Source organism: Excalfactoria chinensis, chromosome 2 (genome assembly GCF_039878825.1).
Source record: "Excalfactoria chinensis isolate bCotChi1 chromosome 2, bCotChi1.hap2, whole genome shotgun sequence".
Lineage (NCBI taxonomy): Eukaryota > Metazoa > Chordata > Aves > Galliformes > Phasianidae > Excalfactoria > Excalfactoria chinensis.
This window is the reverse complement of record NC_092826.1, coordinates 74,024,958-74,097,046: the sequence shown is the minus strand read 5'-3', so window position 1 is coordinate 74,097,046 and position 72,089 is coordinate 74,024,958.

Genomic DNA, 72,089 nt, shown 5'->3' with positions numbered 1-72,089 from the left:
CTTTGCCTGTTACTTATCACAAAAGTCAATAGATTAAAATTACTAGTTTTTGACACTGAATTATTTTGTAAGATTTCATGAATAGTAAAATGTTGTGTCATAGCTGATTCTTCATAAATGTCACACTTCACTGTAAGATTTCCCTGTTATATTGTGCAAATGATATTTTCTGGGGCTGAATTATTTTACTACTAAACTCAGATCTTCAGTAAATTACAGTATTTATTTATGCTTCCATTGCTTTGACAAAAGGCTACTGTAACTGTATTTCCTTAGCACTGCTTGATTTCCTGTGTGCTGTACATTAGGTAACATTTAAGCCAGTCAGCCTCACCTCTGTCCCAGGGAGGGTGATGGAACAGCTTGTGCTGGATGCCATCTCCAGACAACTGGGAGAAAAGGAGGCTATCAGGAGCACTCAGCATGGGTTCACCAAGGGCAGGTCGTGCTCGACCAATCTGGTGGCCTTTTATGAAGATGTCACTAGCTGGGTGGATGGGGGTGAGCGGTAGATGTAGTCTGCCTTGATTTCAGCAGGGCTTTTGATACTGTCCCCCATGATATCCTTATAACAAAGCTGAGGAAGTATGGGATAGATGAGTGGGAAGTGAAGTGGGTCAAGAATTTGCTGACTGGCAGAGTGCAGAGGGTTGGTGGTGGTGGTGCAGTATCTGGCTGGAGGCATGTAACTAGCGGCGACCCCAGGGGTCTGTGCTGGGTCTGGTCTTGTTCAACATCTTCATCAGTGACCTTGATGAGGGGATAGTGACCACCCTCAGCAAGTTTGCTGATGACACAAAGTTGGGAGGATTGGCTGACACACCTGAAGGCTGTGCTGCCATTCAGCGAGACCTGGACAGGCTGGAGAGCTGGGCAGTAAGAAACTGGATGAGGTTTAACAAAAGCAAGTGTAGAGTCTTGAACCTAGGAAGAAATAATTGCATACACCAGTACAGACTGGGGGACGACCTGCTGGAGAGGAGCTCTGCTGAGAGGGACCTGGGCATCCTGGTGGACGACAGGTTGGCCATGAGCCAGCAGTGTGCCCTTGTAGCCAAAAAGACCAATGGCATACTGGGGTGCATTAAAAAGAGCGTAGCCAGCAGGTCAAGGGAGGTGATCCTCCCCCTCTACTCTGCCCTGGTGAGGCCTCATCTAGAATATTGTGTCCAGTTCTGGGCTCCCCAGTACAAAAAAGACAGTGATCTCTTGGAAAGAGTCCAGTGGAAGGCCACAAAGATGGTGAAGGGCCTGGAGCATCTCCCCTATGAGGAGAGACTTAGGGAACTGGATCTGTTTAGCCTTGAGAAAAGAAGGCTGAGAGGGGATTTGATCCAGGTTTATAAATACCTGAGGTGTGGGAGCCATAGTGGCGAGGCTGATCACTTTTCAGTAGTGCGTGGGGACAGGACTAGGGGAAATGGGCTGAAACTTCAGCATAGGAAGTTTTGCACGAATGTGCACAAGGACTTCTTTACAGTGAGGGTGACAGAGCACTGGAACAGGCTGCCCAGGGAGGTGGTGGAGTCTCCTCTGGAGATATTCAAGACCCGCCTGGACGCCTACCTGTGTGACGTGGTGTAGGGAGCCTGCTTTGGCAGGGGGTTTGGACTCGATGATCTCTAGAGGTCCCATCCAACCCCTACAATTCTGTGATTCTGTGTAATATCTCTGGGGGGAAAAAAATAAATAAATAAAATTGTATATATATATACATGTTTAAAAAAAAAAAAAAAAAAAAAAAAAAAAAGAGCCTGTACATTTTCAGAGCACTGTAGAAATAAATTTGCATTCCCACGTCACCTCAACAACCAGATTTTGTAAAACAGACCTAGCAATCAGGAGCACCCTCTAAACACAGTCACATTTCACTGCCAGGGGTCTGACAGCCACAGCACTGAGAGGGAAGTATTAATTATCTGCTTAAAGGGACTGTCCCCATGGAACACATGGGAAAACAGCATTCCTCTAAGGATATCTTTAGTGGTGACTACTGAGGTAAACCATTTCCTCTTGAAGACTGAGTTTCCTTGAACTTCTCTGAAATATTGTTTGTCTCTCAGAAGCTTAGACTTGAGTAATTTTACATTGATTCATATTTCAGTACTTGTCTTGCAGACTGATCTAAATTTAAACAGTTAATAATAATAATGTGGCCTTCTCTAAGTACATCAACAAGTAGCATAGAACGCACTAAAGTCAAAATGTGTAACAGGAAAATAGAGCTGAGCCTGTGGTCCCAGTCCCCCAGTCACATTAACTCATGTAACAGTAATGGTTGGTATTGGGCTTCCTACTTCTGCTCATTGTCTGGGGGAAAGAAAAAGAAAAAGGAAAAGAAAAAGGAAAAGAAAAAGAAAAAGAAAAAGAAAGAGAAAAAGAAAAAGAAAAAGAAAAAGAAAAAGAAAAAGAAAAAGAAAAAGAAAAAGAAAAAGAAAAAGAAAAAGAAAAAGAAAAAGAAAAAAGAAAAAGAAAAAGAAAAAGAAAAAGAAAAAGAAAAAGAAAAAGAAAAAGAAAAAGAAAAAGAAAAAGAAAAAGAAAAAGAAAAAGAAAAAGAAAAAGAAAAAGAAAAAGAAAAAGAAAAAGAAAAAGAAAAAGAAACAACAACAACAACAACAAAAACCTCCAGAGGAACATGTGAAAAGAGGACAAAGAAAATCCTTCATCAGTGACAAAAGATATACATGATAATTGCCTCATGTTGCGCATCTAAAATTCTAGACAAAACACAGGCTTTTTCTGAATAAAAAAGGACAAGTGTTCTAACATCCAGTATACATTTTTTACACTTTTCCATAAATTAATGTGAGTTTCCACATTAGTATATTAAGTAATTGCAACTGTGAGAGTTGAGTAACATATGTATGGCCAAACGAGCAGTTCACTGCTGTCTCAAAACTGTATTTCAAAATGGAGTTCTACACAGACTTGTGCCTTTGAGGTCAAAATGGTTCTTCCAACTCTAAAGTAAAACAGCCAGTTTCCTGAAGCACTCATCCATCTCTGAACAAGTGAAAGGCCACTGCTAATCTGGCTTAATGAATATGAGATGCAGCCAGGAAAAAATATTTAAGACAAGTGCTCTGAAACAGTGACTGTAACTATTTCAGAATATGAAAATGTCACCTATTTAATATCATTAGTCACCTATCTGGCTATTCTACTTTTAAATCTGTTTAAAATGAGCATAGATGGGCTGTCAACAGCTATGATAAAGATGATTCTCTGTTTCTCTGTGCCTCATCACTATTATGTTTACTATCTGTGACCTTAGGATACTATGCTGAGAATTAATTTTCCTTCGCTATAGAAAGTCATTTGGGACCACTGATCATCACAAGTGCATTAATTGACAGCAAAGGTATGCTAGATTCATCATGCAGAAAATAGAATCAGATATTTGTGTTGTATTTTTTGTTTTATTTTCTTTTTAGCAATTATTTATTTGTACATATTTTTCTGCACACTTAATACATAAAGTTTTAGATGTCAAGAATAAAATCAGTTGTCTTTTTTAGAATGTCATTAGCTGAACTAACATTTCCATGTGTGGTAACATCGAATCCAAATTCCTGTACTTATTTATTTATTTATTTATTTACTTACTTACTTACTTACTTACTTATTTCTATATACATAGTCCATTATGAAATATGTTATATTCCAGTTCTAAATCATGTAAATGTTTTATAGAAAGCAAAATGGTTACACAAGGCGTGACTAAGCAATGTAAAAGCCATGTTTTTTTATCTTCCCCAGAAGTCCAGACATTTCTCCTCCTGTACTGTACCTTTGTTTCTGCACAGGTAATAGAAGCTGAACACTTGCGAACTTCCTTGTACATCACTGCTTGTGGCTCTTAGTTGGAATACAGGGATGAAAGCACAGTCAGATATCCAAGCCATGTTCATCACAAAGAGCTCCACACTGAGTGAACAGTGTAATTCTGAGTAACACCATCACTCAGAGTATTAGTTTTCCAGTGTAGAGGAGCTGCTCAACATGTTTGAAGATATATCATCATACATGTGCAGGATTTTGCTTCTATAAGTGGGGGAGAAGGAAGAGGAATGAGGAAGACTGGAGGAGGAGATAGAGGTAGGCAAAAAAAAATAAAATAAAAAATAAAAAAATGCTGTCACACCTTTTCTGCATGAGAAGAAAGGAAAGGAAAACAGAGAGAGAAAGGGAGGGGGAAGGGGAAAGGGAAAAGTAATTGCAACACAGTAATTCATATAAAGTTATGTCCGTAATTCTAATCTACGTCAAAACCTAACTTTGAGGGATGAGTTTTCAAAATGGAATGATAATAGGATTCACATCATTTAAAATTTAAGCATATACTTGTAGGTGTAATTCATACTTTTACAAGAGTTTAATTTCAGGCTGACAGTGTTCACTTGGAAGACTGCCTGATGAAAAACACCAGCAGCATGGTTTCAGGTCACCATTAGTATCATATTCAAACTATTCTCCTGGGGATAGGTAGATCTTCTTTCTTTTTACAGTCATTAGCAGCAGAGAGAAATCCACCAAACTGGATTCCCGGCTTTCCTTTTTTAATTGTTAAAATTTGTGTGGCATCTGAGAAATCTAGAACTTTATAGATGACCAGACCACATTTCCAGTAAACACAGTTCTCTCAGTTCGAAAAATGATATCCCTCTGTGGAAAAGTCATTCAATTCAAAGTGATTATACATCATTTTATATGCACACCCAGAGGCAAATGCACACATCTTTGGTGAGCATCAAAACCACAGAATGGCTTGGGTGGGAAAGGACCTCAAAAATCATGTAGCTCCAACTCCCTTGCTGCATGCAGGGTTGTCAACAGTTACATAACTATGGACAATGCTCTGAATTTTTATCCTGAAATTAAAGCACAAATGGGAGAAAGCTACAAGACTCTTCCAGCCTTGGTTTTATCTCAAGTGATACATACACAGTTAAGTATATTTCATGCTTATTTTCTATTTCTTGCTAAAAACTATACTATATCTCTGGGTTCTTGTTTGTTTGGTACTTTTTTTAAAGCAGTTCTTATTGTTTATTTTAATGAATGAATGAAGCTTTTCAGCTTTAAATTTAAAGATAGTTATACATTTCCTAAAGTCCTCTCTCAGCTTTATTTAATTTTCTTCACAGTGGCTGGCATGGTGCTGTGTTTTGAATTTAGGATGAGAATAATGTTGATTACACACTGAAGTTTTAGTTGTTGCAAAGCAGTGCTTTCACAGAGCCAAGGAAAATTCAGGTTCTTCCCTACCAGAGAGGAAACTGGAAATGGACAAGGAGCTGGAAGGGGACACAACCAGGACTGTTGACCTAAGCTGGCCAAAGAGATATCCCACACCATGTGGTATCATGCTGAATAATGAAAACAGGGGAGTTGGCCAGAGCGGCCAACTGCTGGAGCCAGCTGTCATGAGACTTGCTGGGCACTGGTAAGCAGATGATGAGCAATTTATTTGTGCATCTCACATATTTTTATGTATATCATTATATTATTGTTATTAACTGTCTTTATCTCAACTCATGAGTTCTACCTTTTTTTAATTCATTCTCTTATTCCACTGAGGGAACATATGAATGTCTGTGGTGCTTGCTTGCATGCTGGGTTAAACTGCAACAATAAAATACATATATTATAATTTATACATATATAAATGTTGCATCTCTGATATTATAGAATTATCTGTATGTCAGCCCAACAAGATAATTCCCCTAATTTAAAAATTATATAACTTTTTGTTGTTGGAGAGGAAGGAATAAGCATTAAAAAGTATATCCATCTGACAATCCTTTTAATGGATTTTATTCCTTCCATAAGGAATGAATAATTTACCTTAACTGAATTCAAAAAGGAGAGAGATAGAGAAAGAAATGCTCACTAAAAGTGTTGACAGTAAATTTATAATAATGTAATATAGAATAGTATAGCTTCTGTATTAGTGTTTTTAACATGCACCACTCAAAGACTGCAATAAAATCCCATTTGTCTTTTACCACTGAAGTGGTCGTAAGTATTCTGAGAGATTTTTATATGAACATGTAACTGATGGACAGAATTGGAAGACTTTTTTTTTTCCTTTTTTTTTTTTATTTTTTTTTTAATAAGATGGAATTGTTAACTATTGCATAGAAAAAGCACTGGTTCAGTTATCTCCAATAGTTACCTGTTTGTTCAGTAGAAAATAGAAAGAATAACCCAAAATGTATGAAATTATTATATAACAGCATTAATTATTCATTTGTGGAGACCCTCCATAATCAGTCTAGAGTCACCAAAACAAAATAACATTAAAAAACAAAAACAAAAAACTAAGGAAAAGAGGGGGAAAAAAGAGGGGGAAAAAAAAAAAAGAAAAAAAAAAAAAAGAAAAAAGAAAGAAAAAAAATAATTTCCAAGTCTTTAGAAATATGTTCAATTGGTTATAGTGAAAACTAACTTTATGTAACTGGCAGAAGTGTAATGCTGGGGCATAGAAGTAATAACTGTATATGTAAACCTTTAACCTTCTCAGCTGAAATGACTTCAATGTAAGTACTCACTTGACCGGTGTATAAACTGAAAGCTAAATGGCTTCACAGAATCACAGGCTTAAGATCATTCTGTTTTTGATGACCCCAAATGGACATGTTGGTCATGCTTCAGCACTCATTTGTTTGTAAAGCTTCTTAGCACACATGAAATTGTGGGTACTGAAATCCTCACCTCAAAAAGAATGTTTTAAATTCTCCCAACTGGATGAGTTTCTATGGCTCATTTAATCTGCTCTCTAACTCTGTGTAGCGAGAGACAAATAGGCAGAATTCTTGCAGAACTGTGCTATGTTATCAATGAAAAAGGGACATGCTGGGAGAGACAGAATACTTTCCTTTATGGTTTTAAAAGCAAAATGCATTTTTACACTCAATAGAGATCCCCTGCCACAGCACAGCCCCCATTAACCCCTCTACTTGGCAGAGCACTTATGTGTGGGGGGGAGGAGAGCCTGGTGGGGAGATCAGAGCATGACCTAAAGCAAATGAGATCATCTGGTCTCTTATCTGAGACTGTCCTGGTGTTGGCTTCATATGTTACTGATGCCTCCAGTTGCATTAAATTATATTGTTTGCTCCCTAACCTCTTAAGTGAAGTCAGTGGAATTATGAGGCTGAGAAATAGATGAATGGCAGCACAGAGAAACCACAGTTTGTGGGTGCAAGCCCACAGGAAATCTGATGTAACAATGTCATATTCTGTATAACAGAAGTGTATGAGACCACATATTAAAGGCCCTCTACAAATGTAACAAGGCTTCTTCTAGGGAAAAGCTAGAAAAAACTAAAAAAGTTAAAAACTAAAAATAAAAATGTCTCCAGGAGCCACTGCTGCAACTCTCATTCTAGAGATTAGAGATAGGCTAAGGCATGGTTTAGGTAGCTTTCTGAGGAGCTGATAAATGTTGTTGTTGGTATTGTTTTGTTTTTGTTTGTTTGTTTTCTGAGGCTTTCAAACTTTATGAGGAACTGATAAACTATGACAAAGAGCCATGAAGAAGATCAGAGATATTCAAAGAGGATAAGTAAGAGTGCAGAAAGAGATAAGACTTGAGACAGTGATAATTAAACATGTAAGGATTCAAGAGAAAGAACAGTGAAATTAAGAGGTAATGAAACATTATGAAAACAAAACAACAACAACAAAAAACACAAACAACAACAACAACAAAAACAAAACAGAAGCAAACAAAACATCTAGACACAAGATAGCAACTCAGCAGCACTGAGGATGAGCTGCCCTCTCCAAGCAGTGGAAAATTACCCATACATCATAGAATCTTAGAATCATAGAATCTGGAAAAGACCTCTAAGATCATCCAGTCCAACCACTTATCACCAATAGTTCTCATTAAACCATGACACCCAACACAATGTCCAAACGTTCCTCAAACACCTCCAGGGTCAGTGACTCCACCACCTCCCTGGACAGCTTATTCCAACACCTGACCACTCTTTCAGAGAAGTAGTATCTCCTAACATCCAGCCTGAACCTTTCCTGGTGCAGTTTGAAGCCATTCCCTCTAGTCCGGTCACCAGTTACACAAGAGAAGAGGCCAACTCCCAGCTCCCTACAACTTCCCTTCTGGTAGTTAAAGAGCACAGTGAGGTTTCCCTGAGCCTCCTCTTCTGCAGACTATACAATCCCAGCTCCCTTAGCAGCTCCTCATAAGGCCTATGCTCCAGACCTCTCACCAGATTAGTTGCCTTTCTCTGGACATGCTCAGAGCCTTGATGTCTTTTTTGCAGCGAGGGGCCCAAAACTGTACATAGTACTCAAGGTGTGGCCTTACCAGTGCTGAGTACAGAAGAATAATTACTTCCTGCTAGCAACACTATTTCTGATGCAAGCCAGGATGCCATTGGCCTTCTTGGCCACCTGGGCACACTGCTGGCTCATGTTCAGTCAAGCATCAACCAATACTCCCAGGTCCATTTCCTCTACACAGTCTTCTAGCTACTCTGCTCCAAGCCTGTAGCGTTCCCTGGGGTTGTTGTGGCCAAAGTGAAGGACCCAGCACTTGGCCTTGTTGAGCCTCATCCCATTGGCTTCAGCCCAGTGATCCGACCTGTCCAGATCCCTTGCTACCCCCAGGCAGAACAACAATTAATTGGTGATTGTTTGGACAGTGAAGACACATCTTTAACAAGAATAGTTACTTTTTAGTAATGGTAGCTCTGTAGCTATAACTACCTGCAATTTGAGCCACATATATCCTATTTGCAGATCTCTTTGCTCATGTTAAACATCTTCTGAACAAAATAACTCAGACAGAAGTGTTATAGTGGTCATGCGTAAGTCTAAGTTGGAACAGTGAAAGACAACCTGTATTCTGGCTTCTGACATTTAGTTTGGACATTAGGGGGAAAGCTTTACCTTCTATACTGGGACTGTATTGAATTCCCGGAACATGCTGAGCACAGAAGCCTTCAAGGATATATTTTGAAGTTGACTACTGATGACCAACTTGCAGATCGAATGAAAGCTTGGTAATGATAGTGTTGGAATGAATCATTCCTGATCTCTCTTCTTCTGACAGGCAAGATTTCACAGCATGTACATTAGATTTAGCCTTTCCACCCCACCCTTATTTTGATAATAGCATCCTTCATGTGTTAATCCTTTTTGACTTTATACTGTCCTTCCAAATCAAATAATCATACTAGAAAGTAAGCTTCAAAGCATACTGACTTCTAAACCTCTAAGCTTCACCTGAATGTTAAAAAAAAACAAAAAACAAAAAACAAAAAACAACAAAAAAACAAACAAACAAAAAAAAAACAACCTCTGCAGTTAAGAACATCTATATTTGTTAATTTATTTAAAACTTTTTTGACAATGACTACTATATGAAATATCCAGAAGACTGGGGCATTCTGAGTTCATATGGCAGCAGAAAACAAAGAAATAAAAACAAAACCAAGAACCAACAACAACAAATAAAAATCAAAACAAGCAAACAAACAAAACTAGAAAACCCAGCATATTTATCATCCAGCAATCTGTTCAAGTATTGAACAAATGAGCTGGATTCTACAGTGCCTGACCTACAAAAATCTGCAGGCAAGTCACTCTACAAAATATTAACAGTATTGTAACGCCTGTTCCCTACATTAGCACTGACTACAAAAAGAAACTCTTCTCAATAGTCTGAACACTGAATTGCTAGTACACTTTCCAGGAGTGTTTACTGTGTTGTGTTTTTCTTCCCTAATTTTGACACCAGTGGTAATGTGATGTCTAAACCACCATTTCTAGACTGTTCATATGAGCTATGAAGAGACAGTGTCTTTTTTTTTTTTTTTTTTTTTTTTTTTTCCCCAGACAATTTTTCTAAGTAATAAACACCTCGAATAGTAAACTGCATACTTATTGGCACAATTCTTTGTTTAAAGTAGTTCAAACACTAAAGTGCTCAGCAAGTGATCAGAAACACTGGTGAGGAGGAACATACAGCATACAAGGTAAATTTAAAATTTGTTGTGATAAAAGGAGCGGAATGTGAGAGCTTGTTATGAGGGATATGAAATTCCAATATCACGCATCCTCTTGTTTCAAAATAAATCCAACCAAAAAGAATAAAAAATATATAACAACACAGTTTGCAATGAAATAATAAGCTATAGAATTGTAAATCACATCTACGTGTTTGATTGCATTTGAGTTTCAGCCATTCTGTGTTAAAGAGAGATCTAATTAAAGCTGATGGGACTGTCATTCACAGGAGCACTTGGATATTACACTTCCTGAATTCTGACTTCAGGAAAAATCTTGAGCCAAACTAGAGTCTCATTCATACTGAATTTCACTGACTTTATTGAGTGGAGATTTTATACCAAAAATTGTTGTAGAACAAATATGAATAGAAAGCCAGTTTAAATAAAAAAACAAAACAAAACAAAAACAAAAACATCATGCATTAGTTTGTGTATTCCATATACATGCACTAAACCTGGAAAACTATAATATAAATTTCCATTAAATTTATTCTTCTCCAACTTACATTCATGACAGCAGTCTGATCTCAGAAACAGAATCAGAAAAGTTCATTAGAATTTAACTACTTACTTATGGATCTTGAAAACTTAGCAATGGAAAATCCTGAGTTGGAGAATGAGTGAAAGCCTCCCCTTGATTCAAACACAAAGCAGGGACTTGGTATAGGACAACTGCAGTCAATTATCACGCCAGCACACGGAGAGAATCTCTAAGCTGATACTTTTATCTTAGATCACTCTCTTTGGCACAGTCAGCACTTTGGTGACATTTAGTTTGAGTGAAGAATGAGAAGAGGGCAGAAGAATGAGACAGCTCGGTCTCTTCTCTCTCCAGTCTTTTCTCTCTCTGCAGGGAGAAAATTAGGAAAGCCAAGGCGCAGCTAGAACTGAGCTTGGCTGCTAAGGTTAAGGAGAACAGTAAATATTTTTATAAACACATCAACATCAAGAAGAAGGCTAGGGAAAATCTCCATCCCTTGTTGGATACTGAGGGCAACTTGGTCACCAAAGATCAAAATAAGGCTGAGGTACTTAATACCTTCTTTGCCTCAGTCTTCAATAGTAAAACTTGTAACTCCCTGGGAACACAGCCTCCTGTGCTGGTAGATGGGGAGGGGGAATAGAACAAGTCCTGCATGGTTCATGATGAGATAGTTCTGGACCTGCTTCAAAAGCTGGATGTTTACAAGTCCATGGGGATGAATGGATTGCACCCTAGAGTGCTGATGGAGTTGGTGGATGTGGTTGCCAAACAACTCTCCATCATTTTTCAGCAATCTTGGCTGACTGGGGATGTCCCGGTGGACTGGAAGCTGGCAAATGTGATGCCCATCTTCAAAAAGGGTCAGAAAGATGATCCTGGCAGCTACAGGCCCATCAATCTCACCTCGGTGCCTGGGAAGGTTATGGAAAGGATAATCTTGGGAATCGTCACAGATCAGCTAAAGGTCAGCAGGGGATCAGGCCTAGTCAGCATGGGTTTATGAATGGTAGATTCTGTCTGACTAACCTGATTTTATTCTATGACAAGGTGACCTACTTGGTAGATGAAAGTAAGGCAGTCAATGTGGTCTACCTGGACTTCAGTAAGGCCTTTGACACTGTCCCCCGTAACATTCTGGTGGAGAATCTGGCTGCCCATGGTTTGGATGGGAGCACACTCCGCTGGGTGAAGCACTGGCTAGATGGCTGGGCCCAGAGAGTTGTGGTCAGTGGAGTGGAATCCAGTTGGTGGCCGGTCATGAGCTGCGTCCCTCAGGGCTCAGTGCTGGGGCTGCTTCTGTTTAACATCTTCATTTATGATCTGGATGAGGGGATTGAGTAAATCCTCAGTAAGTTTGCAGATGACACTAAGTTGGGAGGGAGTTTTGATCTGCCTGAGGGAAGAAGGGCACTACAGAGGAACCTGGATAGACTCGATCGATGGGCCAAGGTTAATGGCATGAGTTTCAATAGGACCAAGTGTCGGGCCCTGCATTTTGGTCACAACAACCCCAGACAACCCTACAGGCTTGGGGAGGTGTGGCTGGAAAGCTGCCTGATGGAAAGGGACCTTGGTGTGCTGATGGACAGTCAGCTGAATATGAGCCAGCAGTGTGCCCAGGCAGCCAAGAGGGCCAATGGCATCCTGGCTTGTATCAGGAATGGTGTGGTGAGCAGGACTAGGGAAGTCATCCTGCCCCTGTACTCGGCATTGGTGAGGCTTCACCTTGAGTACTGTGTTCAGTTTTGGACACCTCAACACAGGAATCACATGGATGCACTGGAGCAGGTCCAGAGAAGGGCAACGAGGCTCGTGAAGGGCTTGGAGAATCAACCCTATGAGGAGAGGCTGAGGGAGCTGGGACTGTTTAGTCTGGGGAAAAGGAGGCTGAGGGGAGACCTTATTGCCGTCTTCCAGTACCTGAAAGGTGCTTACAGTGAGAGTGAGGCAAGTCTCTTCTCACTGGTGACAAGTGACAGGATGAGGGGAAATGGCCTCAAGTTGCACTAAGATAAGTTGAGGTTGGATGTTAGGAAACACTTCTTTACAGAAAGGGTAGTTAAGTACTGGAATTGGCTCTCCAGGGAGGTGGTTGAATCACCATTTCTGGATGTGTTTAAGAGCTGTTTGGTTGTGGTGCTCAGGGATATGATTTAGCAGAGGGTTTTTAGAGTAAGGGTACTATGGTTAGGCTGCAGTTGAACTTGATGATCTTCAAGGTCTTTTCCAACCTGAGTAATTCTATGATTCTATGATTCTTGTATGCTATTCCTTCCTTTGCCCTCTGGGGGCACACTGTCACTCCTACAGTAGGACACCATCTGCTTTAGATGATGTATTCCAGGTGTGCACTTTCTCCCCTGGATAACGTAGGATTGATCCCTGCATTCAAGAAGTTGATTTTCAGTTCCTACAGCTGATGTGTCCCTTAAAGTAGGGAGAGCCTATTGGTATTAGTAACAGAGCAAGTGATTTGTGTGCTACTTGCTACACAGCCACATGTGCTGGAGATTACCTTTTGATTGCTTGAAAGAGTAAAAATAACTATGTTCATAACAAAAAGTCAAGGGAATTATTTGCTGACGCAAGTTAGTTTCCAGAGGATGGGCAGAGCAAAACTGTGTATCTTAACTTCAGCTGGTGAGCAAGATGTGTCACATAGTCATTCCTTTAATTGCCCTACATACACAGAAGTGCTGCTGCAAAACTTGAATATATATGAACTTTTTGGAAAATCATCCTAAGAATTCTAGAAAATGTAGCCTCTGCATTATGAGCAGGAAGCTTTGTTACTTCCATAGCTTGGAAGACTACATTTTCTTTGTAGTTAACAAACCCTGAAGGTAAAACCAACTCTTGAGAGCTGAATGACTTAGGATGCTTTTCTGTTTTAACCCAGCAGGCAGCTCAGCATCACACAGCTGTTTGCTCACTCCCTCACAGTGGGATGAGGAAGAAAATTGGAAGAAGGTAAAACTCATGGATTGAGATAAAAACAGTTTAAAGAAAACATAAAAATAAGCAATAATAATATTAATAATTACAAAACAACTGAAGTACAGGGAAACTGGTCACCACCTGCTGACTGATGCCCAGAGACTCTTCGAGCAATAGTTGCCCATCCAGCCAACTTTCACAATTTTATTGCTCATCATGGTACCACATGGTATGAGACATACCTTGTTGCCAGTTTGAGTCAGCTGGCCTGGATGTGTCCCTTCCCAGCTCCTTATGCATCCCAGTAAAAGAAGTTGAAAAGTCCTTGAATAAGTGTAAACACTGCTTGGCAACATCTAAAACATTGCTGTGTTATCAACATTATTTTTCTCTGAAATCCTAGACACACCATCATACCAACTACTATGAAGAAAATTAACTCCAAGTCAGCCAAGACCTCAGAGGACAGGTGGATGAACAGAAATGCAGTCCTGCCAGTAATTTTGGCAATACTAGCTGCAATTATTCCTAGTTTATCTATTTTGTTTTGTTTTAACAAAAAAACATGTTTACATATGGATAATAATACTCTTCAGCACTGGAGGAATCCATGTCTGTTTCTCTGCCAAATGAAAATTTGGGGAGAAACAATTCTTTCAGCTCCCTGGGGAAAGGAGAAGAATAGCAGTAGGGGCTTCAAGCACAGCCAGAACACAGATCTCTGGCAGCCCTGAGCAGGGATCAGACCTGCTGACCATGCTGGATCAGAGCTTTCCCTTACTCCTGCAAATATTAAAAGACAAGACTGAATTCATTAAAACAACAAACAAACAAAACAACAACAACAAACATGAAAGATAAACTGTTATGATTCATCAAATTCCTGGGAACAGATGTTGAACAGATGCAATTCCTATACCCTACTGATGACTTTTACTCATCTGAAGTACTGCCTACATCAGTTCTGAGGAAAGATGCAGAAAGCAACATTATCTTGTGTGGTTGCTAGCCAGTCAGATTACAGTAGAGTTCTCAGCAGGCAGAATGTGGAGCAAGTGAGAATATATAGGGAAAAAAAAAAAAAGGATGAGTGAAAGGTAAGCACATAGTCTAAGAAAGCAAGAACAAGGAGTGAATATGATATGAAGGAAATAAGAGGGAGAAGAGTGGGCAGTGATTGGAGAACTTCTCCCTGAATATTACAGAAACAGAGTTCCTGTTGATGCTCAGGAATGCTGCATCGTGCATATTAGTACTTCAACTCAGTAGGGAATAAAAAGGGAAAGGAAATAGTTCAGGATATTACAATTCATGATATTTTCATAACTTGAGGGCATGCAAGGTTGAAATACAACAGGAGATAAACACTTCTACTTTCATTACTGAAGTACTTCCTCCCCTCCACTTCCCCCACACACACCCAAAAACAAACAAACAAACAAACAAACAAACAAACCCACAAAACAAACAAACAAACAAACAACACCACATTCTTCAGTATCTGGAATCACAAAATTGTAGGGGTTAGAAAGGCATCTTGAGATCACCTAGTCTAATACCCACACCAAAGCAGGTTCTCTAGAGTTACACAGGAAAGAGTCCAGTCAAAATGCTTCCAAGATTTTAAAGCCTACTAGCAAACAAAGCAAAATAATCCTATTAGATGTCTTTTGTTGGCACTTACTGTTGTACAGCAAAACAATCTTCAAACAATACCATTTTCTCCAAACTACGTAATGAGCCATTACAAGCTTTTGTGCAGCTGCCACTGCCACAGACTGGCCTTTTTATGAAAGAGTCATTGTCAATTTCCTATTTTGCCCTCCAGGTCCCAGGGTAAGAGCCTTTACACAGAAAAGATTCTGAAGCTGGTCACCTTAGCTGTCCCAACTCATCCTGAAGGCTGGCCTATTTTCAATAAATGTCTACATCTGAGGATACTTTACCAGTTTATGGAAACTCACAGGAGTTGAGACAGATGAAGTCAAAGGCTTTGATTAAGTCAGAAATAAATAAATAAATAAATTAAAAAATAGATACAGAGACTGAGGAATTAATTGTTTTATGTACTGTTGCAATCTGAAAGTGAATGATGAGATGAGAGTGAACAGTAAATCTAATGGAACTTTGATCATCTCAATCAATTCTCTTCAGTCCTTCACCTTTCACTACTACTTGTCATACCTCAACTATTCTTCCACTTTACTAGGCTGCTCCTCCTTGTTATGAAATTGAACAACGTTTAATGTATTTTTAAAGACCCTTTACCAAGTTGCCCTAAGTTTCAAACTATCATCAATACAAATTTTCATCTATAATACTCAGCTTTAGTTTTACTATTCATGCCTATATCACATTATTTACTTTATGACTGATGTCTATTTTGGTCTAATTAGGGTGTCTTGACACTGGAGACCCTGTAATAAAAGAGAAAAAAATACTACCTGAAAACAGAATACAACTGCAATTCTATTTGTATTTATTATTTTAAAAAGAACATTTAAAGTATCGAGAAGTTACAGGGGAGGTAGCTTTCTTAATTTAAGGAGATAAGGCCATGACTTGTTGAAATTAAAGGAGGACAAACAATTTTATCCTTTTATTTTTAAGCAAAAAAAAAAAAAAAAAAAAAAAAAAAAAAAAAAAAAAAAAGCTCCTGAGGCTTTCAGCAGAGCACAGGAATTTACAGGTAACCAAAAAATAATGGAGGGCTTGATCTTATGCAGTTGTGGTTTGCAGTTGTGAAGAGAGAACAGAAAAACCTGATGATGCATTAATGCTCCACTGCATAGCTTCTAGTTGTCCTGACTATCATCCAAAAAATGACTCAGAAGACATCAGCAGAAGCTAAGCATTTTGTTTCTTCAATCTTTATATTGTTACGACAAGCAAAGTTTACACAGTGATGAATGTTTACACAAGCATAGTATTTCCACAGTGAACAATGCAAAGAAGTAGCAAGTCCTGTATGTATGTTAACTGTAAATAAGCCTGCTCAAGTCTAAAAGCAAACGAACTGTAAAAGCATAGAGCATTGTTCAAGCAAACTTATCTTTCTTTCCAAGTAATTTTTCTTACTTAATAGCAAGTCAGAAATTTAAACTGTAAATGTGTTGAGATAGGAAGCTTAGGAGATCAGAATTCAACCCAAATATATATATTCTTTCTTAGCTTAATTATTGCTACCCCTCCCTTTCCCACTGACTCTGAGAGAATAGCCATAAAACAGACTTATTTTTGTTCAGAAAATGCTACAAGACTGAGTCATGAACACCAAATGGACATTTCTAATGATGTTTTCTTAATATAATACATAAAGACACTCTGATCAAAGTAATGATGCCCAGGAGATGCATCTAATTTTAAAATAATTCTACTTGGTAGCACCTCAACACATACTAAATGGAACACTTTCACCTATCCTTTGCCTTTATTTCCATATGCTTTATCAAATTAGTCACTGACATTCTGATGTGCTTGGATTTAACATATTTTGACTTTCACATAGTATCTCAAGCAACAGATTTGATCTTTGATCTTGAGCAATTAATATCCAAATCTATTTCTTTATAAACCTTTTGTTGTTGTTGTTGTTGTTGTTGTTGTCTGAGCTATTTTCATGTGTATCTTAGTTTTTGTGTTTGAATGTCTCTAGTTGTGGAGGAATGGTCAAAGACATTAGTCAACCTATTCATACAATGTCATGAACAGTTGTAAAGGTTTTGTTGAGTGCGATGATAGGCAAGCTCTTAAAAAAAGAATGTAAGAATTCATATGTAAGTTAAGTATCAATTTGTATCCAGCTGCATGTAATGCTTAAAATATTACCTGACTTACTGATGATATGGCTAATCACTAAACAAAAGAATGAAATTATGGGAGACATACATCCAAGAAAACTATTAGTACCTATATCCACTTCAACAAGTAAATTATCACATATAAACGAAGAGCCTCACCTGTTACTGTGGATAATCTGTATCAAAACCTGACCTATGAATTTTACTCACATTCAGATTCTTCACTATGCATCACTGGCTAAGGGCTCTATGTTCATTACGCTGAGACAGTATAGGCCTTCTAGGTGAATGAGCATGCCTGTTCTTCCATATGTTCTCACTCAGTTCCTGAAAACAGTCAACCAGGAGCGGAAACAGTGCAAGCAACATATTACCTATATTCTGACTTTTCAGTTATGCTCTTCTGCTCCTTTTGAAAAGTGCATTGCCATCCATTGCCCCAAAATATTTTTTAGTATACATCGTAATTCAATCATGACTGTGAATCTGTTATTCTTTAGAATCTGGTGATAGGTTCTATAATCCTGAGTGGTTCTATTACAGAGTGCCTTCTACTTACATTGAACTGAAAAGCTACATTGGCAACTAGCATTCATTCTACTAAAATAAATAAGTAAAAATAAAATAGTAATTATTTCAAAACTCCTCAAACATCTGATGATGGGAAGTTCAATTTTTACATTTCTGAGTTATACTCAGAAGAGTATAAAAGAAGAGAGAGAAAAAAAACAAAAAAACAACACATTTTAAATAGAAAGGTAGCACAGACATTTTCAATATATTAGTAATTCTCATAATGCAAGAAAAAAGAAAACTGATGTTTTCAAGTTTTATCTTTTGGTGAATAGAACAATCATGATAGCGCTTTAATAAAACAAGACATTCAATTTTTGTTAGTTGAATAATAAGACAATAAAGTTTTGGTATGGATTAATCAGTTAGAGTGGAATAAAGTTTTTACTTGAAGGACATTTTGATAAAATATCACCTAGCTCAGATTTTTCTGGCAAAAAAAGTTTTGACAGTAAGGAATGGAAAACTACATTAGGCTTCCACTAACATAAAGAGAACAAGGTGAAAGGAGGTGACTAAATGGGTAACAGGAAAAGGGGAAATCATACTGTATTCTGGAAAAATAAATAAATAAATGAACAAATGAATGAATAAACAAACAAACGTATATATATGTACAGAGAGATAAGGGTCAGGGAAGGAGTTATAAGAAGAGAATAAAGGAGTGGTAGAAAAATAGCTGTGTATAAGGCTATGGAATTCATTGAAGTCAAAATAATACAATAACACTGAAAGAAGTATGTACAAAACAGAAAAATGTAATATTGTTTGTTGTATTTAGCTGTTTCACTAGGACTGTAAAGGGCTGCCTGTTATTTCTTACTTGGAAAAGAGCTCACTCATTCATAAAATGTAAACAGAAGAAGCAGGTGGGAAAGGCTGGCAGTAGGGCTAGCCACATGGAACAATTACCACATTTTAAAGTGTAAACACAAGATAATTAAAGTCAGCTCAAATTTTATTAGACACTATAATTACTGGTTGGAAATCACTCATTATGTGGTAAAGATGGGAAAAGATAGGTAATCAGACACTGTGAAACAGCTAATCCCAAATAATCAAGGACTACACTTTGTTCATATTTATATTACCATGAATCAAACAGTGCTGAAGAGGAAAGGTGTTTTACCTTAATAACTGAGCTCTTGTTTACCTGTTGAACCTTCACACTCCTCACAGTCACATACTTCACAGAAATTTTGAAAACAGACTGTCTTCTTTCTAATTCTTGAAGATGGCTATTCCAGCAACAGAATTAGTACATACTTCCTTAAGAATATGGAACATGATTCTACACTATCTTTGGCAGAAATGAGACAGTGGAAATTCAATTGCATTTCCTATGCATTTAACAAACTCCTCTTAGTTATTAATAACATGATGGGGGTGGTGAAAGAGGAAAAAAAAATTTCTAAAATACAAAGGGTGCTCAGAAAGCAATGTCTTCTACTTTATTATGTGGGGCCACAACATAATAAAGGCAGATGTTGGTAGTATGGAAGTAAAAGATAAACCTTCCCACCGATATTGCATTACATGCTGTTGCCATGTGACAGATGGCAGCAGAGGAGCAGTCTGACAGAATGGTGTTTGATATGGAAGTGAATATGAAGGAAAAGTGTGTCACTGAATTCCTCCATACAGAAAAAAAATAAAAAATAATAAAAAAAAAAAATGACATCCACTGACATTCAGTGATGCTTGCTGGACATTTCTGGAGACCAAACAGTGGCTGTGAGCACAGTGAGGTGGTAGGTGGTGAGTTCCAGCAGTGATAAATACAAGAGTGGGTCACTTCTACTGGTGCAGATTTTTATGAGCACAGCACACAGGCTCTTGCTCATTGCTGGCAAAAATGAATACCTAATGGTAGTGACTGTGTAGAAAAGCAGTATTTTGTAGCTGAGAATGTGCTCTACCAAATAGTGTTATTCTGCTCTTTGTTGCGGTTTCCACAGAAATAAATAAGAGACATTATTTTCAGAGTGACCCATGTATGTGTCTTTACCTAGCAGTTAAGAAACCATGTCACATAGGTATGATGCAAAAATTTCATTCTGCATGTCCCTTTAGCTTACCACCTTATAAATATGTATTCTTATCTCTTCAGCACTAATTATTACTGATTAAAATTAGTATTAGAACATATTTAGAACTCATTAAACAAGTGCAAAATTTAGAGACAGATGTTATAAAAACTAAGGTTTAAGAGTGACTTAAGTTGTGTGGCAGAAATATTTAACCTGCACAATGTAGTTTTTTTTTAGGATTATGTTAATTTGATAGCCATTTCCCCCCCACAACTATAGTTCAAGATTTAAATTCTGACCAGAAATATTTAATTATATATATTCAGAATATATATTCAGAATTTAATTCTTCAGTGTCTATATTAAATGTCTAATGTGAAGTTGAAAGAATCCTAGGATGCATATCCAGTCAAGGCACTAGAGTTAGATTGACATCAAATGCAGAAAAGACAGAGCTAAAGATGAAACAAGCCAAAATTCTCTTTTATCTACATTTCTATAAATATACATGCATCAAACATGTTAAAATGTACTTTTTCTGTAAATTTAACTACCATAAAATACAATTAAGTGTCAAAGAAGTGTCAAAGAAAACAGAAGTGTCACAGAAAACAGAAGGTCCTTTCTCGTTACGGACTTTTACTTTTGTGGCCAATAGCCTTGGATTAAAAACTACATAGCCTTGGATTAAAAACTACATAGCTAGTTAAAATAGAAGATGAAAATGAAAATATTTTTCATAGAGTCAGGCTTGCCTATCAAATTGTTTCTGCTAGTTATGATAAGGCAAAATAAAAGTTATCATACTCTGTATGAGAGAAGGAAAAAATAATCCTGTTGCAAATTTTCCCTGGTGGAGTAGTCACGTGGTTCACTGTAAAATAAATCAATGATTTCATCCATCTTTTTGCAAATCAATATCAATTCATCAGAACCTTTTTCAAACTTCAAATAAATGCTGAAACATTTGACAAGTGAATTGTGCCCCTCAGGCTGTTTGCAACCAGTTTGTTATGGCTTTTGGCTATTCATTTTTCATGCTGTGATTACTCATTGGATCATGCACTTCTTTTGCTGTACCTGGATCACTCAGGCTGTTCAGACAATAAAAATAATTAAGAAAAAAGGTTTTATTTATTTCTAATTCTTCTTCTCCCTCTCCCCCCACCCCCCCAAGCCACCCCCCACCCCCCCCACACACCCCATGAAAATACATAGGATGCATAGGATACATTAGTTTCAGAGCAACCATGTGTATTTGCACTAGAGTACTCTATGGAATCTTTAAATTTCTTTTTCTTTTTCTTTCTTTTTTTTCTTTACTATAATAATCTGAAAGCATTTTTTCCGTTCTTGGAAAATGGATATTGTTTGGATGTTTTTTCCTCTGTGAAGTTTCTAACTCTAGAAGTAGTTTACAGAAAGTCATTGAGCTGCCTCTTTTTGTTTGGAAAAGATGTAGGAATTATCTATAAACACAGCTGAAATCAATATTTTAGTTAGAGGAAAAATATCATTTAAGATCAGTTTAAAATTAGTTGTGTTGACGGGCTTTCTTTATCCTTAGTTCTGCACTGATTTAGGGCTGAGTTAGTTCTCCTTAGAACCTGTAGTGTCTGAAGAGTCTTTATAGAGGTGTAACATAGGTTCATTGTGCAGTGACTGAGTGACTGGGTCTAACTGCCTACTGGAGCCTCTTCTTTTCTGCGTTTTATGACTGCGTTTTCTGCGTTTTTATTTCCCTCCTCTGTTTGGGTGGAATGTCAAACACGGTCTTTTTGGAAGCAAGGTTTTAGGCTGAAAAAAGGCAGCACTGCAGCACTAAGTCAATGCTTCTGCTTCCTAGTTGCAGGATAGAGATGTACTGGAGGATGAAGTCACCTGGGGTCCCTCACTTACATCCAGTGTTTAGTTTCTGGAAACATTCAGTAAGCATTGATGAATGTGAGTTGGTGCCTTTTTTTTTTTTTTTTTTTTTTTTTTTTTCCCTGTGTGGAGAAATTCATTTCCACCCCTTTGCTTCACATGGGCACCATTTTGTGAGACTGCACCTCTGCTGCCATCTGTAACATGGCAATAAAAATACTACGCAATATTGGCAGGAAAATTCCACCTCTACTGCCATATTGCCAACATCTGCCTCCGACAATGTGGGCCCACATAATAAAATAAGAAGTATTTCTTTTTGAACAGACTTCTTATCATATATTAAAGTAATAATTACTGGGAGTGCACGAGAAAAGGCAAATAAAACAGTCAGCAGAACTTCTAGTTTTCATCCCCAGTGTTACAGCTTGTGTAATTAATCATGAAACTGCCAGCATTAAGGTGTGTCTGTAAGTATATATTCTCAATGACTTCACAAACTGTGGATAAATGATTAAAAATAGCTGATGTGGACAACTATTAAATAAAAATGGTTAGTATAACTTAATATAATTCTAATTATGTTTATGATTTAAGATGATTAGTTCATTGTGTTCTGAATTTGTAAAGTAGCAGTTATTGATACAGTTTTCCTAAATGAATCTCTTGATTGAACAAATAACGTATATATTACATTCTGATGTTTTTTTCTGTGTATTCATGTATTATAATATGTATATGAATGCAACACTTAGCATCTTCTAAATAAAATATTCTTAGCCTTCTAAAGTAGAAAAGAATGAGGCTTGTGATTGAGGGTTCTTATTGTTTTATTTTTGTTTCTTTCTGCAGTTGACCTTGATAGCAGGTTGCAGGTGACTAATAATCAAACCAATCAAACAGTAATTATGTTCTGCAAGGAACAACAGAAAATATAACGTGACTGTTTTGAAGCAATGTTTAGAAAAGTTTCATTCATTGTTTTTTGAGAGAGAATGTGGTATTTGCTTTTATTGGTTTTGTTTGTTTTCCAGGTGTTTTTTTGTGTGTGTGTGTGTTTTTTTTTGTGTTTTTTTTTTATATATGGAAAATATTATTTTCTAATAGAAACATTAATGCACTTGTCTAATAGAAAAATACTTTCCTTGATAACATTTAAAATAAAAATGAGTTGACCTGAAGTAAACCAACCATACTTTTCAGATTTTTAGTACATTCTTCATATGCATTGTATAAACTATATTCTGTGAAAGCCTGCCACAGTATCACAGAATGACAGGATGGCCCAGGTTTGAAGGGGCCTTGAGGATTATGAATCTCCTGTCAGGCAAGGCCACCAACCTCCCCATTTACTAGACCAGGTTTCCCAGGGCCCCATCCAACCTGGCCATGAACACCTCCAGGGATGGGGCATCCACAGCCTCACTGGGCAACCTGTTGCAATACCTCACCACTCTCATAGTAAAAACCTTCCCCCTAACATCCAACCTAATTCCCTTTCACATCAGGGAATGGCAGAGAAAAGCAAAAATGGCATCTGATTTAAACAGTATTACCATTATTGTGTTTTGACTTCTCGGTAACTTGGATCTTCCATATTTTCTGTAACCAAGACAATGTTTTCATAATATTAAGATATTTTCTCCAAGAAGAGAAATATTTTATTTAGAAATATAGATAAACTATAAAACACATTTAATATTTAACTTTCATAGAATCATAGAATTGCTCAGGTTGGAAAAGACCTTAAAGATCTTTGGGTCCAGCCACAACCTAACCATACTACCCTAACTAACAACTGTGTGCTAAATCATGTCCCTGAGTACCGCATCCAAAAGGTTTTAAATACATCCAGGGATGGTGACTCAACCACCTCCCTGGAGAGCCTATTCCATTGCTTAGCAAACTGTTCAGTAAATAAGTTTTTCCTGATATCCAACCTAAACTTACCCTGATGCAATTTAAGGCCATTTCCCCTTGTCCTGTTGACTGTCACCAGTGAGAAGAGGATCACAGAATCATAGAATCACTCAGGTTGGAAAAGACCTTAAAGATCATCAAGTCTAACCATGACCTAACCATACCCTAACTAACAACCCTCCACTAAATCAAGACATCAACCCAACCTCGCTGTAAGCACCTTTCAGATACTGGAAGAGAGAAACATGGTCTCCCCTCAGCCTCCTTTACCCCAGACTAAACAGCCCTAGTTCCCTCAGTCTCTCCTCATAGCCCACATTCTCCAAGTCCTTCACAAGCTTTCTTGCCCTTCTTTGGTCCTGGTCCAGCACCTCAATGTCCTTTTTGCATTAAGGTGCCCCAAACTGAACAGATTACTCAAGGTGAGGCCTCACCAATGCTGAGTACAGGGGCGGGATAACTTCCCTAGTCCTGCTCACCACACAATTCTTGATACAAGCCAGGATGCCATTGGCTCTCTTGGCTGCCTGGGCACACTGCTGACTCATATTTAAGCCAACTGTCCATCAGTACGCCAAACAGAAGATTATATCAAGATAATCATAGAAGTTTATATCAAGAAGAAGTGAGACTGAAAACATAGGTAACAGACCTTATTTATTTATTTATTTATATTATTTTATTATTTTTTTATTATTTTTATTATTCATAGAATCATAGAGTCACAAAGTTGGAAAGGACCAACCGTCCTCCCTTTACCATACCTACAGAAAACCACTAAGCCATATCTCCTAGCTCCTTATCCAGACACCTCTTGAACACTGCCAGAGACTGTGAATCCACCACCTCCCTGGGCAGGCCATTCCAGTGCCTGACCACTCTCTGAGAGAAAAAGTTCCTTCTTATGTCTAGTCTAAAACTCAGCTGATACAACTTGCAGCCATTTTCTCGGGTCCTGTTTGTTGCCTGGGAGAAGAGGCCAAGCCCCTCCTCATCACAACCTCCCTTCAGGAAGTTGTAGAGTGAGTTGTACAGCTTAAATTTTTAAAGTATTAATCTAAGCACTTTGTTGTACTCCAATATTTAAATTTACTCATAGGAATGGCTGTGCTAATATGTACAGGGATTATTCACTTAAATTTTGTTAAGTCTAAATATATAACATGATTACAGTAATTTTCTAACAAGCAATTCCTCAGTAAAAGATGGTTTTCTATAAAAAATAAAGGAAATGAAAATATCATATTGATATTGAAGGCACCTTAATTTTTGTTAAATTCAATTTTTATTACATTTGTTAAAGTTTTGTTACACTGAATTATCAGTTTTGTCTGCATATTCCATGGACTTTCATTTACATAAGAATTCTTTCTTGTTTTTGTTTTAAAATTTGGTTACAATTCTAAATTTATTGTCAATATTATTATAGTGATCAGTATTATTATATTAAATAATGTCTGACTTCTATCTAAAACCATGGGAAAAACATGAATAGAATATATATATATTTCTAAATGAAATTAGAGTAATTTTATTTTCCAAGTAGACAGGTAAAGGTTAAAATAAATCATTCCTTCTAGTACAAAAAGTAATAATAAAACTCTCTGATTACAAGTAACACAAAATAAGCCATAATATATTCTAATATTTTGTTCTAGCAAGATCAAAGGAGCTTTCTTGTGCCTAATATAGATGCAATTTATGAATAACCACATGCATCAGTACAGGTTAGGGGCTGACCTACTGGAAAAAAGCTTTGCAGAGAAGGATGTAGGTGTCCTGGTGTACAACAGATTGAACATGAGCCAGCAGTGTGTCCTTGAGGCTTAGAAGGCCAGTGTATTCTGAGGTGCATTAAAAAGAAGGTGACCAGCACAGGCATGCTTCTCCCCCTCAACTATACTCTGATGAGGCCACATGTGGAGTATTGTGTCCAGTTCTGGGCTTTTCAGTTCAAAATAGACATGGAACTTCTAGGAACCGCCCAGCAGAGGACAACAAAGATGACTGGTGTCGTAGAGCATCTCCCCTGTAAGGAAAAGCTGAGAGACCCAGGACTATTCAGTTTCCAGAAAATACCAAGGGGAAAGGAATTATCAATACTTATAAAAGGTGGATGGAACAAGGCTCTTTTCATGGTCCCCAGTGACAGATCAAAGGATAGTGGGCACAGACTGGAACACAGAAAGTTCCATCTGAAATTGTCTTTACTTGGAGAATTACAGAGGCACTGGAAAAGGCTGTCCAGAGAGATTGTGAAGTCTCATTCTCTGGAGATATTCAAATCTTTCCTGGACACTCTTCTGTGTAACCTATACTAGGGAACCTGCTTTAGCAAAGGGTGATCTGTGGTTCTGTGAGTCTGATTAACCTTCTGATAATTAAAAGGAAAAGTGTACAAAAATATAAGGTAGTTATTTGCTTTAAGTACCAGACTGTAGAATAACAACACGTTAGAACTGAACTTGGGCAGAGAGGAACCAGATGAGGTTGCACCTAGGGAGGAATAACTGTGTGCACTGGTGCAGGTTGGCTGAGGAGCTGGAGGAGAGCCCTGTAGAGAGGGACCTGGGTATCCTTCTGGACAACAGGTTGGCCACAAGCTAGCGGAGTGTACTGATGGCCAAGAAAACCAATAGCATCTTCAGATGCATTAAAAAGAGTGTGACCAGCAGGTCAAGGGAGGTGATCCTTCCTATCTACTCTGCCCTGATGAGGCCTCACCTGGAATACTGTGTCCAGTAATGTCCTCCCCAGTACAAAAAAAGACAGACCTTCTGGAAAGAGTCCAGTGGAGGGCCACAAAGATGATAAAGGACCTGGAGTACCTCTCTTACAAGGAAAAGCTGAGTGACCTGGGTCTGTTCAGCCTTGAGAAAATGAGACTATGAGGGGATCTGACCAATGTCTATAAGTATCTAAGGTACGGGAGGAAAAGAGTAGAACCAGACTCTTTTCAGCAGTGTGTGACTTTAGAACAAGGGGAAATAGCCACAAACTGAAGCATAGGAAATTCTACAGAAACGTGCTTGAGAATTTCACAGTAAGGGTGATGGAACACTGGAACAGGCTTCCAGAGAGGTTGTGAAGCCTTCTTCACTGGAGATGATCAAGACCCACCTGGATTCCCACCTGTGCATCCTGGTCTAGGGAGCCTGTTTTGGCAAGGGGTTGGACTCAATGATCTCTAGAGGTCCCTTCTAGCCCCTGCAATTCTGTGATTCTGTGACTCCGTGAATTTTAGGTTGAGTTGCATTCAAATTTCATTCTGATCTGATGATGATAACTGTCATTAAAAATGATTCTCTGAAAATCACTGCAATGCAGAAACTGTTGCAGCAGGTTCCACTGTGAACATTATGAATGTATACTTTATGAATGAATACATTATGAATGTATCTCTCCTTAAAAAACAGTATTTTTCTCAATTTAGCTTTAAAGTAGTCATTTGTCTTTAGTAATGATTTATATGTACTCAAAATTATCATACTGAAGATCACAAGAGTCAATATCTAGTTCATTAAATCCTTAGTGGAACACTTAAAATAATTAAATAGTGACAAAAAATGTTTTGAATAACATTTTTTATTTTATCCTTAGAAAAACTGAGTCAAACATTGATAACTCTTCTAAGGTTTTCATTCTAGCATTCAATTTAAGGTATTCATTTAAGGTATTCCTCCTTGAATTTATTTATTTTGTTTCAGTACGTTAGTTATGCAACCTTTCACAGCTAAAGGCTAAACAAAACAATTAACAGAAGATGGAATATATGGAAAAGAAAATCAGCAAAAATGAAAAACGTAATTAAATATGAAAACGATAAAGCAGGAAATGCTCATTCAAAAATATAAATTTTTTTCTTTTAGATTCTTCAGAAGTTAATCTGTGAAAATAAAGAGCTAATCTCATTCTTATTTCACTTTTTCATCCAAATGAAAATAATGCTTATATCTAGAGGATTCTGTTTCTTCACTGGACAGAAATTTGGTTAATGAACTGCACTGCTTGCTGCTGTTTCAAATTAAAACTATATTTAAGACTTTCTATTATACAGTTTGTACTTTCAAGGGATTGTTCTTGTATTTTTTGTTTTTCCCATCTTCTGTTCTTACGGGCACGTTCTCTGTCTTGTTACCTTATTTTCCTATGCTGGGAACTCAGACAGTTCGATTACCTTTCCCTATTGCATTCATATTTGGTGAAGAAAAGGAAACGAGGACTCTTCTGATATGTCTTAGAAGGGTTTTTTTGTTTTTTTTTCCAGAAACAGGTCTGAGAAACAGTGAACAGTTATATGAACTGTTACTTGTGCTAGGTTCTGAATCAATTTAGCATATTTATATACAGTTTTATACAGCAAATGAATAAATATGGCAAATAGAAACTCTGTATGTGAGAGAACCTTTCAAATGATGAATCAATATTCAGTGACAGGACTGCTACCAAATTTGCTCTGGAAAATCAGATCCTATTAAGCTTTCTCAAAGATAAGCTCTTCAGAACATTTGTTGTTTTCCAGAATTCTGATTTTTCAGTTTATTTTTTAATTAATGACACTGAGGTGGAAAATATAAATGAAAATAGGAGAAAAATAATATTCTCTTCTAGTAGAAACAGAGTATATCTACAGTGATATAGTACTATGCATAGGCATGTTTCCTTTTTTTTTTTTTTTTTTTTTTTTAAGTGACATGCTAAATGGCTATTATTGAAGGCCTGAATTAATTCCTGCAGCTGTCCAGCCTTGTCATATTACACAGGTGTGATTTTAATAGGAAATTTAAGTGTGGCTTTTGTCTTTAAGAGCTGAGAACTATGGGCAAGATGTGAGAACTATAAAACTAAGATGCTGCACACTGGAAATCATGTAACTCTCCTAATAAAATTCAACTTGTAAACTCACTCCCTCTAAATCAAAAAAAAGGAGTACAACCTCACTGTCAATTGTGTCATAGCAGAAGTCTCTTGCAGTACATCTTCAGTAGCCTGCTACAAGAGTTCAAGCAGCTCATGCAAAAATCTCATAAACTAAAATATATTGTGTCAAATAGTCATGCCCTGAATTTCATTGTGAGCTATTTTTGAATATATGAAATTTCCAAAATGTATTTAAAACACACTACTATATTATACTATACAAACTATACAATTTGAATGAACTACAGATTATATTCACTCCATTAAATGCTCAGTTCTCTACCACAGAATTAAATCTCATACAATTTTGTATCAGTATGAAATTTTGTTTACCGTTACAGTTAACAGCTATCCTAATTAGAATGACATCTCTACTGGTATTCTGTTCACAATAAAATTAATATCAAGAGAATAAAACACACCCAATTGAAGTTAGTGTATAAATAATAGGGGACATAGAAGTGCATACCCATAATAATGTAACTGCAGTCAAGATCAAAATGCAATGCAAAACTTAGCTCAACAGTGTGTCAGTTGTGTTAAGTGACTGAAAGGGATATGTGACTGAAGATATATAGTGACCACTGGAATCTTACTAAGTCAAAGACAAGTCCACTGACTCAAGTTTTTTTCATTTTTTATGGTACATGGAGAAGTAAGTAAAAAGCACAACATATAACAAAACCTCTGCCAAATTATTTGACTTTTCTTGGTTCACCTGGTAATGCTAAGACATTTTGGAGAGGCATCCAAGTTTGTAGATTTACTCTTGCAAAACAACTCACAATCACCCTGTCTTTTTATTGAACTTCCTAGTAAACAGAAAAAAAAAATAGTCGAACCACCTGTTTGTATTGACTCAGGCCACAGGGTATCACAGATGGGACCCATGGAAATGAATGTGTCTAACAGTGTACATTCTTCCCATTTATGAAAATATCTATACAGCAAATTTGTACTTTAGTGAGGTGAGCAGAAAAAAAAAATTCTACAATTTCTTTTTTAATACATATGAAAGAATAGATTTTTCAGTAAATGCTCAATTGTTCATATTAAACCTATCTTAGTTGTGTACAAAATTGCTTTTAAGTACCAAGAACCACTAGAAATGCCTTGCTTATGAAAAGAATTGTGATTAAATGGTTATATAAAGATCAAATATACCTAATTTTATGCTCAAAATATTGTTTTGTGTGGAACCAAAAATTTATAGCTAGTGTATTTAAATCCTAACAACATAATTAAAATGTCAGTTATCCACTGATGATAACTTTCTGCTTCAAGTACTGGACAGACAGACTGACCAGAGGTGAAACATTACTGGACCTGGTGCTCACAAATGCATAAGAGATCACTAAAGATATTAAGATCAGAGGCAGCCTGGGCTATGGCAACCACACCATAGTTGAATTCATGATCTCAGGGAACATATGCCTGGCAAAGAGTGGAGTCAGTACACTGAACTTCAAGAAAGCGAACTTCAGCCTGTTAGGAATTGTTGGACAAGATCTCCTGGGAAGAAGTCATTAGAGAAAGAGAAGTAAACCAAAGCTGGTTATTCTTTAATGTCTTTATGAGAGCACAAAAGCTCTCTATCCCTTTTTAATAAGAATGCAGGCATGAGGGGCAAGAAACTGGCATGGCTTGGCAAGGACCTGCTGGTCAAACTGAGGGAAAAGAAGGGCAAATATAGTCAGTGGAAGCAAGGGTGTGTCACCTGGGAAGAATACAGGGATGCTGCCCAGACTTGCAGAGATAGGATTAGGAAAGCCAAGGTACCCGTAGAACTGAATTTGTCAAGGGCTGTTAAAAAAAAAAAAAAAAAAAAAAAAAAAAAAAAAAAAAAAAAAGACAAGAAGGGATTCTACAGGTACATAGGTCAAATGTGTCAGGTCAAAGAAAGCATACTGCTCCTGCTAAATGACAAAGTAGAACTTCCTATATAATATGTGAAGAAAGCTGAGGTACTCAATGAGTTCTTAGCCTCAGTCTTCACTGGCAGCCAGGACTATCACGTCTCTGAACTTGAGCTTCTATGTGGGAACTGGGGGAGCAAACTTCTCCCTACTGTAAGGTTGGAGTAAGTCCAAGACTGACTCATGAGACTAAATGTGCAAGTCCATGAGGCGGGATGACATACATCCCAGGGTCCTAATGGAACTCTCTAATGTGGTTGCCGAGCCACTCTCCATCATATTTGAAAAGCTGTGACCATCAGGCAAAGCTCACGGGGACTGGAAAATGGGAAATGTTACTCTCATTTACAAGAAAGGGAGGAAGAAATGGAGTGAGAGCATAAATAGACAAAGGGAAGACAACTGATGTCACCTACCTGGACTTATCAGTGCCTTTGGCATGGTCAACCACCATATCCTTATCTCTAAATTGAAAAAATATGAATTTGAAAAGTTGAGTATTCAGTGGATAAGGAATCATTTGGAAGATCATGTCCAGAATGTTGTGGTTGATGGCTCTCTGTCCAATGGAGGCTAGCAATGAGAGGTGTCCCCTAGGGGTCCATCTGGGTTCCAGTATTCTTTAACATCTTTATTAGTGACACAGATGATGGGATCAAGTGCACCCTCTGCAAATTTGCTGATGACACCAAGCCGAGTGGTGCAACTGGTATAGCAGAAGGAAGGGATAACTTCCATACTGACTTTCAATAAACTTGAAAGGTGGGCCCCTGTAAGCCTAATGTGATTCAATAAAGTAAAGTGAAAGATTTTGCACTAGGGTCAAGATAATCCCAGACATATATACAAATGGGGAGAAATAGTGTTTGAGAGTAGCTCTCCAGAGAAGGTCTCTGGGGTCCTGGTTTATGTAAAACTTAACATGAGCCAGCAGTGTGCATTTGCAGCCTCAAAGGCCAGTGGTATCCTGATTTCCACCAGAAGGTGTCCAGAATGGTGAGTGAGGTGATCGTTGCCTTATACTCTACCCTTGTGAGGCTCCAGCAGGAATATTGCATCCAGGTCTGGGACCCTCATTGCAGGAAAGATGTGGAGTGTTTGGAGAGCATACAGAGGGGGGCCACAAAGATAATACAAGGGCTGGAGGACTGAAGGAACTGTTGTTTTTGTTTTTGTTTTTGTTTTTTTTCAGTTTGGAGAATAGAATGCTGCTGAGAGACCTCATTGCAGCCTTCCAATATTTAAAGGGAATTTATAAACTTGAGGGAAATTAACTTCTTATAAGGATAGGTAGTTGATAGGACAAGAGGAAATAGCTTTACACTAAAGGAAGAAACATTTAGATTTGATGTCAGGGGGAGGTTTTTTAAATGAGGGAGTGATGAGGTGCTGAAACAGGTTGCCCAGAGAGGTTGTGAATGCTCTGTCCCTAGCTGGGTTAGATGGGGCTCTGGGCACTGTGATTTAATACTTTAACACTGTATGTGGCAGTGGAACTGGAACTTGATGGTCCTTGAGGTCCCTTCCAACCTAAGTCATTCTCTGATTCAATATTTGTATGAAAAGCTAACAAAGTTTTTATTAATCCAACTTTAATAGTAATAACACCCACAGCCCAGGCTGATGTTGACAACTGATAACAAAAATGACAACAACATCCTTAATCGTTACACAGAAAGCCCTATTCCCACTTCCTTGTTCTCAGGGGTTATTTTCACCCTTTCATCATCATTCTGGGTCCCACAGTTAGTGGCTCCAGTCTTTCTTAATGAACCATCCATGTCCCAAATTCTTTACTCAGGGGCAGGGAATGGTTCCTCTTCAATCCTGGGTTTATTTTCATACTCTTCCTTAATGGTAATGCACAGCCACAGCTAAGCCAGGAAGCTGGATTCACTCATTGTCAAGGCAGATGACATGGTCTTTGCCACCCAGATCAAGTCAGTCCCATGCCCTAGATCCTGTATCAAATGATGCCCTGTGGCTTTTGCTAGGTGCAATAGAAACTCTTTTGATTGAGCTACAGTAAGACTGAACTGCAACAAAATTTTAAAAACCTTTCGGTTTTGAATCATAACAAAATTTGCAAATTGAAGTATTTGATGATATCTGTAGATAGGCTTTCGTGCAAAATTTCTTTATTTATATGTACACTACATATTCATGAGAGTATTTTGAGTACATTTTAATGATACTGTCTGTCTATAAAACTATAGAATACCATAATTGATATGTCAGTTTTTCTCTGTATCAAGGTCTATAGGATCTTAAAGGCAAATTTATCAGTTGTTTTTGGTTTCATCCAAACCCTTTTAAAATTTCATGTAAATTTTGCAAAAGGGAATAAAAACTCCTGTATCTGCATTCTGGCATCAGTGGAAAAATAATTATTGTTTTGCATTATATTACATCTTCTTTTGTGGGTGAGGTTTGAATTCAGTCATACATTAGCTGGGAAAAAGTATTTCTTAATCAGAACAGTATATTTTTACATTCGCTGAGATAGACTGTTACTCTCCATATCTGATTTATTGAGGCCTGACTTTTTGAGTCTTAGACCTGTCCATCTCACTAAACTTTGAATTATTCTGAACATCAAGAAAATCATTCTCTGAAACTTAACTGAAACAGCATAAGAAAAGTCTGCTACTTCAGCTGTCATTTGTACAAGGAAGTTAGTGTGTCCTAGGCCATACCGACTTTTTTTTTTTTTTTTTTGTGCCAAGCAGATCTGAATACTCTGAAAAAGATGACTTTGGAAGAGAAATAGAAATACTGTGGTACTGACCTATACAAATGCAGTAATAGTATTGTCTCATATAGGTTCTCATGCACAATGAGGAGGATAGTTCTGAGATGTATCAGAAGTTGCTTCAGCTCAGCAGCTGCAGCTGATAGATCCCTGTGGAAATATCTTTGTTTTCTTATGGAATGAGTTTCTTAGTATCTCACAGTTTTCAATACTTTGAAGCACATGGATTTAATTAGTAAGAAGTGGCATCTTTATATATGAAATCTCAAACCGTTTTCTCTTCCGTGAAATCTTTCAGTCTCCCTTACAGCCAAGTTCTTAGCATCTAGATTGGGAGTTCCTTACCCCAACTATTATTTGAATGCTAAAATATATAAAGTATTAAAAAGTACATTTGCAGCTGCCATAGCAAAGTCTGAAGATGTCATGTAATTTAGACAATACAATAAGCTGCACTAAATTATCTTTAAATTCTAGTTTCTGCAAAGTCAGAAAAAAATAAAGATGTAATTAGACTGAAATACTGGACATTGAGTTTCCAGATTTAGATGTAGACTTATACTTATTTTGGGAATAAACTTGTATTTTCTTATGAATTAATTCTCTTCCCATAAAAAGTCTATGTGTTTGTATGCTTCACAAACAGTTAAGGCAAGTATTTGTTTTTAACTGTCTTCTGCAGTACCTAGAGGTACAGTATTGTAACCTTTGTCAAGTTTCTATCTAATTATGCAATATTAACAGCTTAGAAATTTATCTGAAATAAATATAAATAGAAAATAAAAACTATATATGATAAAATAATTTCTGTACATAAATTTTCTATCTCAGTTGAAAACATTAATAAATACATAAAATTTTAAATAATATTCTAGATTGACAATTTATCAGGTTGACTACATTCACTTTAAAAATTAGGCACCTCAAGGAAATCCTTGTAATGGATGGTTGACCTGTAAGTATGACTTTTTTCTATTACTAGTAAAAGACCCCAGGCTCTTCACTTCCTTGCAAGCTATTAACATAGAGATTAAAAATTAGAAGTGGCTGAAAAAACAAACATGATGGAAGTTTTCCCAGAATTATAGTACTTTTCAGCATGTCTCCTAAAGAAAGTGATATTTTGACTTATTTTGCTTCATGAATTCTGGCAGATGTTGGAATTCTCTTTAATTTGAACCAGTTCTGCATTTGCCACAGGAGTTTTGCATCAGTTCCTTTTAAAATGCATTGAAGAGACTCTTCTTTTAAATATCACCACATACCATCTGATGCTTTTCTTTATTCTGCTCACGACTGTGTGCTAACTTTGGGCTGTGTCTGCTCCTCTGTATATCTCACAGAGTTGTTGCCTTTTTTCTTCAGATTAACCACCTTTCTGAATATTTTGTAGTTCCTTTCTAACCTGTACTCCTGATTTTCACTTATACAAGAAATCATGGAGCAAGAAAGCATAGGACATAACTCTTCCTCATCTCTGTGTAGAAAGGAAGCCACACAAATCTACATATCTGTGTAAGGCCTTTCAGTCTTACAGTAAAGACTACTTATATGATCACCTATCTGCCTTGAGCTGAACTGTTACATTTCATGAAATCAAAACAGAGATAGAAAAAAGGTGTACATGACAAAATATCCTTTATGTTCTCCTTCCTGGCACTATCTTTGCCAAGCTCCACTCCACAAACCCCAAAAGCTCCAGTTTCCCAGTCCTTGACTGAGAAGGACATAAATATCAGCAGGTTTAATACAGTTCATATTTAAAACTGGAGAAAGAACACTTCATTCTTGTAGATTAAAAAGCATGTACAGACAGTATTGTTCCTCTTCATGAGCTAGTTTCAGCATTACTGTAGAGTAGCTGGACATTTCTGTTTTGAAGAACCCCAAATTATCACCACATTTAGCAAATTCTATGATCTCAAGAGTGTTGTTTGCCCAAGGGCCTGAACTAAGGCCCTCTTGAACTAATCAACACTAAGTCTATACATTATCTATTTCTGCGGAGTGGGGAAGCAGTTAATGAGTGTGCAAGTGAAGTCTAGAATAACTGACTTGAGGCTTGTGCCATTAAAAGCAGAATTCAGCTCTCTCAGTTTATTGAACTAACAGATCATGCATGTTGTTCATATACAAGAGCATGACACACATCAGATGTGTTCTAAAATTCCCAATGATAATAACAATATGCTAAGCATTTGTCAACAAACTTAGATAAATGCCCGCTGTGCATCACATTTATTTAAGAAACTATGGCAGCAAAACAAGACTAACTTTCAGTGAACACTCAAAGGTTCTTCAAAAGACTCTGGGTCATAATAAGCTCTTATTTGTGGCTTCATAAATGCAGATAGGTTTTTTTGAAATCAATTGTTTTTCTTTAGAATAAAATCTAAATAAGTCAGATCAGAATTAGATCTTTCAAATATAAAGAGAAAATTTAAGATACAGAAAAGGGAAATATCCCCTGAGGATAAACAACTGACTATCTATAATGAAAATCAGAAAGCTTTGTTGTTAAGCTGTGGTGAAAAGAATTCATTGTCTATAGAAATACCATTCCTGTTCATTACATTTTCAGTAATGTAATTGCATTTATAAAATTTTGCTTACATGTTCAATAGTATAGTCCAACCCTCAGCAATTAATACACTAATTGTTTGATACAGATAGCTATAAAGTAGTCTAATTATACGGATTGTTTGATGAGAAAAGAAAATGATTTCATTCTGCGGCAACTGTGGAAAAAGATGCTCAAAATTGATGGCTTTGCTCACTGCAAAACATAATATGCAAAAAACTTCACATTTTGAAAAGCAGGGAAGTACAAGAGTATTAAAAGCAGATGTTCACACAATCATATGAAAGTGCCACGAAGTTCACACTGCAATAGCTGCAGCGAACAGTGATATCTTTGTCTTAACCTGTGCAACACCACTGTTATAATTGATTGTAGCAAGATTCGAAATGTAGAAATGTTCAGTTTTCATAGGAAAACTGAGAAAGGTTCCCAGGTTTTCTTATATACCAAGAGCTCATCAAAACAAATTGGGAGTCTATGGCACAAACAATGGATACATACTATGTCTTGTACAGTGTTACAGTACTCAGTGTATTGTCATTACTTATCAAGTTGCAGTCATTTAGGCTAGATAATGTTTGTAGAAATATGGTACATAATTGTGAAATGTTTGTAACAATTTTAATATGACTATGAAACATATCAATTTGGTACCAAAACAGACAAAACTCGGGAAGTTTGATCAGAGTGTGAATGGGTTTTTGTTAGTTAGTTAGTTAGTTTCTTTGTTTGTTTCTTCCTTTTTCTTTTCTTTTCCTTTTTTCTTTTTTAATAATTTATTTTCTTTCTCAGAATGTATATTCTGATATGAAATGAAAACAAAACAAAACAAAACAAATATGCAGCTGAATCCAAGGCAAAATAAAAGCTGTGAAAGGTAGAAGGAAAACATAGCACAGCACAGAATAAAAATCCAGAATTCATGCAAAGTACAGAAGACAAGCTTTTCAGCACCTGGAAGGTGTAAGGTCAGTATAACTTAAATGCAGTTTGAAATTTCTGAGACTTATGAAAAATTTAGCCTTCCATGTTTACCAGATATCTTTATCCAATATAGATAAGTATCAAAATAGGTATCCTTTAATAAGTCTTAATATTGTATTTAATTATTTTTAATTATAGATTTTAATAGAAGAAAAATATAATCTCTTTGGGATTGTTTCTCTTTAACAGTTTTTCTATATTTTTAAAGCCAACTCTGTAGACCCCTGTTGACTTTTTAGATGCTTCTAGTTACCACCTTTTCTCTGGAGATGCTGGTTAAACCATAAGGGTCGTAACAAAGGACAGCATGGTCCTTAAAGAATCTCTGCAACTCATAGGAGAAAGGGAAGATGAAAGGAATATTCTTTAGTAAGGTTAGCTCAGAGTTTCTGTGGATCTGTGTAGATCTCCTACTGGAGCCAAAGGATTACTGTTAATGCTATCCACTCTGCCTCTGAAGGATGCAGCTAGTTCTGCAAATAGTCTGTTAAATTTTTCTTTCTCACTTTCACTGCTCTTACTGAAAGCCAGCATACAGCAAAGCATACTGGAAATGTAAACTCAGGACAATAGCTAAGTCAATATAAGTAAAAGAAAATGTTTTGTATGGGCAAGTCATGCACAGTCTACTAAGGGTATGAGTCATATGCTTTATACAGTCCCCTGCTCTGAATAATGTAGGGCACTGGGCTTACCCCTTTGTAATTCATATGTATTAAATTGAATTACTTCTGATTTGTCAAAGTGTAAATGTAAGTGCTCTACCTTAATTGTAATATTTTAATGAACAAATTGTATGAAGTAGCATATGTTTAAATCTGATTTAATTCTTACATATCAAACAATAAATTAGTGACCAAATATATGTGGGTGTGAACTTGACTGACTTTGCAAACAGAGAGATAGTGGTGACTCCATAAGGAATGATACTGTAAGGCTTTTGGGGTTCTTTTTGTCAACTTTCTTTGTTGAAAAACGATTCAAGCATGATAATATCTGCTACATTTAAAATTGCTAATAAAAGATTGAACAGAGAAGCTTTAACACAAATGAGCTGAGGGCTTAGGAAGCCCATTTTCAATGAGAAGAAACCTAATATATTGCCAGTTTCTCGGAAAAACAAAAACAAAACCAAGAAACAAATTTGACATAGCATTTGTACTTTAATTAGTCATGTGCTTTATCTTAATTCTTTCAAGAAATAGTTGTCTTGAGGAAGACACAGTCTAGGGATAAGAAGCAAAAATGATGGAAGGTAACTTTCCCATCACTTTGTGAATCATAGATTCTCCTAAATCCTTTTAAAATTGATTTTCCTCTACTTTTTCTGCTTTTCTTCTCTTATACAGAAATTAAAATCCAGAGGGAAGTCAAGTAAAAAGTCTGAAAATTGAAATGGATTAAAAAAGAAAGAAAGAAAAAAAAAAAGTTATTTTAAGCTGTTTATTCTGACCTGAAATTGTCTGACTTCTACGTTCACAGGTTTCGTACTGAATAGTACTTAGTGTCAAATAATGTACTCAGAGCCATAAAATACTAAAATTGTTCTGGGGAATGAAAAAAGAAAAAAAGAAAAAAAAAGAAAAAAAATTTTAAAAAAGGGAAAACTAGTTAAGTAAGAATACCTTTCCCTTCTTTAGAAAGCTTTCAGGAAAATCATCAACTATTCACATTCAAAAAAAAAAAAAAAAAAAAAAAAAGAAAAACAAAAACAAAAGAAAAAAAAAAAAAAAAAAGCAAACACAAAGAAACACTCCAGACAATATCAATACAATTTCTCACTTCAGTCTCTTAATGGCAATAAGGGAAGGATGCACCAACATGCTTAACACAGTAATCTGATCTAAAAAACTGTAAATTATTCATATGAGAAAACAAAATCATTCTGTGTTGGCCTCTTAACACCTGATTGCTATTGAATTGTTTGCAGTTGTGCCATTAGCAAATTCAAGTTTTAGTAGAAATATTTTTTTATCATTTATGATCTTCCACAAATGCTATGGTAAATCAGAATTGTACACAATATCTTGAAGGTTAGAATTACTATTTGGGCCTGGAGGTTCTCTGAAATGCTCACATATATTTATATGTGTTAGAAAGAGTAAGACTTAGAATCATAAAAATATGTTTTAACATTCATGTATCTTAGAAACAGTGAGACAAAATCAAAAAGGTATGTTTTATTGTGCCCAAGGATACAGCAACAAAGTGTATAAAGCCTCAAAGTAGGATATTTATTTTATCTGACAAAATATACTTTTCAAACATGGATTATCATGAATGCACTTCATTTTTCAATTTACTTAATATATGTATACATTTATTTAACCATTTCTTGAAAATCTTCTATATGTTTTAAAAATATAAGTTGTATGCAAGAGAATACTTGCATACATCATTCTTTTTGATTCCATTTAAAATTAGTAACATTTGAAACATCTGCCAGAGATAGATGCTCTGGACAGTGCTAATTACTAAATCATGTGCAGCTGTACACAGTTTTGATAGCCCTTATAGCTCACAAATCTTCAATTGCTACAAATCTAATGCATTCACTCTATCATAATCAACATTATCTTTTTTTTTTCTTTATCTTTTTTCAAAAAAAAACAATATTTGCAGGTTCAGATGAAGAAATGAAAAAGAAAAAAAAAACAATACTATTTTAAGATGAACTGATTATTCTTGAAATTATAAAAATAAGGAAAACACTGGAAAAAATAGATCCATCAATCTTTTTATTCTGTGGAAAACAACAATCTCTTTGCAACCATTTCTAGAAAATGCCAAAAAAGAAACTGCTTTCAATTGTTAAAGAACTTGAGGTATGCATGTATTGAGAAGAGCAAGTCATGAAATCAATTGTATTGTACAATTCTTCATACTCCAAAAGGAAAGGAGTGACTCAAATCACTGTGAAAGAATCGGTTAAACTAAGAGAGGATGAAGGAACAAAAATGTGACCAAAGAGACTTACTTAGCAGGAATTTGTTGACCTACTGGGTCTTCTGCTGGCATAAGCGATTGTGACCTTAATCACATATTTTAGGAGTCTTTTCATTTTCATAGAAATGTCATTTTTTAAATATACCTTATTTTGTCCTGGTTTTCAATCTGGCTTCACTTTGAACTAAAGAGAAGTCATTTTTTAGTAAACCAGAAACTCTGAGATACTGCAAGTGCTGGGTGAAATTAAAGACCATGTCAGCTCTGATGGTGACAGCAGGGGTTAAGATGACAAGAGCATCCACCAGGCCATGTGAAATGCACAAAAACTATCATATGCATATTAGTAAACGGGAGTAAGTGCAGGGAGCTTTGTTTCAACTGAACAAAATATTTCCCCACTAAGGGGAAGGCAGTTTGAGAAATAACTTGTTAGGTGATTTCAATTAATCAGACATGAAATCTGTTATTTTGTGCTTCTTTAGAACCACAGAAGCAAAAGAATGAAAGGGAGGTTTCGAGAAATCAATTTTTTTTCTTTTTCTTTTTTCTTTCTTTCTTTTTTTTTTCCTACTAATATATTTTAACATCCAGATTTGACGCTGCTGACCTGAACGCTTAGCATGAAAATCATGTTTAGAAAATGTTCAGAGCTTGTAAGAATACAGCAGCTGCTTAACAATTTTTTTTTTTCTTAATTTCTATTTATTTATTTATGTATTTATTTATTTATTTTAACATTCCAGTGTAGCTTAAAGAGATTTTGTCTCAATATACACAACACAGAGCATGCTGTAATATCTTGGCTAACTCTAAACTAGTTAGGTTGATGCTTGAAGCAGCACAACTATATAGCAACAGTTTTCTACTTGTACTAATTTACCCCACTTCAACATTTCACAACTGGGTCAGTGCACAACAGAACAGAAAGAAGAAGAATTCTTTAAAATACTGGTGTTTATTACTTTGCAGTTAATTTCCATTAAGCAAGGAATTGCATGCAGAGTCAGGTGTTTTGGAAACTGCTTTGCTCTGGTATTTTTTATTCAATCCTATGTATTTGCAAACAATTTAGACTTGTTTTTCTGTGAACATGTCACAAAGAAAGCAATAAAGAGCAGCTCCTTTGCTCAGAGTTTCAGGAACTTTTTCAGTCAACACGTATCCCTGAAACATTTGTTCTCATACAACTGTACTCAGGAAAGAAGAATTAAAGAAGTCATTCGTTTTAAAGGAATTACAGGGTCAAGTCTCTGACTAGATTATTGAAGAGAACAAACACTTCTTCATGAGAATCAAAAGACACCATAAATCACAAAAGCAGTATGTTCCCAAAGATTTTTTTGGAAATATTGATTGCTTCCTACTATCCTATTCTGAAAAGGATGGCAGTTACCTTGTCTGAACATGAACTACAGAAAAAAATACCCATGTAAAAGGAGAAACATCACAGCTGAATTTCTTGACACAAGTAAGACCTTTTGCCTTTCTCAATGAGAGAATTAGATCTGTGAAATACCCTTGCAGAGAAAGAATACTACCTTTACTTTTGTATCATAAATAATACTGTTCTCTGCTCTGGAGTGCAATTTAGATATTGGATCATTACTTCATTTTGTCAATATTTAACAAAAAAAGGGGTTTATATTGTTCCCACAATAGTCTAACATGCAAGCACATTTAGAAGAATAATGAAGTTCAAAGTGAAAAAGAACATTTACTGAATTTCAATGATAAAGACACAACAGATTTCATACAAAAGCTTTTTTTTTTTTTCCTACAATAATATATTTTTTTTTGTTTGTTTGTTTGTTTGTTTGTTTTAATGCAGCTAACTGATTAATGGATGAATAAACTTTTCTGCTAAAAGCAGTTTTTTGTACACGCTCAGATTATTGATGCGTTATGATAAAGCACATTCTGATGGGACTTACTCTTGTCAGTAGTACCTCGTTATGTATTCTTGGCTGAATGCTTGCCTTAGAACAAAAATCTAAAAAGATCCTGTAACATTTTAAAAGTTGTTAATTTTTGATTTTTTGAGACACTCTCCTGCTACTCAGTTAAGCTAAAAGAAACATTAAAAAACAAACAAACAAACAAAAACCAAACCAAAAAAAATCACATGGTTATTAGAAATTTCTGGCTAAAAACAAAAGCAAGCAAAGTAAAATATAGAGCAAATCATGTTTCCTTGAACCTTTTTTTAAGAAAACAATACATATATATACAATATATATATGAGGTTTTTTTGTTTCTTTGTTTGTTTTTTTAATGGGTATAGATATAGTTAAGAACAGTCTAAAAAATATTCATCCTATAGTGGGTAAGTGGGTAAAATAAAACATACATGGTTAAATGAAAAGATAGAGATAAGTTTTAGGTAGTTTTTCTCTTTTCTCTCTCTCTCTCCCCCCCCCCCCCCCCCCCCCCCTTTTTTTTTTTTTGTTTTTTGTTTGTTTTTTTGTTTGTTTTGTTTTTCTTTTTGCTTTGTATTGAGTGCTGAAAGACATCTAAGTTGGCCAGGAAGTAGGACCAAGATACTGTTCCAAATATATTGGCATGCCAGATCTTGCTTATCAGATACCTTATTCTGTTTCCAAAAATGAATATGTAAAATACATGGCATAAAGTGTAAACATTGATTAGTTCTATGCAAGAATGCATGTTGAAGGAGTTCAAGGATCCTGCTGAAGTAAATTAGGGAGTATTTCTGACATTAAATCTGATTACCGAGATGAAGAGCAGGTGTGTAATTCAGCTAGCCATAGTTTCAGGTTTTTAAGTACTTGTTTTTATGCTGAATCATTGCCACACAAGTAGGTGGGCAAAAATTAAAAACACGGTCAAATAACAAGCAATAATCAAGAAACATTAAATATGGAATTGCAGCTTATGCTTTTTCTCCTGGAGAATTTAAAACACTGTCTCAGAGTAACTACGCACTGTGAAGTATGCCTTGTTTTCACACAATACTCCCATTTCCAAATCTTCTTGCATTTACCACTATCAGCATCCCGCCATCTTCTGTAATTTCTGCTTCTTTATAAGCATGCATGTTTTCCAGCCAGTTGAATAAGTACCTTATTTTGTACAAACTGCTGTGTGCACTCTGATGAATACTGATTACATAATTTACATAAAAGACATATCAGTTGATTTTTTCAAGAGAAATACTTTAAAACAATCATGTAAATGCTTATGCTTATTCATACTGCTTAAAAAATATAACACATTAGCTTAGCACTGATTTATTTAATACAAGTTGTGATATGTATACTCACACACAAATAGCCTTGGTGCTGGTAAAACCTTCAACTGCAAAGGTTAGAGCATTCATTTGTTCTGCAACAGTACTGTAAAAGAACTATGTGTCTATTACAAACTGTGTGTGAAACATTAGAATTCTACTAATAAAATATTCTCTAAGCTGATATTGTGAGAGTTCTTCAATGAATCCACACTCTGTGTTACTACTAAATATTCTTTGTGGTATTACACTCTCATAGTTACCTCTGAGCTCCATCAGAATATTCATCCTAATTTCCTAATATTCCTAACTTCCACCTCCTTACTGAAAGGCAGACTGAGGAGGGGAGCATAAGAATTTATTCTGCTTGGTTTAGGAGCAGCAAACTTGAAGACCATGCATTTAAACAGACCAAGCAGTGGTGACAAAATCAAACTATTTCATTAAAACTAACTAGCAGATTTGATGAGGTGGTAAGATTTTTCAGGAATCATTTGACCAAAACAGGAGATACAAAAGAAAGGATCTCTCTCTGATTAGTCTGTGAGTATAAATCTTGCTCTCTCTCTCCCTTTTTTTTTTTTCTTTCTTTTTTTTTTTTTTTTTCTGAAAATAAAGCATATATTGAAGAACGTAGCTGTGTGCTTTCCAAATTCTTATTTAATAATTTATTTTTTTCCTCTTCAAACTATGGGGAACTATTTTCTCAAGGAAATGGAGCAGGCAAAGAGTTAAAGAAAAAAAAGCCTACTACTGGAATTAGTAGCCACAGGAGAATTCTGGATGCTGTCAGAAATTCTTACCTAAACTAGGGAGTACTGATGAATCATCATTGCAGGGAAAAATTGTTCTCTTTCTTTCTTGTGACAACAGTAATTTTGTTTGTTAGTTAGTTAAAAAAAAAAAAAAAAAAAAAAAAAAAAGAAAAAAGAAAAAAGAAAAAAAAAAAAAAAAAAAAAAGAGTACTGCATGAAAGTTCAGTTTCAGAATTCCACAAAGTGATCTGTGTGCCAATGCTCAGAGAGCTGTTGAAGGCCACTTTGACTATGACTTTTCAGTATACTGCTAGATCTACAAGATTAGTGCAAGAGTACTGTGAAGATGCTTTTTCATTTCTGCTACATCACTCACCAAAAGGTGTGGTTCATTTATGTAAGTATGTTGCAATTGTTTGTTTAAGTAATATCTAACTACCGTATTTGAATTTTCTTGATTACATCTGTCTGTCCTCAAAAAGATGCTTAACACCTAAAAATTGGTATGTTGTACAGCAGATCTAGTTTGGCAAGTAATGTGACTGGTCTTGTTCTTTTACTTTGTCCTTACTACATTCAAGTTAAGCACGAATTGGTTGCAATTTTGTCAGGGACAGAATCCACAGACACAAATAATTTACTGTGTTTTCAAATTTTACTGTAAAGATCAGATGACTAGGCTTAGGACATTAGCTTGAAATTTAGGACCAGTGAGTATTCTTGCTCCATCTACTTTCAAAATCATTTTTCTGCAACAAATGTGGAGCTGAGCGAGTATATCAAGCAGAAAGTATGCAGAGAGGAAAAATGTGAATTAGAATGAGAAACAAATTCTATTTCCAAAAGTCTAAAAATAACTGCAAATATGTTATCTCTGCAAGCTTCCTTGTGACAACTATTTTTACTCTTTTTAAAGCAAATGAAACAAAAGGACAAGGCAACTAAATTGCTTGAAATTAGTAGCAAATCTGGAAGCAGGATATATTCAGAAAGCTCTTTTCAATGAGTGGGAAACTTAAGCAAGTTTTCAGACATATTTATCTTAAGGTCTTCTAAATTCCATTGAATCACACATAGTAAAGACAGAGTAATTGACTGGTATGGATTTCCATTAATGAAAATAGAAGACAGTGAGCAATTGGCCATTAGGTCAGGCCTACAGTTTCATAGTAAATGAAGTTACATCAGACTGGCAGCTAGTCACTAGTGTAGTTCCCCAGTGCTCCATTTTAGGGCCAGCTCTCCTATATCCTACACAATAGTAGCCCAAGCTGATTCTTATTACCTGCTAATGAAAATGCAATAATAGAAGACCTAATCTCTCATGATTGTTATGATTAAAATAAAATAAAATAAAATAAAATAAAATAAAATAAAATAAAATAAAATAAAATAAAATAAAATAAAATAAAATAAAATAATAAATTCCCTAACAGTCTTTGAGTGTGAGTCTTAAATGACCTCAGTTTCCTCTGATTTCAATATGAATGGGAGTTTCACAGTCCCTCACAGAGTATTTAGCACTTGAATTATTATTTGACCTCAGAAATTCTGGGCATTATTTTGATATCACTGGGTCAGAGAGGTTACATTTTGTCATAAACCCATCTGACTCTGGCTTTGCCTTGAATCACATTAATTGCTTTTGATGGGTCAAAGTTGATGACATTGCAGCTCATTCTACAGTACTACAGTACCTTTTGGCCCTCTATGTAAATCTTTGTCAGATAAATAACAGTAATTTCATAAGGAAATTGTATTCTTTTGTTCCTTTTCTTCTTTGAATCATCTTCTTTTCAACTGACAGTCCAGCAAATAATTTCTTTCTAAATACATTAAGTTTCTTCAGTTTGTATCCCTTTGTTTTTGAAAATAAATCCCCATGAAAATTTTATTGCCTGCATAATTTGGATGCTGCCATGCTGCAAACACTAGAATATTTCAGAAATAAATTCATCTTCTTAACCTGGGTGCTATTTTCTGCATACAGGATGAGCGTGCACAGTGCTAGAGAACACACACTGCCTGAAGCTAAGGACAGCACTTACTGCAACATTTCTGAAATAGAGCTTCAGTCTGAAGGTTGGATGATGCTTGATCGCTGCATCCTCTTTTCTTAAGAGACAGTAGTCTGCTACTTCCATCGGTCAAGAATAAAGATCCTCGCCAATGGCTGATGATAGAGACCACAGCTTTAATTTCTTTGCACTTCTGTGGAACTACATGCATCAAGACTGAATAGTCATCCTCTGAGAAATCTGCAGGAAGCTATTATGTCTGCACTCCATCCTCTTTATAATTAAAAATATCCAGATATTGTGTGCAAGCTAACAAAAGAAATTGAATGCATGCCATACTATTCTTGTCTGAGTGGGCTGAGTGAAATAAAGATTTTGACTTCTGTTTCAGTTAATGGAACTTTTCCTTTTTCCCTCTCCTCTCCTCTCCTCTCCTCTCCTCTCCTCTCCTCTCCTCTCCTCTCCTCTCCTCTCCTCTCCTCTCCTCTCCTCTCCTCTCCTCTCCTCTCCTCTCCTCTCCTCTCCTCTCCTCTCCTCTCCTCTCCTCTCCTCTCCTCTCCTCTCCTCTCCTCTCCTCTCCTCTCCTCTCCTCTCTTCTCCTTCTCTTTCTCTTTCTGTTTGTATGCTTTCTTATCCCATAACCTGTCGAATCTCTGTAATAGTTGAGACAGGCAAATTTCTGATTCTAATTCATTTCCTTTGCCAGTCACAAGGACAATGCTAATTCTTTCTTTAGAGTTAATGATGCCAGAGAAAGTTATATGTTGGCAGTGTGTCATTTGCCAAATAGAACATATTTCAGCCTTTTTCCTAAAGGGAAAGCAATCCATAAACTGAACAATATTTTTGCTTGAAATACAAGCCAAATCATAGTTTTACTAAGGGAATGGCATGAGAAACACTGTATTGACTTCTAGAATTCAGATTAATAAAGTTAATATTATAAATAAAATTAAACTTTATTTACAAATTACAAATAAAGTTTAATTAAAGTATTCTTTTGCTAGACTTCATGATAAAATCTCACAGTGTATTTCTGAAGGGTTTTTCAAGATGGATTTTCTACTTTTCTAAAAACAAAGTTCAGATAGTCCAATTCTGTGAACATAATCATTTCACATATTCTGCTGTCTAATGGCTCAATTTCATTTTAAATAGCACAGAAATTTCAATAAAAGAGGAATAAAATTATCAATGACCACTTGAGTCATAAGTAGAGAATTTTGAGATCAGGCTAAAGTACCTCAAGAAGTGCTTCAGAGGAGCAAGAAATACACTTGAGTAGCATTAAGGTAATGGGATATATTGCCTGTTCTGTTGCCTGTGTATCATTATTATTATCAGGTGATGGTAGCTCATTTTAGAACTTAAGATGAGTAAAGGTATAAAAACTAGGGTGAGTAAGAAAAATGGATATATTTGAAGTTCACTTGTCATTTGGCTAGTCTTTTACCAAAAACATTTATGTGTAACTGTGGATGAAACTGAACAAGAGAACCTTCCAAGTGCTTTGCCATTGCCTTCACAGAAAGGATGACATTACAAGGCCAAGCGTTACAGCCTTTCCCTCCTGTTGCAGTCTAGTTAAGTACAAGGCACTTAGTGGTTGAGACAGAAGTTAATTTTCTGCCTTTTAGAAGGCAGGTTTTATTCAGGAAGAATAGAAAAATCTAACAATGCTAGGGCTACTCAAGCTCCCAGTAAGGTACCCTTGACAACAAATAAGCTCCAGAGTATGCTGCATCCTGAAGGTGAAACCCTTCATATTCTTTGTTTTTATATTGCCAATAGCACAACCAGTATCAGAAATATAGAAAAATCTTCTTACTGCTTTGACAGGAAGGGATTTTACCCCAGTCCTCACCTGTGCTCACAAACGTTTTAGATCTCAATGATAATCCCGATTTTGAATCAGACGTTGGCTTCTTAATTTTCTAGCAATTGTTAGATGTGTCAGGTGACTATGACTGGTGACTGGACAGACTTTAGAAGACTGTAGTAAAAAATTGGAGAACATTTCCAGACTAAAGTAAGTGTAAACTGGCTTCACTCAGTTCAGATCTTGTTTGGGATTGCTTCTTCCACCTTCCTTCTTCCCTTCTTCCACTTCTATGCAGATGAACCATTACAAATAGTTACTATAGGTGGAAATGTAGATCATTAAAACTTGTAAAGCTGACATATCTTCTTGGTCTTTTTTGCTCTAATTCACTTTTTTTTTTTTTTTTTTTCAACTGCTTCTATTTCCCGATGTTCATGAAAGGTCAAAAGTTACATGTGCTGTCAATTAAACAGAATAATATAGACAGATCTGTGCAGAGAGGAATTATATGCTTTTCTTGTTGTTCATTATTAAATAGCTTGAAATAGTCAAGGTCTTCATGTTGGCAGGAATGAGTTCTATATATCTGGAAAAGACTATTGCAATTAAGTCTGCTTATGATTTTTCTTAACTAATGTTTAGAAATGGAAAAATAGTACAACAATATGCGACAGGAAGCCTTTAAAGAAGACTAAAGCATTCTAAAAGCTTTGCAACAGTAGTAGATAATACACTGTGCTTGCAAATATTTTTTTTCTGCTTGGTAGGTGCAAAATGATTGAGATTTTTATATACTCTGACTTGTGTAGGATCTTTGTTTAAAAAAAATGGCTACAGCCAATGAAAAAAACTAAGAATAAGCTGTGAATAACAATATTCTTACTGTAAAGTGTACCCAAGCCATGTTAAACCTAAAATGAATATGGCAAGGAGAGAACAAAATATAACATACACTACTTCCTCCTATACGTTCAAACTATATACCAACTGTTACGCACTGGTAGTGTTAGCAGGAAAGCTAAAGGCTTTCTTTTTTATGTTGGTTTGTCATAAGTCTAGATTTTCAATAGCTTTGATGTCCAGCACCATCTACAGTCATTCATTCATTCCTTCCCACTGTAACTTTTCTGTCTAGCTCAGTCCCACACACCAAACACAGAAAGACAATGAAACTGGCAGAATGTGTGTGACACAAAATGTAGCTGCTGATCAAACTTCACCCTTTACAACATTGTGAGTCCCAACATAGGTGAGTCTTTATTACTGGCAGGGGAAATATTTGCATGTCCAGGGGTAAGTTTTTTCTGTCATGTAACAGAATTGCAACATTCTCTCTTCTCAGTCTATTCCCTTCCACTCACACAAGAGACTATTCTTTGATGCTGATACTTTAACCTGAAGATAATACAACGGCATTGTGTCTGCAACATGAAAGTAATTTTTCCAGAACTGCAGATTCACTAAAATTGAACTGAATAAGACATATGTACTGAGAAATTCTTGTCAGGATAAGTGGGACTTAACTGACATATATATATCATCTGATTTTATGGTGTAGGGATAAATTCGGTTCTAAAAGCAACTTTGTAAAGACGATGAAGAAGTATTAAATTATCCTTTGTTTCCCAAAGTATGAATTTATTTTCTTATCTATATTTCAAGATTTACCTTGTGTTCCAAGTAAAATAAAAAGACAGAAAAGCATAAACAAGTCCAAATAGATAAAAAAAAGATACAGGGGTTAAAACATTTAGTCCCAGAATGCTTAAATATTTTTTGGATGCTGTTGTTTATGATCTTAAAGTTTTGAATGATAATCTTGGGCTTTATTGGAACAGAAGCCGTGCACTTATTAAATAGACATATCTTACCTTTTACATTCTGATTCTCAGGATTTTCCATTTGCAACTCACAGTAATTCAATTTCTAAACTGCAAATCAGGTGTGTCTTTTGCACGGTTGTGCTAACAACTTTTCTATCACTGTTCCTATTAATGCAGCTTTTTTTTTTTTTTTTTTTTTTTTTTTTTAACAGCTAATAAGCTGTAATCTCTTACTAAAATAATTTTGTTTGTTACGATATCCATGCACATCTGCATAAAATTTCTCTGATGAACTACTGTGATCAAGCTATGCTACTTGAACTGACACGACCAACATAAAAGACTGAACTTTCATGTTGTTCAGAACTGAAACTATAGACATTTTTGTGACTAAAAATACTAGATTCTGAATTGTTCTTGTTTTCATCAGTCAAGAACAGTATTTTATGAACCAAATTCACAGGACTGCGATGTTAATTTACAAAAAAATTTTCACGTAAATCAGTGAAAACTGATTTGATTAGACCTTATCTTCATTATCACTACTACAAAAATTAGATTTGATCATTTTTGTTAGTGCTTGTTTAATAAAATTTTCATTCTCTCACTGCTGTCCAGATGAATGAAATGCACAAAATGCTAGCCATAATTGTCAGACAAGCTACTCAGTGCTTATAACAAACTGAAAAAATAAGTCAGGAAAATGTACGAAAATAGTGGAAATGTTATAAAAATACTGTTGAAGGTGAAACAAAAAAACTGGTGAAAAATTATCAGACCCTAGAGAAAATTTTAGGATTATTTTTTATATTATATTTGCTGTGTTTTGGTAAAGACAGCTTTTTATTGTGAAGATACTAGAACCAAAATTATAATGTTAATTTAGTCCTCTCATGAAAAATGCCACATTCACACAAAGAGGAAAAACAGACACTTAGTCTCAAAATTAAAATATCATTTTTTCTTGGACAAAATAAATAAATAATAATAATAGGAAAAAAAAAAACTTTCACAAAAAGTGAAGGCAGGAATAACACATGGTTTGGCATTCACAAGCACATGATTTATAACATTGTTTTTGATAATCATGAGGAAAAAATCTGTCAGCAACTGTGTCTGTGAGTAATTCTATTTGATGTTTTGCAGTGTTGAAGTGAGATGCTAAAATGTTTTGTATGACATTTCAGTTTCTTATTCACTATATGGATTTCAGAGATGGAAAGCTAAATTTCCAGTTATCAACATACACTTATAGGTTTCTGTTTGTTCTGCAAGCCATTTTCTGATTCACTGTTCAGTGCTTTAGGGAAAATAGATTTAAAGGAAAAGTGTAAGGGATGATAGCATTATATGAAGTCAACATATTTATTTCAGAAAAAAAATTACAAAATTGTTTGTCAGCCTGACATATTGTTCAAAGTGTGAATGAGTTTTCTTTTGTCAACTCTAATGATATACAATTTCTGGAATAACTCACAGAACATTTAGCACACATATTTAAGGCAAAGAAATGTAAAGTATCTCGTCTGCTTTTAAGAGAATTTATGGGTCAAAAATATGATAGAATACTGGAACAATTCTATTTAATTTAAACTTATGCAACAGATCATGTTTGCTAGACTTTTCTTTCTTTCTTTCTTTCTTTTAAATTTTAACCAAACCATCAGGGAACATGGCCAAGTTACAGATTTATTCCTCATGAGGTTAACGTCTCCATGAAGGGCGATAGCTTCGTATGTTAGAGTGGATGTTCGCTAACTGACTTTGCCTGTCCTTATTAATTTCCTATATGTTCTGGAAGAATTCTACCATTTCCAATGAGCTGCTCAGTTGTTTTAGGAACATATTTTTGCAGAACAATATAAAGAGCTCTGAAATCTAAAACTGGAACTCAGATGCATCCATCTACACTTTAACTGCATACTGTCAGCAGTGTTTTCCACCTTGCCATAGAATGTTTATGGAATTTCTAGTATCAAACCAAATGTCATTGTTCAGAGCAATAGCCCTTCATAAATTTCTAAGTGGTAAAAACATTGTTAATATTATTCTGTAATTCCACTCAGAGATAACTGAAAATCTAGATTATTTTTTATCTGAGGGAAAGAAAATAAAATATAGGCAGAACTCTTTTGTGTTCATTTATATATTATGTGCTTATAATTATATATTTAAATATTTTGTGCTCATTTATATATTTTGTACAGTACTGTACTCAAGACTTGTTTATGTCTATATTTCAAAAATTACAAACCTTATGTGTTAAGCATGTAAATGTCTTCATATCTTGGTAAGCATCTAGTTCCAAACTTCAGTACCAAGACTGAAATACATATGTCTGTTCTTCTGGCTAGAATGCTGAACTGGAAATAACAGGACTTGCTTGGGACTCCATGCTGCACAGCTAACTTTTTGGACAACTTTGGATGTTCCCTATTTATGAGCGTATCAAGGGATTTGTTTGTTTTAAAAATTTATTTTCCTATTTCATAAACTTATTTTATCTAATTTGAACAAACATGCTGTCGGAGATAGGTAGTGACTCTCAGCATGGATCAGGAAAATAGTGAGATTTTAATGTATCTGGTGGGATATCTAGTCAGTACATAAATCAGACTAATTAACACCACAGTGATAGACTAACACTACAAAAAGAAATAAAAATGTTACTTTAAATGCAAAGACAAGCAGTATCATAGAATATGCTTCATGAAAAAGACTACTGAAATAGACTATTGTCAGTGAATGTTCAGTCAAGGGCATTTTAATGTTTGTCAGTAACATTCCTCCATCTGCCCAATGGCTGGATCAAACTCTGACATTGTGGATGTGCAATGAAACTTAATTGACTAAACTGTTTCAGACAACTTCATATGGGGAGTGATAAATATTATAGGAAAGTAATACTACTGTGTCTGTTTCCAGGATAGAATGAATATTAGACTGCAGAATTCTCTTTAATCTTTAAATATTAAATTGTGACTTTGATGAGAACATATTTCCAACAGGTCATCGCAACTTCACAATCTCCCACCAAGTAAATATGTCTGGCCATCAGCAAGATAAAGCATTCAGTTTGTAGCACATTTATCTTTTCTGTTTTCTATTTTTGCATTTTCTATAAGCAGAAACATTTTGTTGTATGGCACTTTGTTTTGCTTTATAACATCACAGCTGTAACAGCCAAATATATAGAAACAATGAAGCCTCTTTTTCAAAGAATAAAAGAAACATCAGGAGAGATCTATAGTTCCACCATAATGAACCAATTCAACACATGTTTATTCATCATGCTAACAGCTCACATGGGATAGCTAGGAGCAGAAGCAAAGAGAAGAAAACTGAGACTCTGATACTTTATTTTACTTTGTGCCATAGTGAGTTTCAAATTTTAGTAGCTAATGGGTACTTAACTCTGATAATTTTATACTGTATTCATAATAAGGAAATGAGCAGAAAACTGAAGATAAAAAGATAATATGGCAAAAAAGCAAAGAAAAAAAACAAACAACAACAAAAAAACAACCCAAAACAAAATGAAACTACAATAACAAAAGCAGCAGTGAAAAGCAATTCATGGAATTGTGTTCTGCAAAAAATGATGCAAATGAGATTTTTTTTTTTTTTTTTTAAATTTATTTTTTTAGTAGAAAAGGGTCTCATTTACTTTCAATTAGCCCCATTTTTGGTTATGTTGATCTTTTTTTTTTTTTTTTCTTATGGTAAAATATGCAAAATTAGCATTCACAGTACAGGTGAGACTGTGGATTTATTTGTTCCATGCACAATCTCAGTACTCTACAAAACTTCCCATACCCTTCAACCAGGCTCTGGGAAATGCAGTGAATCTCAGATATGTCCAAAAGACCCTGTGCTGTGGCCCTGTACCCTACAGTGTCAGTTGCTTTGATGTCCTAGAGGAAGTTTCACTTGGGATTAAAGAATCCAGCTGATCTCATCAACTCATTGCAGATTCTTTTATGCTTCCGCAGTGTAAATGATTTACGGGCTGGATTGGCCTGATTCCATGCCTAATGGGGCAGGGAACCCATGAACCCACCCAGGGAAGGGGGAAGGGAAAAAGGGGAAAGGGTAGAGAGATGGGCCTAAAAACAAAAACAGCAGCAATGATCTGAGGAGGAAAGTCAGTTTAAGAAAAGTAATACTGGAATGCAAGATCACACAATTTTGTACATAGTGGTAGAATTGCTGCTTGCAACACCAGTGGCCCGGGGTTCGAATCTCCACTGTGGCACAAGGGGTAGAAGTGCTGCTTCGCTACACAGAGGGCTCGAAACCTGGGAGTTGGACTCGATGATCTCTAAGGTCCCTTCCAACTCACACAATACTGTGATACTGTGATATAATTAGAATTGAAGCTAAAAAATCAAATAAAATGGAGAGAGAGTGTCCAAAAACTGAAGGCTTTGCCCTTATGCTGAAAACAAGATGGTCAGGGAGCAGAGATGAGCAGAAAGGGAAAAAGTGGACATCTTGTGTCCAAACTATTTTTATATTTCCCTTGTAATAGAAAATGGAACACAAAGTCCTCTGGTATGTGTAGGTCTTCTCATCTTCTGAGAACCAGCACTTCCACATCTTCTGGAACTGCAGCACTCACTAACTCCCAGTGGACTACATGATGTTATGATGTGGAATACCAATTGATTGCAAAAATCATAAAACTATGACACGTAGTATTGTGCATTATCCCATATTTCTGGGGAATCCTCAAAGTTATTCCCATTATTCGGATATTATTCAAGGTAGACTATAATCAGTTTGCTACTGCTAGTAACATTAGTCTCAGATTCCATAAGGATGTATTATCTTAATGAATTCAACTAAACTCATTTCTCAAACATTGAGTTCGCACCATTATTTCTCCATGTATTCTTTCTCAAAACAGTCTCTCCATTAGCTTTAATGTCCTGCAGGAGATCCTCTGTGGGTGCATGAACTATGATCCCATAATACTCCTAATTTCACTACCTGCCGTGAAGTCAGAGACATACAGAAGTGAAATTATAAACAACTGCCAACATGACTAACAGGAGGGTGTAATAAGTAAGCATTTCCCCTTTTCAAAATAAATGTTTCAGGTTCTTTGCATATTGCTCATGGAATGTAATTTTGACATGAGGAAACTTGTAATTGCTAATACAAATAACCATCGTTTTTTGAACTTACCATGTAAAACTCCTACATCACTCAGTTCATAGAGATCTAAGATTTCTACATTCTGTATCACCAGCATCACCAGCATCTGTATCACTGCATTACCCAGTTCCATTTATCCCTTCCAGTGCAGAAGTACAACAGACCTCTCTGCATCATTTTTGAACAGCCATTTTTGGAGTAAATAAGTCAAATCTATTTTCCTGAGCAGCCCAGGGGAAATAAAATAAATAAATAAATAAATGATAAAAAAAATCTTGCACTTTTTTATTTTATTTTATTTTATTTTATTTTATTTTATTTTATTTTATTTTATTTTATTTTTTATTTGATTTGAATTTGCTGAACCACAAACTGGTGTCTTCTAGATAAGATTCTGGGTGGTTTGAATTTGTGATTCCCACATACAGTACAGTTAAAAAAGATGGAGGTAATGCAGAAAAGTGTCAAAAAGTAGTTTTGAATGCTTTTTTTTTTTTTTTTTTTTTTTTCCCCTCTCATGTTTTGAGTACTAGCCACCTTTGAAGAGCCCCATGGTAGAAACAGGGTTACTGATCACAGAGTAGCTTAAATGAGATAACCCTTGCAGCAAGTTGTATAAAGTATGTGCATCACTGTCAGACAAGACAGCATAAAGCTTTGTCTTGTTCTGATAAAAGTGCTATCCAATGGGAAACACAGTTTCAGAACTGGATCATAGGAGACCATCACATTTAAAGACATTTTTTCCAGCTTTGTCTCCTTTGAGATAGACTGACAGGCAAATTTGAAAGCATGTCTTTTCCTTTGAGTTTTGGAAGGTTATCTCTTAGGTTGATTTTAGGTTCTGTGAAACACTGATAATAACCTGCCAGAGCTGATGTGTTTACATCGATTTTTCAGAGGTAGGAAACATAGGTATCTTATGAACAGAGAGGGTCTTAAAATAAAATGGTGGTGGATTTAAATAAAAATCACATTGTTGCAATTAGAACTAAACACACAGAAGTGGCATTATGAAAGCTTTATCTACTAGAATGTTCTTGATCTTCTGACTAGAAGACTTTTTTCTATTTAATTAATAAATAAGAGAGTCTAAATGTTCTTCAGTTTGGAAGACTTTTGCCTTCACTTTAGTAAAGAAGTAAATGCCCTGAGCCTGAAATGAAGAACGGAACAGAGAATTAATAATGAGCTTAGTATTTTCCATATGTGCAGAGAATCTGTAACTGAACATTTAGAACAGTTTCTAAAAAAATATAGCAAATGCCATGTTTGACATTGGGCCTTACAGTGCAAGGCCACAGAGATATTCAGTAGCTACTTCAAATGTAAGATTGGATGCAAGTGAAATTCCAAGTACATGTCTCTGTACTACTGTAAATGGAGCTGCACATGCATAAGAAAATAGTAACTAGAGAAACTTAAAGCCATGCTTATACTTTTTTTTTTTTTTTTTTAATCAGCCTAGTGTGCTTTGTACTTGACAATATACCTTCAAGAATCCTGATGTTCATCTGTTCTGTACAGGCTTCATCAGGGATCTGAAGTGGCAAGAAACATGTCTTGGGCTCTCTGGTGAGAATTCTTTCTGCCAATACATGCCTCTCCAAACCCCTGATATCACATGTTGAGGCTACTCAACAGGATGTTAGAAAGCAGATAAGTACTCTTTTTTTTTTCCTTTTTTTTTTTTTTTTTTCAATTCCTCCCCCCCCCCAAGTATAGTGTAAGTATATAATATAGTATAATATAGTATAAGCATATAATATAGTATAAGTATAGTATATAGTATAAGTATAGTATAGTACAAGTATACTGCTTGTACTGCAGAAGTGAGACCTTCATTTTTCCTCTCTGTCTTTACTAACATACATGGAATGAATATTTTATCCAGAAATATTTATCAGAATCTTCCTACACACATGCAGAAAGGGTTGTTAAGCACTGAAATAGGCTCCCCAGAGGGGTGGCTGAGTTGCCATGCCTGGATGTATTTAAAAAAACATTTGGATGTGGTGTTCAGGGACATGATTTAACAGAGGGCTGTTAGAGTTAGGGTAGTATGGATATGTTGCAGTTGGACTTGATGATCTTTAAGGTCTTTTCCAACCCAAGCAATTCTATGATTTCACAATTCTATGTATAACTCCATCCTTTTTAATGCTGTCTTGAATGTCAGCACAAAGACCGTAATTGAGACTGTAGAGTGAATGTCCAGCTGTTCTTAATGCTGATTTAACATACTGACCTTACTTACTGGACATACCTCTCATGGTCTTGGCCACAATATCATTTCTAAATAAGACCTTATAGGGACATTTCAAGGAAAGACAAGATATATAAAAGATTCTTCTCTGATTCTGAGAATCCACAGACAAATCAGTGATTAAAAGAAAATCAAGCTACCAAAATAAACACTTGAAAGGGTCATGGATCAGGTGTACACTTAGCCTTTCCTTTACATGTGGTTTTAGTGGAAGCTTTGCAATAATACTCTTTTATAAAGATTTGAGTGCAAAGAGTCTCTTGTTGATATCTGACCAAGTTTACAGATTCGCCCTTTAATCTTTTTACCAGTTTCTCCCATCTCCTTCTCATTGACACTTTCCTCTGAACTGCCTTCAAAATGTCATCTTAGTATTCTAATAATCTATTTCAGTCTCCTAGTAGGTTCATAAAAAAACAAAAAAACAAACAAAAAAAAACCCAAAACATAAACTTCTCTTTCAGAAAGCTTCAAATCTGTCCTTCAGTTTTCCATTTAGAAATCTCTTCTCATAGCACTAAGACAGTTTTGGTGTTAACAGTCTCTATAGATTATGGTTAGGAACAATCTTCGTTTTAGCATTACACTAGTATGCCATCTCCAACATCTCACTGAAATTTTATCTGGGTTATTTTGGGTTCACCTATTTTCTTACACTTCTACTTTCTATAATCTGGCATTTTCACATTTTTATGACTTTATATTTCCATAATAAAACTAAAATTTGATAATGTATTTTCATGGACTCCTGCAAGCCTACTCATGTAAGGTTTCTGTCCTTCTTTACAGATCTCAGAAGATGTATGTCAAGCTAAGGCTTACTCAAATAAATAAAATAGCAGACCTTTTGAGACTGTACATCACTAAGCACAATTGCATGTCTAGCCTACACCTTGTCTTCCAAATGATTTCCAAAAGCAGTAGGACACAAGAATAATTTTGAAATTACTTGAAAATGTGAAATTATGTGCAAGGTACATGCAGTCACCCCTTAATTGTAGTAGTAGCAATGACACATCTTAAATATTAACATATGTATATGTGTGTGTGTATTTGGAAATTGTTCTTAAGTTTAAGAGATTTCTGTGATTCTGTGATTTAATATTTCATTTATTTATTTTTTTCTCCTGCTGCAGAAATAATATGTTATTGTAATTGATTTGCTCCCCTAATAATATCTCTGGAAATGTTCTTGCACTTTGCTCCATTGAGATAGGACTTTGAAACAGAAAAGCATTTCACAGAAATATTTTGATGGCTCTACTTGACTGCTTTTCCTCATATAACCCTGGTGTTCCTTCCCTTCTATAGCTGGGACATTTCAATAATGGTTTTCCTGTTAAAAACATCTTCTTCTTTGCTCACATGTTGTCAGTAGAAACCCAGTTACCACAGCAGGTGGGAAAGGAAATGGAACCTATGAGATTCCTCCTCAGTAGCTGTGCTGGGAGCTTTATGACAGATGCTGTTCCGAGGAGCCGGTGACCTTGGGCAGGCCAGGAAGCAGCTGGCATGTCCAGTGCCAGCCTGTGCTCAGGGGCGTTATGACAGAGATGGCAGCCTGACCTTAGACTGCCAGGCAGGAGGCACAAGTGGTTCAGCCTGTAACTGCACCAGGCTCTGAGCTGCGGTTACACTTCCTGCATGTCCTCACCTCTTCCCAGCAGTACATGAGGAAGCTCCTGAACAAACATTCTTCTTTTTGACAGTAGAAATGATGAATGAAGATTTTTTTCTTGTAAGAAAATTACATGTAAGGGCTTAAATGACCAAAATAAAAGACATTTCTCTGTGGATGGAAGCTGTGCATCATGACACAGCATCATGCACCATTTAATATTGTATGAACATGGGGTATTCAGCACTATCTTACACTTGTCATGGCAGAACAGCAGGAAGTCAGAAACCAGAATTTTCCACAAAAAAAAAAAAAAAAAAATCTTAAAAAGAGGGACAAAGAAAGTGTCCTGGTGTTAAATAGGTTGTAGAATTTACTGTCATGATAAACTAGAAAATATTATCATGTTTCAGCACCAAGTGAAAATCAGCTTAACTTTCAGTAGAACAGTTTTTTCCCTTTGAATTGATACAAAACAAACATTGAAAAACACAAGAGGAAGAAAATGTGTTCGAAGTAGGACAGTTTCCTTAATTTTGCAAAACATGTCTGGTAACTTCTAAGATAGCTAAAGGTATAGGAACAACTTAACCCTTACAGGAGTTGCACTTAATTCACCTGCAAATGGAAACTAAAGCATTATACAGAATGCAGAAGGATCTTACTTCATTGTGGAAGGGGGAGAGCCTGAGACAATTTTCTTGCCTGATATTTGGCTACGAGTTACAAATCAAGACATTGCACCACATTCCCAGTATTTGTTGCTACATGAACAGTAAGCTGATAGACCTTAAGCACTAAATCTGTGGCTTAAATATAAGTCATGAGTGAAAGTGAAAATTACCCTTATGGCTTCCCAAGTCAACAATGTCGTTAAGAATCACATCTTGGTAGTTGGAAGTTACAATTGTAAGATAGTATCAACTGGAGCCTGAATTGCACTGTATCTTCAAATCCTAGAGACAAATGTAAAAGCCATTCAGTGCTGTCTGGAAATTATGATTTCATAATGAACATGTGGATTAACACTTCCAGATTTCTTCAAGGATCATACATAGTTACACTAGTGTCTCGCTCCAATTAAGGAGAGAGACAAGGTTCTTTTGATAAATTATGCTCGGCATGAGATTAAGAAGAGAAACATTCAAATGTTGATCCGACCAGTTTATTAGGAATAATAGACGGCTGAGGGGATGGGGAAGGGAGAGCGGCAGATATCAAAATTAGGGTGATGGGGAAGGGAAAGTGGGCGATAGGAAAGGTGGAAAAGGCAAGGATTACGGAAAAGCGGGGAAAGTCACCTCCTGAATGCAGCAGTGTCCCGTTGCATGTTGTTTCGTTGGTCCAGAGAGAACAAGCGTAGGGGAGAGCCGCAGCAGAGTGTCAGGCTGCAAGCAGCAGATCGGTGCAGTGCAGAGCAGGAGGTAGAAAGGGCAGCAGGGTCTCGGGGGGCAGCAAGGTCTCATGGAGCAGAGTCTCGAGAAGCGAGGTCTCACGGACCAGAGCCTCGAGCAGCAAGCCCAGGTGAATCCGTTGTCTGCCATAGGACGACATTGGAGGAATCTGAGGCCAGATACCTAGAAGTTCTTCATGCATGCATCTTTTTCAGCATGCAGGCGTTCACATAGTGAGGCATCTGATGTCAGACAACCTCATCGTTCATGAAGTGAGGCATCTGATGTCAGAAAACCTAAAATCCATGGTTTGTCCATGCTCTTTTTATCCTACTTCTTCCCAGCCTTCGGGACATTTCTGGAAGGCTTGGGTCAGAGTCCTGTGAATACCTCGGAGATGGCCCTCTTCCTTGAGATAGGCCCACACAAAAGACCACTTAAGGGCCATTCGTCAGTATCTTATCTCCCTTTCCTAGCTCCGGGACTTGTCCATCTGTCACATCACCCTTAAACAAAGGGGGTCTGGAACCGTGGTTCAGACTTGCCTGGACTTGTCCTTCTGTGTGTCTCAGACAAAGGGAGTTCTGGAACCTTGGCCAGGCTTCCCTGAACTTGTCCATTTCAGCAGACTTTGAGACAGTAATGTAAAAAGCATGGCCTCTTACAACTAGTTACACACCTTCATTAACCACATATGGAATAGGTATATATCATAGTTAAAAATGTCTTCAGAATAGAATATGAACGCATTTAGTTCAGTTCAGACAGCAGAAATTTTGGAATACTTCTTTCCCATTGATTGCTAGTGTTCTCTAAAACTCCAAGGTTGCATTTACCATTTACTATTAATATATTTGTTACAAAACATAAATTTAAATGTATATCACTATATATGCATTAGAAAAGAATATGCTTGCAGTCAGCATTAGCATAAAAATAAACAAATTTATGTATTATTTATTATCTTGTTACAGATTATTCAGATTATTCTGTATTCAGATTATTCTGTAACAAGAGGATGTGTTTATCACAATTAAACCCAAGCAATTCAGGGAGGAAAAATCTGATAAATTTCTGGTAGTGACCTATACTACTATTAACATCAAGATTACCTCTTATCTCTAAGTACCTACACAGACAATTAAGCAGAACTTCCAGACTCACCATAATCACACCATCTGGACACATCTATGAACTTTTTGATAACATGCATTTATTGCTGGTTTACACTCTGCTATGCTGGGCTGTAGGATCTGTCATGCCCTATTAAATCTAGAATAGATCACCTTGAGGCTGCTCTAATTTCCTCTGTTTGGCTCTTAGGCTAAACATTTGCAACTACTTGAGTTAAATGGCCACTGCACTGATATGTACCTATGTTTTTATAAAGCCGATATTCCTCTGCAAAAATTATTTGTATTGTTCTAAAAGTAACATGTGCTCCTAAAAGAAACTGTAAATTACTTTCTCATCTTATTAAAGTTGAAAATAGTAAAATTACACAGTAGTGGTAACAATGCTTCAAACATACCTTATGATTTCTTAGCACTCTAAAAAAATTTTTGCACTCTTTCAGTTGAATTTGTCTTCTGAAGCATGCTATGATAATCACATTTCCAGAGGGCAGAACAGATGAGTAAAGGGAACTCAGTAGGCAGCAGTACCAACAGAGATGGTAGGCGCATAAAAGATGACAACCCTCTTAGAAAGTTGTTTTACCGATTTCTTTGCAGCAGGTCACCATTGAAGCACAAAAAGAGCTGAGAAGAAGAATGCCGTTGAATCACACTTTTGCAACTCTGACTAAAAAAAAGTCAGGATCATTTTGCAAAAATAAAGTAGCTAACTCCAAAAAGACAGAGCAAAATTTGACAGAAACACTGGTCGCTAAAGTGTAAGATATTTGACAGATGTGATCTGGTTATATTTGCAGTAGTTCAAGATTTTGCTGAATCTCTATAAGAAATTATCATCATATGGAAGAACTCAACATATGCTAACCCTGAAGCAACTCCCATTCTCATTCCAGAGTCTTGGTCCAAGTCATCTAATCAAAGATTAAATCTAATTTGCTGAATTAAACTGGAACAGCTGAAGCACTCCCACATACTCCATTCTGCTGACTCTACAGTAGAATAGTAACATCTGGAAAAGGGGCAATAACAAATGCCTGTGAGCAGCCTTAAACAGCAGCAGTTGCTTGCTCAGTGAAGGTGAATCAAAGACTTGAAAAAATGTTGTGTATTTTTCTAATTTTGTGATTGAAAAAACAAATAATGGGATTTATTTTTGCATGTCAATAGTTGCAAAACAGAAAATATTCAAAGTTGTCGTGTTAAAAAATACACTTTGAATATTCTAGTAAAATTTATTAAAAGGTATTAAAATAAATAAAGCCCAAATAGGCTGTCAACTAATCTGTCTAAAACAGTACATTAGAAGCTATATGTCTCCACTTAGGATCTTCAGTTAAAAAGCCATACTCTTCATCACCTTTACAGAGGAAGAAACTTATCTCTGGTTTATCAGGAAAGCTCTTATCCAGCTCTGATCTCACTTAGCAGTAAACAAAAATTTAATCTTATTTTGGCTGCATTGTGGAATGAGATAAGGGCCATTTAAGGTTTCAGACCTTTTTTTTTTAGATGCTGATTTCATCTTTGCAATTTTGTTGGGAATGTAAATTTTTTTAATTTTTTTTTTTTTTTTTCTGTAGACTGGCAGTAGGATAAGATCTAGCCTCAATTACGAGTCTGATTCTTTTACCACAAATTGAATATATTCCCAATCAGGAAAACCATATTAATAACAATTCCTCTAGAACATGAATCTCACAGGGAAATTTGGATGGAGCAGACAAAAAAGAAGAAACACACCACTTCATAGGATATAATCTCTATGTATTTTTTAAGCAGAATAAATGTAAAAGGTAAATAGCTTTGTATATGTGTGTGAATATATTATTATATATATGTATGTATATAATTGCACAAATGTGTTTCTTAAAACAAGTGGCTAGAGAAAAAAAAAAACAACAAAAAACAACAAAAACTGACTCAGGTAGGTATAGTCCATTTTAGACCAACTTTACATTTTCAACTTCTGGCTGGCAGCTTAGGGCAGTTTCTCATGAGGCAATTCAATTCCTTTTCCCAAAGGAGATGTATTTTCAACTATTACTGCTTTATTATTATTATTATTATTATTATTATTATTATTATTATTATTATTATTATTATTATTATTTTTATACTGTGTAAGTTTAAACCACAAATAGCCCCACAGTTCATATAGTCTCAGTACAGTCTCTGTGATTTTCCCCACATATGAGGCCAGATAGCAGTTCATATTTAGTTTGCTATCACCCTCTGGTTTCCCAACTAAGCTGTGTTACAAGCAGGTAAAATTGCTAAGTTATTTAAGAAAATTCATTCCTGCTTCTTCTCTTTGTTTGCTCCTTCTTCATCCTGGGTGAATATTAATTGTGTTCTAGTGTTTTCCAAGTCACGCACAGGCGGTACTTTTGGATAGACTTCACCCCATGACAATGTCATTATCCTAGAAAAATCCCCTAATAAATCTCGTAGTTCCAGCTGCCTGAAATTAATGAGAAAAGTATCAGAATCCAATTAGAAATGTCATTAGATGTCACTGAAAGAAAGAATAGGGAAGCATGAAACATAGAACTAAAAGTATCCAGAAGAAAAAGGAACAAAGTTTGGCTTGGAAAGTATTCATGTTTGTCTTTGAAACACTTTGCAAAATGTCAGAAGGGATGGATGTGTCAAATAATAAAAGACGAGATGCACTGGCTCTCCAAAGAAAGTGTCTGCAATATAATTCCTTGACCCTTATTCACCAGAATCTTGCATGAGCACTAAAGATCATGTTAGTAAACCCTTACAGAGAAACTGAATTTAAGTAACTTTAAAAATAAAGGTGGAATTGTATTCTGAGGAAAATACATAGCCTTTCTTCACAAAGACTTTACGCTGAGAAAGGCAAAAATGAAACTGCAGTCAGCCTCTCTATGTTAATGCAGATGCCATAAATAAAAAGACTGATTTCTTAATTGCCTGAATAGATAATATAATAAAAAAACATGCTTATGAGGTTTTCATGTGGAAGAATTCATTTTGGGTTAATACTAAAAATTATGCAGTCCTGCTTCTTGTTAAATCAACCTACACACATAATTACACTAAAAAATGTTAGAGTACAAATGTATTTTGTATCTGTATTTTAATGGTAAAATGTTTTCCTGAGAATAAGCTACATAAAAAACATTAATATAACCCAAACAGAGCAAATATGCACTAAAAGGAAATTTAAAAAAAAATGTCTCTTAAATGAATATGAACCTACTTTCTTAATCCATATCTTTTTCTAAGAGCTAGCAGATTTTAAACTGGGATTGGATAGAGCTCATCAGTGAAAGAATACATTTTCATTAAGCTTAAAATGTCTTCAAAGCAGATAGCTTTACTAATTTTCTGCTTATTGAGCCCTAATTTATGTTATTGTAAATCTGAAATAAGTGTTGATGTTAAATGCTCTTACATACACTTAATACCAGTTTAAAGTGTAGCAGAGTCAATCTGTAGGTTTACTCTAGTTCAATATCATCAGTAGTGTGTTATGGGTGGGACTTAGAGATAATTTGTTGCAGAAAATCAAATGATTTGAAAAACAGTGCATTCATTTTCACAGTACTATTTCTATCTGCTTAGCTTCTCTGGAGGGTTAGTTCTGTTTGACACGTCATTATATTTTTAGTTATAATCTTTTATTAACAGCAAGGAAATACATTGACAGAGCAAAACTTTTTTCCATGAGTGGTAAAAGATGTGGAAACATTAGTTGAGAAATAGAAAAAATATATGACAGAGCTAAGGTAATACAAATTATAGGTTGCACTGAACATAAATACTGTCAGAAGCATTAGATCAAAGTCCTGTTTCTAATTAATTCATCCCATTCAAATGTTTTCCTACTAATGTTGTTCTGTTGTTACATGTTGCTCAAAACATTTTTTGTTTCAACTCTCTTGTGTCTTTATTGCAGTAAACTACATTCCTTTAGGGCTCAATTTTGCGCTCTTCACTCAATCTAAATTCCCAGTTCAGTCTAGTGGTAGGATTTACTTGAACAAGGACGAAATAATTTAGTCTTTAGTTTGGGCTTATATCTGTATTCTTAGAGTCCAAGGTATTTCATTTAACAGAGTCTGGAATTTAAGTTGGAACAAGAGTCTTAAATTCTATCCCATTTTCTGGTTCTAAATTTTATATGATGTTACCTTAGCTTACTTTTTCTATTAACATTACCATCAGTAAGACAGATATAATAATGAGCATTAAGTTCCTCTAACGGTTAATTTGATTAAAGGCTCTGTATACCTACTATAGGTCAGATGTTGAGAGAGAAATCTCTCACAGTATAAAACTCAGATCACCCATTTAACATATTCCTTTTTATAAGATTAAGGAAAGGGATGCCAGAGCAAAATCTGTTTGGGTAATTTTGAGTCAATCAGGAAGTGCTTATAGGACTGGCAGTAAGATCTAGCTGAAGGACAAGTTAGTCCCAAGGAACACATGATATTGGGAGTTCAGAAATGTAGGATAAAGCTATTTTCAATTATCCCTCTCCAGCTGTACCAGGCAGGCAAGAATTACATTCTGTAGGCAAATAAATGTTATTAGTTTGTTTTTCCAAGGTCTTGCATATATTTCAGAATCTACTGTCTCACACATTTTATACAAGACAATCATTTATACTGCATATCAGAAAAGTGTCATGTCTCAACTTTTCCAGGCCAAATAGCATATAACTCAACTCATGTTATTTAGTTCCAAATATTAAATTGGGGAACAAACAAATCATCTGTAAGAATATATGTAATCATTTTATCCCAAAAGAACTGTGTCGCGTACTTTCAACCCCCACAGTAAATGTCCTCTAAATCAACTGCCTTTGATAATAAAAGCTTCTAAAACCTAAACTTATACAGATCAATACTGACAATGTATGCTATTTTATACAACAGTTGGAGTTCAAATATAATTTTTACTCAACAACAAAACACAAATGAATACTCCTTGTATGAGCATACAAGGCTTTCTTAAGCACTGGAGAATGTGAATTCTTGCCCCATATTGCAGTATCCTGCAGCTTCACATCTGTCTTTAGATAACAGTTGCATCTGCCCATAGCAAAACATTTCATGTACAGGAATATAATGCACAGCTATTGAAAGTAGTGTGGTGGAGATACATTTAAGCTTTAAATTATGCGTACCAAAATCTGAAATCTGTCTCGTCAATGATTTCAAAAGCCAAAGTTCAATTTTTTTTTCTTTTCTCTACATTTATATAGATGTATACTATTTTCTTTGTGACTTAAACAAACTAAAAAGATTTTTATGATGTATCCATTTTTAACATATATCTTATTTTGCTAGCCTCCTTTTCCTAAATACTTTTCCTTTACATGCATTCCAGCTTTAACAACTCCATCAAAAATGTTTGCTTTGATGTCTGAAATGTATCATTCTTGTCATTGTCTTTTTTTTTCCCTACATGAATCTCTTCAGTTTTGTGAAATTAAACTCACAAGTTATAATTTAATAAAATTATTTAAAGGTATCTCATTCTTGTAAGCATGTAAGAAGGCCATTCTCATCTTTCTAAAAAAGATTTTGCTGTACATAAAATGGTTTGATTAGAGAAGAATAGAAAGCTTTGATCAAAGATAAGAAATTTGATCCAAACTGATGTAATTTCAATATGTAATTGACATAATGGGTTAATAACCCCCAAAATGTTAATTAAATCATTAAAGGTGACACTACCTGCATTACAGTGGTCAGAATTCAAATACAACATTTTAATTTTTGGTAGTGAAAATTGTCTTTTCCTGGATTTTTTTTTTTTTTTTTTTTTTTCAAGAATTCAACTAATATTTTATAATCTGTCTGGATTATTCATGTTTAAATATTATGTATCACATAAACTAAAGCGACTGTTTCATTAAAACAACAACAACAACAACAAACCCAAAACATTATTGTCAAGCATCAGGGCATGCTAATGAATATTAAAGCAACTTCTCTAATTTTCTCATGGACACATATTTCTAGTCTGAGCACTCTTTATGTCTTTATGTATCCTTAACAATTATTTATTTTTCAGTATTCCAGTCATGACATTGATGTCCATATCTGAGACCTGAAAATGTTGTTTGGAGATCATAAAGTCCTGTGCTAATTCCCACTTCCAGCTTAATTATTGCAAACTATCTCTAGCTCACATAAAAGCCAATTAAGAGGCAGCAAGAGTAGTCATATTTAATATAAATAATATCAATGGCTCATATTCTCTCAGCATGAATCGGTTTAAACACTTAAGCTATGAATAACTACCAAACAAAATTTGTATTACTCCTGAGGTAGAATAGTTTTTTTAAAGGAGGAGTTCTTCAGGCTGAAAAAAATTTGCATTTATATCCAGACTGTATTATTCTTTCAAAGTCAAAGACAGTGTACTTTCCGCTCTAACAACTAAATATCTCTTTGAAACTCCCACTGAATTTGAGATAATACACAAATACTCTATTCGTGCATTAATCATGATGAAGGTGCTTTCCTGGAAAACAAAACAAAACAAACAAACAAAAAATCATATGGGAAAAAAAAAATCTTCTTAAGATATTGTTGGATCTAGATTCATGTAGGAAAAACCGTAATTTACTGTCTTTCATCTGTTAAAATGGTAATACAAAAGTTCTCTATTCTATGTAAATCTTTGTTCTGAGAAGTAGATACAAAGCCCAGTAGAGAATTTTATATATTTCAAAACTAGGTTGATTAATGAAGCACATGCATACTCTGCACAAAAAAAAAGTCACTAAAAATTTATTTAAAAAATAACTTGACATGGTTTCAACAATTCCAGACTAAGGAGATCTAATCTTGGGTTTAAGTAAATTACATCTCTGATTTTATTGCTAAGATCATTTCTATTCCTCTGTAGCTTTCCTTATGCAAGAAAAGCGAAGAGTGCTAGAATGTTTCAGCCTTCTAGGCCACTGCCTTCCCCTAAATTTTTGTCAAAAGAGAAAAAAATGTTTGATTTTTAGAATCCTCTTTAACAACAAGGGGTTTTGAAAGGTAAATAACATCCAAGGTATTTTTAGTATGAGTGTGTATGCACATATGCCTACTCTCCTTATGCCCTTAATACAGTTGTCTTAGGCTGGTCACATTAGATGCAGATAAAGTATTTTAAAGTAAATGTATTAAGGACACTTTCATATCATTGCAAACAGAAAGACAAGGCTCTGTCATCCCATGCAAGACAATTAAAGAAAGCAGACTTTTCTCTGTAGTACTGGAAAATGCTGTAAAAGGCTAGAAATTATCACATTTCTTCTGACTTCTGCCTAATGTGCAAAAAAGAACTAGGATTCCTGAAAATGTACCTGATTTCAGAGGATGTTTAAGATAAATCAAATATGCATTATTCCTAATTTTCCATTATATATTTTCTCTATTTTCAGATCCTGGTTTAGATATCATAAATCATATTTAACTTATCAATTACAATTTATGGTAATCAACACTATTTTAAGATTATTTTAAGAGTTACAGGCTGAACCCAGATGAGCAATATATTCATCAGAAGAAATAATATTATTTGGAAAATGACTGACACATTAAAAAAAAAAAAAAAAAAAAACAAAACAAAAAAAAAAACACAAAACAATAAGCAAAATAAAACCTAATAAGATCCACATCTGAAATTAGAAAATGATTAAGATTAATTTTAAGTAATCAGAAATTAGCACAAATTATTTCACCTCTTTGTTTGGGGATGTAATGGAACAAATTCTTCTGGAAGCTATTCTAAGGCATATAAAATCTACAGAAATGCTCCAAACATCTCCCTTGTGAGGACAAGCTGAACAAGAGAAGGTTCCAGGGAGACCTAATAGTAGCCTTTCAGTATTTAAAGGGGATATAAGAAAGAAGGGATGGACTCTTTATCAGTGTCTGTTTGACAGGACAGTGTGAAATAGTTTCCAACTAAAAGAGGGACAATTTAAAATGGATATAAAGAAGAAGTGAAAACTAGTGAAGCACTGGAACAGAATGCCCAGAAAAGTAGTGAATGCTGGACAGGGCACTGAGTATCCTGATCAAGCTGTGAATGTTCCTGCGCATTTCAGTGGAACTGGAATAGATGACCTTGAAAGGTCCCTTCCAACTCAAGCTATTCTCTGATATTCAATACAAATGGTCTACTTGTAGCTACTAGTACCTGTACTGTATGAGATGAAGACAAAAGCCCTGAATGATTTCATGTTCATGTAATATTCATTTAATAGAAGAATGTTAGTCTCATGACATCATAGTCAAAACATGTAATGTTCACATATAATTGTGAAAATTGTTCTCAAATTAGTAGAGTAGCTAATTAGCAAATTAGTAGAGACAATGAGATGTGAAGAGGAAACCACAAAAAAAAAAAAAAAAAAAAATTGACACTAGGATCAAAAATGTATAGAAACAGCATGCAGATGATAGGTACTTAAGATCAAGTTTAGAAGTCATTTTGCTCTGTTTAATATGGAACAAATGCTTAAGTGATGTAAGCCTACCGATAATTCATTTTATTATTATTTTAAGTCAAGTTCTATTCTTTAAGCGTTGGTGGCTTCCTATTTTTAAAAGCTGGTCACAAGAGGGCAACGTAGTTACATGCATATGGAGCAGTTCTGACATTCCACCAAATGGAATTCTGCAGTATAACAAAAATACAGTAGGGTATTAAAATTGCTTATTGATCAGTGCTTCTAACGGCATAAATATCAGATTAGAACTACAACAGTTTTAACCTTAACCTCTAGATTAATTTTACAGTACAGTCTAGTCAGAGTATAACACTATTTTCAAACAGCATGTAAAAGTTGAATACATTTTCAGTGCATTCTTAGAAGATGTGCCTGCTCCCTTTGGAAAACCATACAACTTTTGCCAAATCTATACAAAGTGAGGAAAAAAAATATATATCAAACAGACAAGTAAAATAGAATAATCTGAAAATGCCAATATTGTTAGAACTTCATCTCTTATGTTTCTTCTGATGCTCTCTTTAAACTCTCTGATCTCTTTTTTTTTTTTTTTTTTTTTTTTTTTTTATTCATAGGAGCTCTACCTTTTTTTCAAATTTTACCATTTTCAAATACTAAACTCTGTAGTGTAGTGACTAGGGAATATGAGATAATTGGGTAGAAAATGTGATAGTTTTGACATTAGTTTTCTCCTTTTTGTTTTCTGAATAAGATTAACTGTATCAACAAAAGCTCTTAGGTGAACCACTTATTAAAGACATATTCTGTTTGTTTGAATATAGATATCCTTCCAGACAACAGCACTATAAAACCTTTCAATAATTTCAAAAACATGGTAGATCTCATACTTTGAAAAGGCATAGGCTATTTTCTTAGTGCTGATTATCAATTTCAAGGTTATTTACTATGTTTATATTAGATATAAGTCACAGAACACACAAAGGAGCCAAGAGAATTCCCAGTATAGGTACAGTGCTGATCAGCAATATTGTCATTATTAATTACCACAACAACATCACAAATTGCATATAGGAAATCATCTGGAACAAGACATCCAAGGACTTTTAGACAATGTCAGACAAAAATAAGATCCAATCACTACAGTAACAGACGTGAATAACCTTCTGGTTGTATTGTAGTCAATGGTAAAACTCCCACAAACACCAGAAAGGCCTCAAGTTCAATTTGTGACAGTCATCATGAGACAACTAGCACTGGCATTTTAGATGTAAATTAAGGACAGTCATTCTCTCCATGACTTGCTTGTAAATGAATGCATTTTCACTGTCTACAGTGCTGCAGTACCTAACTTGTACAAAGAAAAATCTGTAAAGCCAAAGTATAGACTTGGATGAGCAAGATTTATATATGCTGACAAGTTACTTTTTCACTGTATTCCTGATCTGAAGACTTTTCCACAATGTCTTGGTTTCAACTGGGACAGATAATCTGGTATATCTGGTACAATGTTATGTTTTGGCTTTAGGTCAAAAGCAATATTGATAACATACTGCTGTTTTAATTGTTGCTGAGCAGTGCTGAACAGAAAGAAGGACATTCCAGTTTTTTCAGTTTCTTGTACTGTCTTTCCAGTGAGAGGACTGAAGGGGTAGAAGGGGCTGGGAGGGACAGAACCAGGACAGCAGACCTAAACCAGCCAAAGGGATATTTCATATCATATGGCATCATGCAAAATATCTAAACAAAGGTAAGTTGGTCAGGTGTGCAGCTGCTGCTTGGGGGATGGCTGGGAACTGGTCAGTGGGTGGTAAGCAATTGTTTTGCTCGTAGCTTGTTGTAATTACTATTTTTGGTCTTTTCCTTTTCCGTCATAGCAGTTTTTATCTCAACCCACAAGATCTCTTTTTTTTTTTTTCTTCCCAGTTCTCTCTCTCATCTCCCAGTGTGCGTGTTTAGCTGCTTACAGTGTTGAACCACAACACGCAGAGATTATTTCATTAAGTTTTCTTGTCACAGTTAGCTTTTCAATCTTACCTCATTCATTCCAAAATTTTAAAGTCGTTATTTATGCAGAGTGAAAGAATGTTGGGTAGAAAAGAGTAAGAAGATATAAAAAAGATAAAATATGGAATTCAAAACCAAATCCCAGATGAAGTATTCTAATTCAGAAATCAACTGTTGTATTAAAAATAAAAGTTAAAAATGTTAACATTAATATTTTGTTCATTCTGTCGATAATATATATAAATATAACATATATATATGTAACTTTTTCATTTCTAAACAGAGTAAAATTAGGAACAATGACTGTTTCAATCACATTACATTTTGTTGCATGAAAAACTTAATGAATTCCTAAGTTAGTGTGAGAACTTTTTCTGAGAATGTGGTCTTTAAAACAACTGCTCATTTAGTCCCAGGCCTTTAATAATACAGACATAGAATGGCTTGTGTTGGAAGAGACCTCAGTGATTATCAAGTTCCAGCTCCACTGCTGCAGACAGTTGTCAACCACTAGACTGTGTACTAGATCAGTTTGCCTAAGGCCCCATCCAACCTGGTCTTTAATACCTCCAGGGATAGGGCATCCACAGCCTCTCTGGGCAGCCTGTTACAGCACCTCACCAGCCTCTCAGT